Genomic DNA, 72089 nt, shown 5'->3' with positions numbered 1-72089 from the left:
AGCTCAGTGGTGAAGGGAGCTTCTAGAGAGAATGTGTAGACAACCAACCTGTTTGTTCTCTGACTCTTTTCTGCTTCACCTTCTGCTCCGGCACAAGAAAACAAACTATGACCTAATTTTTAAATTTTGGATCCAAGTGTTCCCACATCCTGCACAGAACCGTTTCAGAAGATAACGCCACAGTGAAAACCGCTCTGAGCTGAAGCTGCACTGACCTCCATTAACACCAAAGTCCACTTTAGGATAGATTATAACAGAGGCGAGTCGGGCTGATGTAGCAGCACCAGCTTGGAGCGTATTGAGGACAGAAACGTTGGCCTGATTATAAGAAGATTTGTTCTTCTGTCTTTTCAGCCACTTCATCAGTTGATGTTTTGACCCTTTCATTTCCACTCAGCGCCTTCTCTTTCTTCATTACTGCTTCATTCCCTCCTTGCGTGAATCCACAAAGCAAACTCAACTGATTGGTATTAAGTCTTTTTTTTAGCGGGCTGCTTGAGCTCTTCAGCAACAATAACCCACTTTTAGCTGACCAACTGAGACGACACACACTTATATGTCCAGATCTTCATCTGAGACTGTTCTACTAAAGTATCTACTAAATATATAATAGCATCCCACATTTTTAATTTCAAGGAATAAAATTGGGCCAAAAGTGGTACAGAGACAGTAGGAGTCTGTCTGGATTTGTTTCAATCTAAACATGTAAACCTTCACAATTGCTGGTCGTGACATCAAACTTGCTACAAATGAAACCAATATGTTTTAGTTACAATTTATTGGTTTTATTTCCTTCTTTACAGCATCTTTGGTTTTTTAGGCAAAATGTATTTTTTGGGGCATTTAAATCTCATGAGGCCCAGAATAATTTATTCTCACATTTTCACGTCCACATCGTCCTGCAGAACTTTTATCTTAGTTGATAACAACAAGATTAGCAGTATAGGCATTGCACAAGCTGAGAAATGCCGTATAAAGTTTGATCATGCATTTATTGCAAAATGGACGTTTAGTGTGAGGATTGATGTCACATTGCAGCCGTCTCTGAGAAGTCTCAAAATCCAGATTCTGCCAAAAATGCCTGAATCGTTTTTCTGATTTTATTTTCAAAACCTCAGCTTCAGGTGATGGTGAGGTTAATGTAGAGAAACTGCTTAATTATCTTTTACAATAATACACTGCATATTTCCATATGATGGTTGTCAGCATTTAGAGTCTAAATTTTAGACCAAGGAGCCTGGCTTTCTTTTCTAAAAATGTTTCACTAATAGAATGAAATTATGGCGATTTACAATAGTTCAGAGAAATATCTGCATAACGGAGAACTCCCCTAGCTACAGCCATCTATTAAAGACACTTTAGAGACCATGAATGGGATAAATAGGTGATTCTCCCATTGTAAAAAGGTTCCTCACCAGCCATGACTAAAAAATCCAGCATTAGAATCTTATGTGAAATACCAACAAGAAGTGGTTTTCAATTAGGAAGTAGAAAGAAACTTCTTCATGATTTAAAACATGTTTTACAAGTAAAAATCTGAAAAGTGTGGTGTGCAAAAGTATAAAGCCCCCTTTTCTCTGAGTGAAACCTATTGCCCTCTGTGTGATCTAATCTCAGTACAGATACAGCTGCTCTGTGACTTTGTAATTCACAAGTTTATACCACGTTGTGTTGGACTTCATAAAATATGTAAAAGTTCAAGGGATGTGAATAGTTTTGTGAGCCGCTGGTGACTGATTTCTGATGTGAAAACGGACTGTTAGGACCTTTAAGCCCTCTGAGAGACTGACCTATGAAGGGAAATCTCTAAGCTGCATCTCTAGATTTTTCTAAAGCTGGTAGGGAAGACGTGGAGCTTGAATCGCAGCTAAAGGTGGTTCCACAAAGTATTGTCTCAGGAGGGCTGAATACTTTTGAACAACTCCCTTTTAAATTTTTTACTTGTAAAAAAAAAAAAAAAGACATTGCATAATTTTCTTTCTACTTTACAATTCTATACCACATTGTGTTGCTCTTTCATAAAATGTGGAAAAGTTGAAGGAGTCTCTCAGCTGAAAGTGCATCTCCAGGTTTTTCTCTTTCCTTGCAGATTTTGTTCCTTTGACGCCGTAATTTCAGATTATCTGAACGATGGCGGTCAGCAGGATGTTCTGTTGCTCTCTCTCATTCTCTCATGCTTTTCTCCACCGCTCTGTCTGGTTGTGTCTCTGCTGCATCCTCAGACCCCGCCCACTCTCCCTGACCTGTCCTAATTTCAGCCGTTTGAGCAGCGAGTGGACAGATGTTGTCAGCCATCAGTGTGATCAGTCGTGACCAGAAGGGATTTACTTGGTGTTAAGTCCATCCAGTTGACTAATGTTTCTGTGTCATGCAAGCATTCGCCACAAACTGCTTTTCTCTTTTCTATAAATCCGGATATTTATCCAAAGTTGGTCTTCTTGAGGGATAATTTAAATTCAGCTCCATCTTTCTGGATTCCTTGTCTTAGCCACAAACACGCGTGTAACTTAATGCTTTAGCTGAAACTTTTGTCTCCAGATGTTTTTTCTTTCTTTACAAAATTCTTAACTTTAAAGATATTTTGCTCCTGTTCTTTACCCTGAAACCTTTTATCCTATTTCATCCTATAATAACCTGACTATTCATCAATAGTTTGGTAACTTCGGTGAGGGATTAGTGGAACTAACAAAGCCACGTCTGACCTAGTCTGCTTCCCTGATGGCAGATCAGACAGATTTTGCATCCGTAGCTGTGCAGAGACATATGCTGTTTCATGACTGGCCGCGTTGCAGACCAGATAACGGAAGGACAGCTGCTTTCTGTTAGGAGGAGCAGTTAAAGAAAAGCAGCTTTGACAACACTGACCTTGGTGTCGGACGCGGCCAGAGAAAGTGTCTCCGTGGCCCAGACACGTGGCACAGTTTCCAGGACAGATAAATTCAGATCAGATCAAAGCCTTCGCTGTCACTGTACACGTGCACAAAGGACATCAATGCATATCCTGTAGCTCATTAAAAACATTAAAAAACTAAATGAGAATAAAATACAAGGAAATGTAAAAAGTTTTAGAAATGGATTTCTAGGAGTGCAAAGTAACGTGCAGTCTGCCAGCCTGGGAATGCATGATGACTGATTATGTGATATTATTATTGGTTTCTGAGTTTAGTGACAGATAATCTGGACATGTGGGTCCAGACTGATCTGTAACACATCCTGATGGCAGAAAGTCAAACAGATCAAGTTCTGGATGAAAACCGTCCTCTCTGATTCCTTTAGCTCGCTGCTTCATCGGACGTTATAAAGGCTGGACGGTGTGGGAAGTGACGTGGTTATAATGTCCTGAGCTGACTCCTGTATTCTCAGGACCTCTCCTGTCAGTTCAGGTGCTGCTCATAAACCACAGGAGTGATGATGAATGTTCACCAGAACATTTTTAAAAAGACAGCAGCAGCAGCTTCTGGGACATGTTAACGTTCCTCAATGGCCTCAGGACATGCATAGACAAACATCTAAAGCCTCTGGGAGGTTCTCCTGATCCCAGCTGCCCAGTCCGAATGCTGACATCCTCAACTTTATCATAGTCTGAGATTCAGAGTCTGAGTCTGCATCCCAGTAAGCATCCATCACTTCAGGTCACATTCCTCCAGATTCTCTGCTGACCTCGGCTGCTTTTCCCACCAAGTTCTGTCCGTTCCGTGTACCGGACCCGGTCAACCCAGAAACCTGACAGTAAACTAAGATGATCTCCCTCCAGCAGATGAGAGGGACGTTTATTCAGCTCCTCTCTGCCAGGTTTTCAGCTCCAGAAATGAGAATAAAAGGGCCTTTTACACCGCAGCAGAGTTCTATCAGAACTTTCTGCACTTCAACACCAGTTCTTGAAGTGGAACGTTTGCATTGAATGATCTGGAGGAAACTTATTTGTTTTTTACTGAAGGTTAGAACAATGAGCCACACATGGGTCCATAGGCAGCGCCCTCACACCCATCCATGGTGTTCTGCTGATAATCTGCCCATCAGAATCGTGACGTCTGGGTTTCTCTCCTCTGCTGGATGCTCTCTCTATCTCTACTGCCCTCTTTTCTCCCTCCTCCTGCCCCTTGCTCATCATTTCAGCCTGATCACTGAAGCGCTGCTCTCAGTGAATCCCTCTCAGCCGTGAGCCAACACCTCCTCCACCTTCTCTCTCTGACCCGCCTTTATTTCCTCGGTGTTTGCACTGCCAGTACAAACTCAGGGTTTCTGACCTCGCCTCTTCCTCCAGTCCACCATGCGGTCTCTGCTGGAGAGCAGCTGGATGAGGTTTGGACCTGCTGGCCGGGACTCCCTGGACTGGTCCACAGTTCCATCGCCGCTGCCGTCCACGGACAGACAGGCTGTGGTGAGTTTTAAACGGGGGATTTTTTTTAAAGCACTTTTTATTTTAAAAACAATCCAAACAATCAATAACCAAACATTGAAGCTGTTCTAGATGGACTTTTCAGCTTTCATTTGGAAAACAGATTTTTCTCCAAGTAGATCCACGTCTGACCCTTTCTGGTTTTGCTGCTTCATGTGAAGCGTGTTTTTTTTTTTTTTTTTTTTTACTTCTCATATATGTTGCTGATCAGAGGGACGATGTGTTTAGCATCTGAAAATCCAGGGAGCAGACTTTTCCATTTTTTCTTAACTTCTGTGGTTTCGTTACCACATAAAAGACGTCATACATTGAAATTTACCAGAACCTCTTCCTGGTTTTGTGACCAGAGTACCACAGGAAATTTGTTCCACATAATGTTCACATTTACACCGCAAAAAGGGAACTAAAGTAGGTAAAATTGTTTTAATAGAGTGTATTTGTCCTCGATTTGAGTGGGTAAATCTGACTATCTGCCAATGGAATGAAATAAAATAAAATAATTTGATATATTCACTTGAAATAAGAAGATGGAGATGAGTTGTTCCTATTTCAAGTGCAGAAAGTATAGAAATGATCCTCTGGCAGATCATCTTATTTCCCTGCTCATATCAACGACAAATACTCTCATTTCAAGAAAGCTTTACTTACTTTTAGTTCCCGTTTAGCAGTGTAGATGTCTCTGCTGATTACAATTAGTTTTAAACAAAATGCAAACTTAACCCAAAGAAATGCTTCTCTTTCTTTACAGATTGCACATTTATAGCATCATTTTGACAAATGTTTTACCATTCTACTCAAAAACAAGACAGTTTTATTTTTCAGATCAAAAACTTTTATTCAGAATGCCATAAACATTTAAATCAGTCAGGAAATGATGAAGGAAAGAGCTTGATGCTGTCCTCTAGTTTACATGCAAATGTTTGAGTTATAGCTTCTCAGCCAGAGTGCTGAGCTGAATCTGGTGGAGACTCTGTGGGGGGAGCTAGGATGCAGGGATGAAGGGTGATGGAGGCCTTTTAGTCTCCTGGAGCTCATCACAAAGGTTTAATTCAGCAAAATATCATTGAAAACATGTAAAAAGTCCCTCCTATGGTGTTTTCTTATCTTTTAGAAATGTCTCTTTCTTTTCCTTTCCTTTCAAACTCTTGGTTAAATATTAAATTAGTTCATACCTAATTCTACCAGGAGTAGCAATAATTTTGGCCGTACCGTTAATACAATGTCTTATATGCAGATATGTATGCCCATGGATAGACATTTTAGCGTGTAAATGGATTAATTCATGGTGTTAACTGTGTCTGACTCTTAGGGCCAGGGTTCAGGCGAGTCCATCATCAGCGCCGGCTCCATCACCTACATCGCCATAGCAAGCGCCTCCTTCCTCCTCCTTTTTGTCAGCATCCTTGGGCTCCTGATCTGCCGGCGCCGGCGGGGCTTCCACCTGGATGGGAAGCTGGATCTGGCCAACGTCATCGACCTGGAGGATCTGCAGGACCCGGAGAGGAACTGCGAGCTGCTCTCCTCCCTGCGCCGAGGCAGGGGGCAGCTCCCCAGCACCGGCTCCGAGCAGGACGTGTCGGACGGGGTCTTCCTCATGGTCTACCTCCCCTCGCCCTATGAGCAGACCCTCACCAGGATCGCCAGGGCTGCCAGCACCAGCAGCTCCAAGGATGTGGAGCTACTGCCGCCCAGTCCTGGACCGGAGACAGGAGGGAGGGAGGAAGGGATGGGGACGAGTGATGAGGCTGGCCTGAAGGGAGACAACGACGACTGATTGAAGGAGGACAGTGGAGGACGAGATGAGCACACCTTCAGAATCGTGTCTTCCCTCTAACGCCTGCAGGCGAGCCCACACGTCTTCAGAGAAATCCCCTAGTAGGAGCAGAGATGCTCCTGTTGGATGTGATTCGGCGAAGCAGGATGCAGAAAACACCATCTTCTGCTCCACCTGCTGGATGGGGTCCTGCATCATTTCCCTGTTTAGAGGACAGTTAAAAACCACTGGACTCACGTCCACAGGAAGATCTGGAGCCAAAATCCTCTGTTAACATCCCTGATGTCTGTGATGCTCACATACAAGAAGGATGTTCAGTCTTAAAGCCGCCTCTCCACCATGCTGATCTAGACGAAGGGAATTATTTACGGCTTAAAAAGGCTGAATCAGCTGCAGGTGGAAGCACCCCTCCCTGATCAACACCTGCAGATCAAAACATTTGTAAAAATGTAAATGTGCACAGAAAAGACTATTTTTTACTGTTCTTATATATCTGCTTTATTAGCCGTAGCATAGCTGTATTTTTCTACCGTTATACTTTCCCAATAGTGTTCCAGTCTTTGTTACAGACAAATGTGATTATTTGTGCTGTGTGAAAAACTTAGTCTATTCGTGACTGATAATAAAGTGAGTCTAAAGGAAGTGGCAGCATCTTGCTTTGTTCGGCTTCAGTGCTCTGAAACTAAAATAAAACAAGAATACGGTAAGAAACTGTTACTGGAAACAACGAGTGAGTAAGACAGGGAGGCTGATTCTGTCACCGCTGGACCATCCCTGCAGGTCTGGGTTTAGTCCTGCTTTCCCTGAGCTGGCTAAACATGGTCATCATCCATTTCTAAACATCTGTGTGTTTTTTTTCTGTTTCTTAGCCAATCTTATTGAAATACAGTTTTAAAACCTTCAAGGTTTTGATGTATCAAGTGGAAAGTGGAACATGGTAGCTGGCCCTTTTAAAAAAAAGTCCATCTGACCCAATTATATTCATAACGGCAAACAAAAACTGACAATATTTAATGCTGATCGACAACCAAATATTTTGTCAAATATTTCTGCCAAACTGATTATCTGTGCATGTTTTGCATGGACATCACTTTTCATCTCAGGTCTAATCCAAACTGATTTGTTGCATCTCGGGAGGATTTTATTGAAATATGATCCTGGAAGATGACCATTTGGGTAAAAACATACAAATCATCTGAACTATTAATAAATCAGATTTACCGATCAGAGCATGTAAATCCATCTAAACCTATTAGAATATCATTGAAAAGTTATTTTATTTCTGGAATTAAAATTTAAACGTAAGACAAAGTGAAATATTTTAAACTTTTTTTTTTACTCCCAATTTTCATAAGTTTGTCCTACAGTTGATTAAAACCTTATTTGTGTTTCTAGGTTAATAAGAATATTACATCAGACGAATAAAAATATATTTTAAACACAGATTGTTCAACAGAGAAGTTAATTCATGTATTGTACATGGTACGCTGTTCATATTTCTTCAAAGGCATAAACTCTCATCAAAAATAATGAACACTTGAAATAATTCACTCTCCTTATTTTGGTTTTGTTAGCTTTTTGAGGTACAACATAAATTAACAGCTTAATTATATCAGATCCTCAAAGATGTTACCTTAGCTACACCTGCTAATGAGCCCCGCAGGTCAAGCAGGGCCGGAGGCAGAGCTTCATCTGTTGGGTGGCTGGGCCCCGCTTTAGAGGTTAAGGTGAGGAGATCCATTGTCCGGGGGGTGGGGGGGGGGGGGGGCTCCTATATGTCTCCCTGTGGAGGTTTTCCAGGATTATCCCACATCGAGGAAGCCTCGGTGTTGACCCGCAATGTTCTGGAGTGAATCTAATCTCCTTGATCTGGGTACTCAGTGGGATCCTCCACTGGGATCTCTGACGGGTCTTTTGTGCTGCAGGATGTGTGGGAAATTACATTTTTACGTGGAGTTGAGGTAAGTTGAAGTCAAGGATGAGTGTTTTCCATCTTTGAGCAGGTAATGGGGTGTAGTTTTCCTCCAGGGTTGTACAAGTTGCTTAAACCCAGGGGAGTAAAGGTGGCCTTCATCAGAGTTAATAAAGGCCACAAACCTGATCATGTTGGTCAGCAAAAAAAAAATAGTTTCTCAGTATTTCTATTGTCTTTACTTCACCAGTTCTGCCATATTTTGAGCACAAGAACCTTTTAGCAGGAGGGAGAGGCTACACTGCAGACCATATACATATGGACTTCCTTTCCGCTCTCCTCTCTTCTGCACCGTCTTCTTGGATGCAGGTTGCTGAAGGTTCCAGTTTGCCCTGGAATGAGCCTCTGCTCCCCCACATGGGTGGCCTCTCGCGTCCATAGACTCCTTCCTCTACTCCTTCTACTCAAGTTTCATCAGGAGGAATTAAAGAACCTGGAGCACAGCAGAGTGAGAGCTGACCTCTGACCCTGGGCTTCCGTACCACAGCATAGGTTTTTTGTGAATCTTACATTTACGCATTGAAACGTCCAGCAGAAAGCTGACATGAGATGCTTTTTAAAAATTTTTCCAATGTTGGAATTCATCACAGTTATAATTTGTTTTCTTCTACAATACATGAAGACATGGCAGGACATCTTCAAATAGATTTATTCTATTCCCTTTAAATGTGACGGCTAATTTACTTTGTACAATAACTTATTCTTGTGGAATGAAGAGCAAAACATGATTTCAAGATGAGTTTTTATCCCTCGTGTTTTTCTCAGTTGTCTGTTGGGCAGCTTTGCTAGAATCACTTCCAGCCCAGTTTAGGCATCAATTTAAATATATTAAATGGTGTAAAGGACAGTTTGTCATCCTTTGAATTTCTATCTTGTTTACACATCAATGGTCGTTTTTTGAGATTTGAGATTGAGAGTTTATTTTGTGGACGAGTTGTTTTTTTTCCACATAAAAGCATTCATTTAGAGGTCAATGCTTGTCTTTGTGTAGACATCTTCCTACTTTTATAATGTCGCCACAAAGTGAACAAGACATTTTTCAGTATTGTGAAAACAATGACTTTTCTCTTTCACACTGAAGCCAAATTAGGACGTGGTTTAAACAACGCATAAACTGATCTTTACTTTGTATTTCAACTTGTACTCAGGGCTTTGAAGGAGATCAGCAGAAAACATCTCAAACAAAACACCGTTTGTTAAAGTGTTAAAGATTGATACTAAATAACGAACGTCACCAACATTAGTCTCAGAAATGATAATATCTGACAGCAGAGATTTGATCAACCTGTAAAGTTTTCAAGAAGAACCAGAACAGCAAAACCGTACGTTGCAACACAGAAGAGACAAAGGTCAGCATTGTTCTCTATCAAGAGATTACTTAGCAGGAGAAACTGGGTTATTGTGACTTTTAGTTGCTTGGTTGGATTAGGCTTAAAAGTAGTAAATCCTCATTTTCTATAATAGGTTGCGTGACCTCCTTTCACTTTCTTGTAAATGAAAACTAATGTTTTGAAAAGAATTATAAAACCAGCTCGAGGCCCAGAGTTTATAACATTTAACTGTGGACCCACAGGTCCCAGCACTTTGCATGGAGTAAAGAGCTTAGCCTTTTTCTCTTTAATTTGTTTTTAAAACATGTTTTCAGTTAATCTGCAGCATGAAGAATTTTGGGTGTAGCTTCAGGTTTTTTTGCAGAGAAAATTTGCCGTCTGCTCAGTGGCTCTGTGACCTTTTTATCTTGCTGGGTGCTGCATTGGCTGAAATCAGTGATGTGTTCATTCAAAGTGAGTTTTCCACTACTGGGGCAACAGTGGTGCAGAGGTTAGGGAGTTTGTCCTGCAAATGGTGGGTTGCTGGTTTCATCCCCTGTTTAGACCGTCTCAGTCATGTCCTTGGGCAAGACACTTCACCTGAATTATCTGCTGCCGGTAGTCAGAGGGACCGGGGGCGCCGATGTATGTCAGCTGTGGCTACTAACATAGCTGACCACTGTCAGGGTGTGCGTAAATGAATGTAGTGTGAAGCGCTTTGGGGTTGTCAGAGTAGTTGAAAAAGCGCTATACAAGTAGAAACAGTTTACCATTTAGTGTGGCTTGATCATTCATTCTCAAATCCCCTCCAATTTGGTTAATTAAAACAACTCAGAAAAGAAGAGTGGGCCATAATTAACCCCACAATGACATGACTCTCGGCCGGTTGGCGTAAATGCTTGAAGGGAGACGTTGCACGGTGTGGCACAACTATGGTGTTTATTTGGAATTGACTTTCTCACAAAACTCCCAGCTGGTTTGTTTAGATTTTTTTTTCCCTTGATAAATGAAACCATCATTTGAAAGCCGCTCTTTGTGTTTACTCAGGCTCATAAAAATTTGGTCTTATCTGAAACATTTAAGGGAGACAAATACAAAAACAGAACAAATCTGGAAGAGGAAATGCATTTTTATGGCATTTTACACAAACCATTTGGATGGGAGGAGAGAAAATTCAGGCACCAGTAGTCAATGTAGTTCCAGAAAACACAACTGTGAGCACAGATGACACTTAATGTTACATTACAGGTGAATAGGAAACGTAGATTATAGCTAAATTATTCTGATCCCTATTGAGTGAACATTGACCATGCATCAAAAGTCCGTATAATCAGAATCAAAAATAATTTAATAATCCCAGAGGGAAATTATTTTCGATACACGCTCCAGATATACAGATATACAAAAAACAACATTTATATATGTATGTATGTATGTATGTATATATATATATATATATATATATATATATATATATATATAATTATAGACATAAAATAAAGTGATAGTGACGTTGTGCAAAAACAATGCAAAGAATGAATAAATGTCAATTACAGAGGGGGGGGGGGGTGTCTGACACTCTGAGGGAGGCGTTGTAGAGATTGATGACCACAGGCAGGAATGATTTCCTGTGGCGCTCTGTTGTGCATCTGGGTAAGAGGAGCCTTCTGCTGAAGGAGCTCATCTGCTGGGCCAGTGTGTCATGGAGAGGGTGTGAGACATTGCCTAAGATGGACTGATGCCTGGACAGCATCCTACTCTCTGCCACTGCCGTCAGAGTGTCCAGCTCCTCCCCCACAACATCACCAGCCCTCCTGATCACTTTAAGTCTGTTGTTGTCGGCAGCCCACAGTCCGCTGCCCCAGCATGTGACAGCAAAGAAGAGTGTGCTGGCAACAACAGACAAACATCAGCAAAACATCCTCAGCATCATCCCACAGATGGATCACAGATAATTTGGCCCTTTTTGTAGACCGCATTGGTGTTTCTAATCCAGTCCATCTTATTGTTAATGTATATTCCCAGGTACTTATACTCCTCCACAGTGTCCACAGGGACCCCCTGGATGGAAACAGGGGTCACAGGTGTTTTTGTCCTCCTCAGATCCACTATTAGCTCCTTAGTCTTTGTCACGTTGAGCTGCAGATGGTTCAGGTCGCTCCAAGTGACAAAGTTGCCCACCACAGTTCTATATTCAGTCTCATCACCCTTTTCAATGCAGCCAACTATTGGAAAGGGTGATGAGAGTGAATAAAATAAAAAATATACCTATAGCTTTTGTTAATAATAACATTTTAAACATCATCAACGAGATTAACGTCCCACAAACCTGCTGCATATAAAACAAATGAAATTATTGTATTGCTTACTTAAGAACCTAAACATCTAAAATTTCCTAAAAAGCAAAAATCCCTCGGTTGTCTGCAGTGGTCCATTCTGTGAGATAATTCCGTTTATGGAAATTTTATTCAGGGAATAGGAGGCCAGTCTTTAGCCAAGCTTCCAACCCCACTGGGAACTGGAGCTTGTTCTACAGGTTGCATTTTATTCTAATTTGTCTTTGATGTAGGTACCACTTTAAAACATGTCTCTAAAACTTTACCGTACTGATGTTTGGGTTTTATTATGTATTTTAGGAATTATTATGTATGATAGAAATAATTTAATATGGAAAGTCATGGGATGGATACACCCAGCGCCGTTATGCCTGCTTGTTCCTTAATTTTTGTACAAGGTAGACAGTGAACTCAAATAAAGAAAGGTTTGATCCGCTAAGAGAGAAAAAGGTATAAAGGGTTCAGCACGAACCATTTGGTGCTCAAATCTACACATTATGCTATTAGCAGCTTACAGTATAATTTTGAGTAAATTATCATGTAACACTCAACGCAGCAAAGCGAAGGAACCAGGCCAGATTGTAAACCCAGAATGCAGAGGCCCCGCAAATGTGGTGTTGAAGGTGTTAAGACGGATCAGTGAGTCGGAGGAGATTCTGTAGAAGGACAGTGTGCCAGCAGGACAATCCACATGGACCGCTACTTTGTTAGAGACGCATGAGGAGGAGGATGATGAAAGGATTTTCCTGTTCTTATAATGACAGACCAAGAAACCTTCATCAGAGCAGGTCAAGCTCCAAGAATCATCACTCTTTCCCAACACAGTGTCATTACTAAGTCCTCTGCGTCGGATTCCTCTGTAAGTTATTGATATCTCTATTTTTCCTCTCCACTCGACCTCCCAATAAGACCGATCAGACAGAACATTTCTACACAGCAGCTGAGGAACAGTAAATCTGTCGAGATCAGAATGGGATTGAGCTTCCTCTATGTTTGTCACCTTCCTGTCGTCATCTGATAGTTTGAGGTTTTGGTTTATTGTGTCTTGGTCAAACGTCAGCCGACATGAATCTGATGGAGAGATCAAAAAAACATTCAAGTACAGTTATTGGTCTGTTATCTCATTATTTATTCATACTTTGATAACTCACAGTCAATAATGTTGGCAGTTTGGATATGGTTGAATGTGAGTTGCTTTGTTGCCATAAATATATAAAAAAGAAACCTACCCCTCCATGGACCTGGCTTAATGTAATGCTCACCAGCAGGCTCAACTCTGAAGGGAGAAAGGTGCAGTTAGAGCATTTGTCTCTACAAACATGCAAGCATGGCTATTACATGGCTCTCACAAAGAGATCGCTCTGCTGATAAAGGAACCATCCAACATTTGGACACATCCAGAGATCTCTAAATTCTAGCTTTGTCTGTTTCTGTTTGGGTCCTTTCTTGTTTGATTTCCGTTATAGTTTATATTCTGTCTCGGTTGTTCTGTCTGGATCTCGGCACTGATGCCTGGTCTGATCACCTATTGCACACACCTGCTTAGTTCCGCCCTGTTTCTGGTTACCTCTTACCTGATCCACCTGCACATGCCAGGATGTATTCAGCCTTTAGACCAGACATCAGTGCCAGATCATTTACGAGCCAATTGGTGAGTTTTGTCAAATGCTCTCTTGTGATAGATCTGTCGATATAACCTAATTGCCTCTGGATTCTGAGCCAGCCTGATCCCTGAACCTGTTTTTCCTTCCTGATCTGACTGCCTGCCTGTTTTGCCTGACCTGGTTCTGTTTGTGGAGTATCTGAGTTTGCCTGATTCAATTTAATTCAATTTTATTTATATAGCGCCAATTCATGAAACATGTCATCTCAAGGCACTTTACAAAGTCAAGTTCAATCATATTATACAGATTGGGTCAGATTATACAGATTGGTCAAAAATTTCCTATATAAGGAAACCAGTTGATTGCATCAAAGTCCGACAAGCAGCATTCACTTCTGGGGAAGCGTAGAGCCACAGGGAGAGTCGTCTGCATTGTACATGGCTTTGCTGCAATCCCTCATACTGAGCAAGCATGAAGTGACAGTGGGAAGAAAAACTCCCCATTAACGGGAAGGAAAACCTCCGGCAGAACCGGGCTCAGTATGAACGGTCATCTGCCTCGACCGACTGGGGTTACAGAAGACAGAACAGAGACACAACAAGAGAGACAAAAAAGCACAGAAGCACACATTGATCCAGTAATCTGTTCTACATTAGATGGTAAAAGCCAGTGAGCCGTCTTTTCTGGATGATGTCACAGTTAACAGAACGCCAGACCAGGTGTACCTACTATGAAGATAAAAGAGAGAGAACAGAAAGTTAAAGCAGAAATGACAACACATAATGCATAATTGAAGAACAGTAGAACTCTATAGAGTGAGAAAATTAGATCCCGATGTCCTCCAGTAGCCTAAGCCTATAGCAGTAAAACTATAAAAGTAGCTCACAGTAACATGAGCCACTCTAGTTATAAGCTTTGTCAAAAAGGAAACTTTTAAGATTAGTCTTAAAAGTAGACAGGGTGTCTGCCTCACGGACCAAAACTGGGAGTTGGTTCCACAGGAGAGGACCCTGATAGCTAAAGGATCTGCCTCCCATTCTACTTTTAGAGACTCTAGGAACCACCAGCAGACCTGCAGTCTGAGAACGAAGTGCTCTGTTAGGAACATACGGGGTAATCAGAGCTCTGATATATGATGGAGCATGATTATTAAGGGCTTTATACGTTAGAAGAAGAATTTTAAATTCTATTCTTGATTTAACAGGAAGCCAATGAAGGGAAGCTAAAATTGGAGAAATATGATCCTGCTTGTTGATTTTCATCAGAACTCTTGCTGCAGCCTTTTGGATCAGCTGAAGGCTTTGAACTGCATTTTGTGGACTTCCTGATAGTAAAGAATTACAATAGTCCAGCCTTGAAGTAACAAATGCATGGACTAGTTTTTCAGGATCACTCCTAGACAGAATGTTTCTAATTTTGGCGATATTCCGGAGGTGAAAAAATGAAACTCTAGAAACCTGTTTAATATGGGATTTAAATGTCATGTCTTGGTCAAAAATAACACCAACATTTTTTACTTAATTACCAGAGGCCAAGTTAATGCCACCCAGATTAAGTGATTGGTTAAGAAGTTTATTTTTTGAGGACTCTGGCCCAAAGATTACAACTTCTGTCTTGTCAGAATTTAGATGCAGGAAATTTAAAGTCATCCAGCTTTTGATGTCATCAAGACATGACTGCAGTCAAAGTATTTGATTGGATTCATCAGGATTTATTTAAAAATATAGCTGAGTGTCATCAGCATAACAGTGGAAATTAATCCCATGCTGTCTGATAATTTTGCCAATCGGAAGCATATATATAGTAAAGAGAATTGGTCCAAGGACTGAACCCTGTGGTACTCCACAGGTGACCCTAGAGTTTGAGGAAGATTTATAATTAACATGAACAAACTGGAATCTGTCCGACAGATAAGATTTAAACCAGCCTAATGCTTTCCCCTTAATCCCTACAGTATGCTCAAGTCTTTGTAGGATAATATTGTGATCAACTGTATCAAATGCAGCACTGAGATCTAACAGGACAAGTATAGACACAAGTCCATTATCTGAGGCCATGAGAATATCATTGGTGACCTTCACCAGATCTGTTTCAGTGCTATGATGAGCTCTGAAGCCTGACTGAAACTCCTCAAGTAGGTCATTACTTTGTAAATGTTCACAAAGTTGATTAGCAACTAGTTTCTCAAGAATCTTAGATACGAAAATAAGATTAGATATAGCTCTGTAGTTTACTAACTCATCTTGATCAAGAGAAGGTTTCTTAAGTAAAGGTTTAATAACAGCTACTTTAAAAACATGTGGTACATATCCATTTACTAAGGATAGATTAATCATGTCCAAAATAGGGCCACTGATCAAAGGGAATATGTCCTTAAACAACTTGGTTGGGATTGGGTCTAACATACAGGTAGAAGGTTTAGATGAAGCTAAAATTTTAGATAGCTCAGAAAGCGCTACTGCTTATAAACAGTTCAAACACCGTGCAGGTTCTAAAGATTCCTCCAATGCAGCCTCACTTACCGAGAATGGGGTAATCATGTTTGGGAGGATGCCAATTATTTTATTTTTAATGGCATCAATTTTATTTATGAAGAATCCCATAAAATTGTTACTACTAAGAGCTAAGGGAATGTATGGATGAACAGAGCTGTGGCTCTGGGTAAGTTTGGCAACTGTACTGAAGAGAAATCTAGGATTATTTTTATTCTCTTCAATTATTGATGAAAAATATGCTGCTCTAACTTTGCGAAGGGTCTTGTTATACAACAATAGACTGTCCCTCCAGATTAAGTAGGATTCCTCTTGGTGTGTAGAGCGCCATTTTCTCTCCAATTTCCTAACATTGTGCTTCAAGGAACGCAGCTCTGAATTAAACCAAGGAGCCAGCTTCCTGTGAATAATCACCTTCTTTTTCAAGGGAGCTACATTGTCTAATGCAGAACACAATGAGGAAGTTACACTGTTAGCAATGGTATCGATTTGTGAATGAGAAGAGAAACAGCATTGCTGCCATCTACAGGGCATTTCTGCAATACTGAGGATATTAAAAAGGGGACAGAGTCTTTAAGTTTTGATACAGCATTATCCGATAAAGATCTACTATAATGGAACGCTCTTTTGGGGGTGGAGAACTCAGTTAGATTAAACTCAAATGTTATTAGAAAATGATCAGACCGGACACGGTTGTGAGAGAATACTGTTAATTCTTCCCAATCAATGCCATATGTCAGAACAAGGTCTAAAGTATGGAGCCGAGAGTGCGTTGGCTTATGCACATTTTGAGCAAAACCAATTGAATCTAGGATAGTTTTAAAGGCTAGACTAAGGTTATCACATTCAGTGTCAATATGGATGTTAAAATCACCCACTATAATAACCTTGTCAGTATTTAACACCAAATCAGATAAGAAATCTGACAACTGATCCAAAAACTGAGTGTAAGGGCCTGGTGGACGATACAAAACAACAAACAGAAGAGGTTTTATTGCTTTGCAGTTTGGATGAGGGAAACTGAGGGTTAAATGTTCAAAAGAACTGTAATTATTAATTGGCCTGGGACTAATTAATAAATCAGACTGAAAGATAGTTGCCACTCCTCCTCCTCTTCCCACAGATCTGGGAATGTGGAAATTTGAATAACTGGAGGGAGTTGACACATTTATACTAACGTAGTCCTCTTGTAGCCAGGTTTCTGTGAGACAAAACAAATCAATCTGATTATCAGAAATCAATTCATTAACTAACAAAGTCTTTGGAGGGAGAGACCTTATATTTAATAGACCACATTTTATTGTTTTATTTTTAGGTTCAAGGTGAACCATATTGATTTTTATTAGGTTTTTATGATTTGTTCCTTTTAGATCAGTTTTTGATCTGTTAAGTTTTGGCCGTGGGAAAGACACCATCTCAATAGGATAATGGGTTGGTAACAGTACAGAAGCTGCAGAGAGGTGTGTTAAACTACGGCTCTGCTTCCTGGTCTGGACCCTGGGTTGTCAGCATTTAGGAGAACTAATAAATCCGGACAGATTCCAAGAAAGAAGAGCTGCACCCTCAAAAGTGGGATGAATGCCGTCTCTCCTGATCAGACCAGGTTTTCCCCAGAAAGTTTTCCAGTTATCAATATAACCTATGTCGTTTTCATGACACCACCTAGACAACCAGCGGTTGAATGATGACATGCGGCTAAACATGTCATCACTGGTCAGATCAGGCAGGGGACCAGAGAAAATTACGGAGTCCGACATAGTTTTAGCAAACTCACACACCAAAGCAACACCAATTTTAGTGACCTCCGATCGGCGTAACTGGGTGTCATTACCGCCAGCATGAATAACAATTTTGCGGTATTTACGCTTATCCTTAGCCAGTAGTTTTAGGTAAGATTCTATGTTGCCCGTTCTGGCCCCTGGTAGGCATTTAACTATGGTCCCTGGTTTTTTTTAGTGCCACATTTCTCACTATCGAGCTGCCAATAATTATGGTCGGCTCCTCAGCGGGTGCGTCGCTGAGTGGTGAAAATCCCTGCCTGTTTTAGTCTGCTGATCTGTGTACCGTTCTGGACTGTTTCTGACCACCAAATCTGCCTGCCCTCGTTCAGTCTGTTAGCCTGTTAGTGCATCATACCTGGATCTGTTCCCTGACTCTGAGAGCGGATTCTATCCTGGACTATTCTGATTACCCCTTTTTTTAACTTGGAACTGGTTTTGACCACAAACTCTGTCTTGTCCTGATTCAGCCTGTCTGTCTTCCCGGTTCCTTCACCCTTACCTGTCCGAAAATAGACCTTTTAAACGTACTTCCTGCTTGTTGGCCTGAATACTGAGTCCACCTGTTCAGTTCATTACAAGCTTGTGGTTCTCACATTTCTAAAGGTCAATAAGTCTAAAACATGTTCCAATAACGTGTTGAGAGTGTGAGGTGTGAGCTAAAATAAATCAGAGCAAAAAGGGGTAAAGGTGTGTTTGTTAACAATAAGATTTATGGAAAGGTAAAATGTAAAAAAAAATAAACTGAGTTAGAGGAAATTGAGCAGTGACTGTAGATGGATGATTGGTACGGTAAACCCAATTGTTAATGTGAAAGAATGGGCTTAAACCCCAAAGCTATGTACAGTGAGTATTTGTACTCGTCTGAATTGTTGTCAAGTGACATAAACAACAAGAAATTCAACACATTTTTAGTTAATATTAATGTAGATATCAACTTAAAAACCAGGAGAATCCATCTGATATATAAAGTACTTTCTTACAATCTGGATGACAGCGGTTAGGGCATTAAAAAAACTATCCTTAGAGGAACAGATTTTTTTTTCTCCCGGTTGAGAGTTATTTTAATCCCAATTTGAAAGACAAAATACAGGTTTGAGAGTGTGTAGGTCTAAATATTATTTCAATTAATGATCTCAGATTTTTATTCATTAGAGTCCCTCAGTAAAAGAAATAGCTATATTGATGTTATAATCACAAACAAAAACACTACTAAATGTGCAACTATTACAATAATTATTGTATCCAACATAAAGGGAAAATTATGAAGTGACTTGTAGGACAAAGAGCATGTTTTAATCCCTTATATATGCTCCTCTGTGATGCTGACAGTCATACCTTAGAGTTTTAAGTCTCCAGTCTGGATCTTTCAGTCCAGCCAAAAGCAGCTTAGCTCCTGAGTCACCTGGATGATTGTAGCTTAGATCCAGCTGTTGAAGGTGGTGGGGGTTTGATTTGAGTGCTGAGGCCAGAGAAGCAAAGCCAACCTCAGTGATGAGACAGCCTGACAAGCTGCAAACAGAAATTAACATACATGGTTTAACATTTGGTACTGTGCCTTACAAGTTTATGAGTTTGGCATCTCTTGGGTTTTTCACATTAAAGCCACAATGTATTTATTAGGGAGTTTATTGTTTCAAACAGCACCTTGTTATTATTTAAGATAATAAGATTCAAGAAATATTTTTATCAGTTCATTTACATAAATCCAAAGTTCCCTGAGGTGGAGCCTGTGAACCGCGACCTTAATGGATTTCCACAAACGTTTAAATTTGCAACACTCTTTTGAATTTCCCAATAAACTCATTAATCCAAGGAGATTATTTTTTCAGTGGTACAATGGCAATTTTCAGCGGGACCACTACATTAAGAACATCTGAGCAATGATTATTAAAACACACGGTAGCAACATCAGCATCACACTGCTATTTACGATGCTGATGTTTCGTACATATCACATTGTATAAATGTGTCAGACAAACATTCCTAGAGAAGTTGAAAGTGTGCAAATAATCATTAGCAAAAATCTTCAAGTTAAAGTATTGTGCAATTCGCATGGATGTCCAAATGAATCAGGGTTTGAGATACCTACTTCAGTGACTCCAGTCTGCAACATGGACTCTTTAGTCCCCTGGCTAGAAGCTTCACTCCTGAATCCTTCAAATTGTTGTTTTTCAGGTCCAGCTCTCTGAGACAGCAGGACTGGGATCCAAGAAGGGATGAAAGAGCCGCACAGCTTTTCTCCAACAGGTTGCAGTTACTTAGTCTGAAGAACGACAGAAAAAAACAGAGGTGACTCACAGATATGTAATCAATCGTTGAAGTTTGCTGTCAACAAATTCTTGCTTAGACAGTATTTACGTTTACTGCTTTTCTTGACTGATAAGAAATACATGTGAAATGTGGTGATCATTGTTTTTAAAAAACTAGAACTATTATTAAAGTGTAGAGTTTGGTTTGTACTTGTCTAGTTTCCTTGTAATAGTTTAGGGCTACTAACACACACACGTTTCCCAAACAACAAAATATGTTTCAAAACAAGGGTGCTCTAATGAGCACACCAAAAAAAAACTTCCAGTCATCCTGCATCTAAATCTGAGAAAAAAACTTTTATTTTGAATGCATGATTGACAATGTAGGCCACAGACGACACAGACGACAGATCTTTAGATAGATCACATAGCCATCACTCCACTAGGATCATATAATGTACTAAAAATATTGAACAAATATTGCAAACTAGTAAAACAAACTAGGAAGTCAGTTATTGTTAATTGTCCGTCCGTCCGTCCGTCCGTCCGTCCGTCCGTCCGTCTTCTTCCGCTTATCCGGGGTCAGGTCGTGGGGGTAGCAGCTTCAGTAGGGAGGCCCAGACGTCCCTCTCCCCTGCTACTTGGGCCAGCTCCTCCGGAGGAATCCTAAGGCGTTCCCAGGCCAGCCGGGAGACCCTCCAGCGTGTCCTGGGTCTTCCCCTCGGCCTCCTCCCGGTGGGACGTGCCCGGAACACCTCACCAGGGAGGCGTCCAGGAGGCATCCTGACCAGATGCCAGAGCCACCTCAACTGGCTCCTCTCGACGTGGAGGAGCAGCGGCTCTACTCTGAGTCCTCCCCGGATGACTGAGCTCCTCACCCTATCTCTAAGGGAGAGCCCAGACACACTACGGAGAAAACTCATTTCAGCCGCTTGTATCCGGGATCTCGTTCTTTCAGTCACGACCCAAAGCTCGTGACCATAGATGAAGGTAGGAACGTAAATCGAGAGCTTCGCCTTTTGGCTCAGCTCTCTCTTCACCACAACGGATCGGTACAGCACTTGCTTCACAGCAGACGCTGCACCAATCCGCCTGTCGATCTCCCGCTCCATCTTCCCCTCATTTGTGAATAAGACCCCAAGATACTTGAACTCCTCCACTAGGGGCAGCACATCCTCCCCAACCTAGAGAAGGCACTCTACCCTTTTCCAGTTCAAGACCATGGTCTCGGATTCGGAGGCACTGATTTTCATCCCGGCCGCTTCGCACTCGGCTGCGAACCGCTCCAGTGAGAGCTGTAGATCACGCCCTGATGAAGCCAATGGGACCACGTCATCTGCGAATAGCAGAGACGCAATCCTAAGGCCACCAAAACGGATCCCCTCAACGCCTTGGCTGCACCTAGAAATTCTGTCCATAAAAGTTATGAACAGAATCGGTGACAAAGGGCAACCTTGGCGGAGTCCAATTCTCACTGGAAACGAGTCCGACTTACTGCCGGCAATGCGGACCAGACTCTGACACCGGTCGTACAGAGACCTGACAGCCCTTGTTAAAGGGTCCGGTACTCCATACTCCCGGAGTACCCCCCACAGGATCCCTCGGGGGACACGGTCGAATGCCTTCTCCAGATCCACAAAGCACATATAGACTGGTTGGGCAAACTCCCATGCCCCCTCCAGAATTCTGCTGAGGGTGTAGAGCTGGTCCAGTGTTCCATGGCCAGGCTCAAAACCACACTGCTCTTCCTGAATCCGAGATTCGACTATCCGACGGACCCTCCTTTCCAGAACCCCTGAATAGACCTTCCAGGGAGGCTTAAGAGTGTGATCCCTCTGTAGTTGGAACACGCCCTCCGGTCCCCCTTTTTAAATAGGGGGACCACCACCCCAGTCTGCCAATCCAGGGGAACTGCCTCCGATGTCCACGCAATGTTGCAGAGCCGCGTTAACCAACACAGCCCCACAACATCCAGAGCCTTAAGGTACTCAGGGCGAATCTCATCCACCCCCAGGGCCTTGCCACCGAGGAGCTTTTTAACAACCTCGGCAACCTCAGCACCAGAGATGGAAGAACCCAACCCAGAGTCATCAGGCTCTGCTTCCTCAATGGAAGACGTGTTGGTGGGATTAAGGAGGTCTTCGAAGTATTCCGCCCACCGAAACACGACGTCCCGAGTCGAGGTCAGCAGCACACCACCCCCACTGTAAACAGTGTTGGCACTGCACTGCTTCCCCCTCCTGAGATGCCGGATAGTGGACCAGAATCGCTTCGAAGCCGTACGGAAGTCTTTCTCCATGGTCTTTCCGAACTCTTCCCACGCCCGAGTTTTTGCCTCGGCGACCAGCCGAGCCACCTGCCGGTTCGACTGCCGGTACACATCAGCTGCTTCCGGAGTCCCACAGGCCAAAAAAGCCCGACAGGACTCCTTCTTCAGCTTGACGGCTTCCCTTGACGGGTTCGAGGGTTGCCGCCGCGACATGCACCGACAACCTTGCGGCCACAGCTCCGACTAGCCGCCTCAACAATAGAGGCGCGGAACATGGTCTATTCAGACTCAATGTCCCCCGCCTCCCTCGGGACATGTTTAAAATTCTCCCGGAGGTGGGAGTTAAAGCTCTGTCTAGCGGGGGACTCCGCCAGACGTTCCCAGCAAACCCTCACAATAAGTTTGGGCCTGCCCGGTCGGACCAGCTTCCTCCCCCGCCATCGGAGCCAACTCACCACCAGGTAGTGGTCGGTGGAGAGCTCCGCCCCTCTCTTCACCCGAGTGTCCAAGACATACGGCCGCAGATCAGATGAAACGACAACAAAGTCGATCATTGAACTGCGACCTAGGGTGTCCTGGTGCCAAGAGCACATATGGACACCCTTATGCTTGAACATGGTGTTTGTGATGGACAATCCATGATGAGCACAGAAGTCCAACAACAAAACAGCACTCGAGTTCAGATCAGGTGGGCCATTCCTCCCAACCACGCCCCTCCAGGTCCCACTGTCATTGCCCACGTGAGCGTTGAAGTCCCCCAGCAAAAGGAGGAAGTCCCCAGGAGGGGCACTCTCCAGTACCCCTTCCAAGGACTCCAAAAAGGGTGGGTAATCTGAACTGCTGTTTGGCGCATAAGCGCAAACAACAGTCAGAACCCGTCCCCCCACACGAATGCAGAGGGAGGCCACCCTCTCGTTCACCGGGGAAAACCCTAACGTGCAGGCACTGAGATGGGGGGCAACAAGTATGCCCACCCCAGCTCGGCGCCTCTCACCATGGGCAACTCCAGAGTGGAAGAATGTCCAGCCCCTCTCAAGGAGACAGGTTCCAGAGCCAGAGCGGTGCGTCGAGGTGAGTCCAACTATCTCTAGTCGGAACCTCTCAACCTCGCGCACAAGCTCAGGCTCCTTCTGCAGCCGAGGATCGGAACGCCAAGCTCCTCGCCCTCTACTGCTACCCGTTGCACATTGCACCCAACCCCTTTGGCCCCTCCGACAGGTAGTGAGCCCATCGGAAGGGGGACCCATGTCGCCTCTTCGGGCTGAGCCCAACCGGGCTCCATGGGCAAAAGCCCGGCCACCAGACGCTCGCCAACGTGCCCCACCTCCAGGCCTGGCTCCAGAGTGGGGCCCCGGTGACCCGTGTCCGGGCGAGGGAACACGAAATCCAATAATCTTGCTCATCATAAGGGGCATTTTGGGCTGCGCTTTGTCTGGTCCCTCTCCTAAGACCTGTCTGTCTTGGGTGACCCTACTAGGGGCTTAAAGCCCCTGACAGCATAGCTCCTAGGATCATTGGGACACTCAAACCACTCCACCACGGTAAGGTGGCAGCCCAGGGAGGGGCTTTAATAAACATCTTAAATTTATTCCTGTCTCCCGTCTGTATCTGCATGTGGGCTAAACACTTAAAAACAATGACACTTCTAGTTTAGACATTACAGTCAGGCATTCTTGTTGACACCTTAGGTGTCCGATAAGGTAGTGAGACAGTGTACTGTAATGCAAATATCCAAATATCCATTGAGCGCAGCGGTGTCCTTGAACATTTTAACAGATTTTTGAGCGCATATTACCACATAAAATCGATGTAAGCACAACTTTAATGATATATACAGCACACCGGGTTGTAAGGCACACCATTAACTTTTGCGATTTAAGGATTTTAAGCGTGTCTTATAGTACGAAAAATACAATATGTTCAGAAATGTTTACATTTGAAGATAAGCTGTCACGTTTTTATTCCATATGTGTGCAGGATTTGCTGTTAGAAAATTCCAGGGCTTTAGTCCCTCTTGCACTTCCTTCGAATATTAAAGCCAAAGACAATATAGATGTAAACTACACTAACATGATAGCAAACCAAAGTAACAAGTAGCAAACACCTTAATAGAGATATAGTACAGTGAAAAGCACAATATTTATAATTAAAAGGTATAGGAGTGAAAGTAATAAGTATTCAAAAAACGCGACTCAAATTCTCAGACTGTACTCAAGTATAGTACTCAAGTAAATTTACTTTGTTACTGCCAATGTAACAAAGTAAATTTACTTCTTAAACTACAATCTGTGGTTGAAGACGTTTCGCTTCTGTCTGTTAGTTACTTTTATATTAATATGAATCTTTTTATTGAACCGCAAATTCCTAAACTTACAAAATTGAGAAATTTGAGTATGTTTTGATGTCACCTGGAGTTAGTAAAATAAGCAACAATATTTTGTATGGAAACTTAAAGTACTTTGTGTGTGTGTCCTTACAGAGCTTTGTTGGAGGCCTTAACCACTGGCAGCAGCCTCAGAAGAACCTCCTCTGAAGCAGAGTATTTCTTCAGGTCAAACACATCCAGATCTTCTGCTGATGACACTAAGACGAAGATCAGAGCTGACCACTGAGCAGGAGACAGTTTATCTGTGGAGAGACTTCCTGAACTCAGAGACTGTTGGATCTCCTCCACTAGAGAACGATCCTTCAGTTCATTCAGACAGTGGAACAGATTGATGCTTTTCTCTGCAGACACTTTCTCACTGATCTTCTCCTTGATGTACTGAACTGTTTCCTGATTGGTCTTTGAGCTACTTCCTGTCTGTGTTAGCAGACCTTGTAGGAGTCTCTGATTGGTCTGCAGTGAAAGTCCCAGGAGGAACCTGAGGAACAAGTCCAGGTGTCCATTTGGACTCTGTAAGGCCTGATCAACAGCTGTCTGGAGAAAAGACTTTAGTTTAGGTTTCTTAGAAAATAAAGACTTCTTAGATGTTTCTGTTTCTTCCATCAGGTTGACACCAGAATTGATGAAAGTCAGATGAACATGAAGAGCAGCCAGAAACTCCTGAACACTCAGATGGACGAAGCAGAACACCTTGTCCTGGATCAGTCCTCCTCTCTCCTCTCTAAAGATCTGTGTGAACACTCCTGAGTACACTGAGGCTGCTCTGATATCGATGCCACACTCTGTCAGGTCTGATTCATAGAAGATCAGGTTTCCTTTCTGCAGCTGATCAAAAGCCAGTTTTCCCAGAGACTCAATCATCTTCCTGCTTTCTGGACTCCAGTGTGAATCTGTTTCAGCTCCTCCATCATACTTGACCTTCTTCACTTTGGTCTGAACCACCAGGAAGTGGATGTACATCTCAGTCAGGGTGCTGGGCAGCTCTCCTCCCTCTCTGGTCTCCAACACGTCCTCCAGAACCGTAGCAGTGATCCAGCAGAAGACTGGGATGTGGCACATGATGTGGAGGCTTCTTGATGTCTTCATGTGGGAGATGATCCTCCTGGCCTGCTCCTCATCTCTGAATCTCTTCCTGAAGTACTCCTCCTTCTGTGGGTCAGTGAACCCTCTGACCTCTGTCACCATGCCAACACACTCAGGAGGGATCTGATTGGCTGCTGCAGGTCGTGTGGTTATCCAGAGGCGAGCAGAGGGAAGCAGTTTCCCCCTGATGAGGTTTGTCAGCAGAACATCCACTGAGGTGGACTCTGTAGCATCAGTCAGGATCTCCTGGTTCTGGAAGTCCAGAGGAAGTCGACTCTCATCCAGACCATCAAAGATGAACAGAACCTGGAAGTGTTCAAAGCTGCAGATTTCTTTGGTTTCAGTAAAGAAGTGATGAACAAGGTCCACCAAGCTGAACTTTTTCTCTTTCAGCACATTCAGCTCTCTGAAGGTGAATGGAAATATGAAGTGGATGTTCTGGTGGGCTTTGTCTTCAGCCCAGTCCAGAGTGAACTTCTGGGTTAAGACTGTTTTCCCAATGCCAGCCACTCCCTTTGTCATCACTGTTCTGATTGGTTGATCTCTTCCAGGTGGGACTTTAAAGATGTCTTCTTGTCTGATGGTTGTTTCTGGTCTGTGTGGTTTCCTGGATGCTGTTTCAATCTGTCTGACCTCATGTTCCTCATTGACCTCTCCAGTCCCTCCCTCTGTGATGTAGAGCTCTGTGTAGATCTGGTTCAGAAGGGTTGGACTTCCTGCTTTAGCGATCCCCTCAAACACACACTGGAACTTCTTCTTCAGACCAGATTTAAGTTGATGTTGACAAACTGCAGCATGATGTTCTGAGTGAAGATGCAAAAAACAACATCACTATTTATGGCAACAGCTTATGCTGGACAATTTCATCTCTTACTCATCAGACATCAGTAAATGTGTGATTTATCCATCAGGTGAAATCTTTGTAGAAATCCTCTTACTGCTCTGCAGACGGTCAGCCAGCTCCTCCTGCTTCATCCTCCTCAGGAAGTTCAGAGTGATCTTCATCAGTGCCTCTCTGCTGCTCCTCCTCTGCTCTTCATCCTCACCTTCCAACACCTCCTCATCATCTCTCTGACTCTCTGAGCAGTCTGGGTCATCTGGACTCAGAACCTTCTGGATCTTCTTCAGCTCTTTCTTCACAAAAGTGACAATGTTGTCCTCCAGCAGCTAGAACAGAATAATATATGAAGGACACATCAGACTGAGATTTTGGAGCAAATCCTCAGAACCATGTTGAACTGAGTGTCTACTGGTCCAAAAATGGCAGCACGCAGATGTGAATGGAACTGATGGAAAAATAGTCATATATGTACAGACCATAAATACAGAGTCCAGCTGTGTTTGATGCTGCTGGGAAGACTCACCACTGGGACCTTCTGAGCTCAGCTGGTCCACTCTGTTGACAAATTAGGAACAATCAGTTCACATTCCACACAGATATTCAATCCAATTTTATTTATATAGCGCTAATTCACAACGACTGCCATCTCAAGGCAGTTTACAAAGTCAAATTCAAGCAAATCATGCAGATTGGTCAAAAAGTTTCCTCTCTAAGGAAACCCAGCAGGTTGCAACAAGTCTCTCCAAGCAGCATTCACTCCTCCTGAAACAGCGTAGAGCCACAGGGACGTCGTCTGCATTGTTAATGGCTTTGCAGCAATCCCTCATACTGAACATGCATGAGGCAACATTGAAGAGGAAAACTCCCCTTTAACAGGAAGGAAAATCTCCAGCAGAACCAGAACCAGGCTCAGTGTTAACGCTGATCTGCCTTGGCGGACTCGGGGTTAGAGAAGACAGAGTAGAGACACAAAATGCACAGAACACATTGATTAAATGTGGTTTATAAATATAGAGTCTCTCTCTCCAAAGACTTTGTTAGTAAATGAATTGAGTTTTGATAATCAGATTGATTTATTTTGTCTCAAAACGTCATGCGTCGGTGGGCGGAATACTTCAAAGACCTCCTTAATCCCACCAACACGTCTTCCATTGCGGAAGCAGAGCCTGAGGACTGTGGGTCGGGTTCTCCCATCTCTGGTGCTGAGTTTGCCAAGGTTGTTAAAAAGCTCCTCGGTGGCAAGGCCCCAGGGGTGTATGAGATTTGCCCTGAGTACCTTAAGGCTCTGGACGTTGTGGGGCTGTGTTGGTTAACGCGGCTCTGCAGTATTGCGTGGACATTGGGGGCAGTTTTCTTCATAGTGTGTCTGGGCTCTTCCTTAGAGATAGGGTGAGGAGCTCAGTCATCCGGGGAGGACTCAGAGTAGTGCCGCTGCTCCTCCACGTTGAGAGGAGCCAGTTGAGGTGGCTCGGGCATCTGGTCAGGATGCCTCCTGGACGCCTCCCTGGTGAGGTGTTCCGGGCACGTCCCACCGGGAGGAGGCCCAGGGGAAGACCCAGGACACGCTGGAGGGACTATGTCTCCCGGCTGGCCTGGGAACACCTTGGGATTCCTCCTGAGGAGCTGGCCCAAGTGGCCGGGGAGAGGGACGTCTGAGCCTCCCTACTGAAGCTGCTACCCCCATGACCTGACCATGGATAAGCGGAAGACGACAGATGGATGGATTGGTGGATGTTAGTAAAATGTATGCTTGTGACTGTTTTACTTTCATTTTGTTTGGACCTAACAACGATACTAAGGATGAAGAAGATTGACAATGTTTTTATTGGACAGTTTGATATTGCAAAGACTTCCTTTGGCCAAGATGTTGGCATAGTTTATTCTGCTTTCAGAGACAAGAACTGTAGAATTGGGTAAAGAAAACTGTAAAAGGTGTTGAAATTGCAGAAACCTTCAGCACTTTTACAGTTTTCTGGAAGTTTGTTCCAGATCAGTGGAGCATAGGAACTAAATGCTGCTTCTCCATGTCTGGTTCTGGTTCTGCAGAGCAGGCTGGAGCCAGAAGACCTGAGTGATCTGGAGGGTTGATACACTGATAAAAAGTCTGTGATGCATTTAGGTGCTAAGCCATTCAGGGATTTATTGACTAACATAACTTTTTTAAAGTCTATTCTCTAAAATCCAGGGAGCCAGTGTAAGGACTTTAGAACTGGGTCCATGTTCTCTACATTCTTAGTCTCAGTGAGGACGCGGGCAGCAGCGTTCTGGATCAGCTGCAGCTGTCTGATCCACTTTTTAGGCAGACCTGTGAAAACACCGTTGCAGTAATCAATTCCACTAAATATACATGCATGGATTAGTTTTTCCACATCCTGCTGAGACATTAGTCCTTTAATCCTAGAAATGATCTTCAGGTGATAAAAAGACGACCTTGTAACTGTCTTTAGATGCTTTTGGACCCAGAATGGACCCTTGGGGAACCCCACATGTAATTTTTGTCGTCTCTGATGTAAAGTAACCTACTGACACAAAAAGTCCCTGCCCTCTAAATAGGATTTAAATCAGTCTGTCATGGTTTGTGTATGTTTTGCCCACATGCAGACACAATACGGAAGACAGAGCGCAGTTTAAGATGTTTATTTAAGTTCAGGCTGCAGAGAACGACACAGTAGACTGGATCTATCGAGGTCTGAACGTCAATGCTGGAGAAACTGCGGGAAGAAAGCGGACATGGATTATGAGAGATCGAACCAGAGGGAAATCTCCAGAAGCCGAGCCGCTTACCATTTAGTTGGGCTGATCTAACCGGGAAAGTATTGCCGGGGGAACTCTGGAGTCGAATGCTCACGATGGCAAACAGGTGGCTAGCAACAGGAGGGCGGGCTGATGGTAAGTCGGCGAGGGAACCGGAGCGAACCACGGCAAAAGGTGACAGATGGATTAACCAGAGAACGGAGGGAACCAGCAGAATCCAGGGAGGGGAAACCTCGAGCCCGACTTGGTAACGCCAAGGGAGTAGGAGGAGGAATGCCAGAGCAACATCTGAGCATAGCTGATTCACGAGAGGCTGGTTCGTCGAATGAGAAGTAAAGGCGGGTAAGTATCCAAAAAGCCAAACACGACTGGGTAAGGCTCTGGCATCTTCCATCTGTCTGTGCCTTCCTTAACACGCCAGTGAATTACTGCTCCAACGAGCCGCAGGTGTGGGCCACGCCCCTCGGCTTACTAGAACCACCTGTGGAGCAGAGTTAGAGCACCAACACACAGAGAACCCTGACACAGTCAAGTGCTGTACCATAAAGGCCGACCCATTTTCCAGGTGCTGTGACAAAATGGAGTGATCAACAGTACCAAATGCTGCACTGAGGTTCAATAATACATGCACTGTGGTTTTTCCACAATATGCATTTACCTAAATGGATGTCATTAAACACCTTGACAAGGGCATCCTCTGTACTTGCAGTGAGCACATAAACCTGTGTTGAAAACATCAAAGCGGCAGGTCATCGTTAAGAAGGTGTTTAATTGTTGAAACAGTTTTTTCAATAATTTTACTGATTAAAGGGAGGTTTAAGATGGGCATGTAGTTCTACAGTAGTTCACTCTCAGACTGCAGGTCTACTGGTGGTTCCTAGATTCTCTAAAAGTAGAATGGGAGGCAGATCCTTTAGTCATCAGGCTCCTCTCCTGTGGAACCAACTCCCAGTTTTGGTCCGTGAGGCAGACACCCCGTCTACTTTTAAGACTAGGCTCAAATCTTTCCTTTTTGATAAAGCTTATAGTTAGAGTGTCTTATGTTACCCTGAGCTACCTCTATAGATATGCTGCTATAGGCTTAGGCTGCTGGAGGACATCAGGGTCTATTTTTCTCACTCTGCTGAGTTATCCTACTGTTCTCCAATTTGCATTGTTTGTCGTTATTTCAACTTTTTTGTTGAATTTTTTGTTCTCTGTCATTTTTCTCTTCATAGAAGGTATACCTGGTCTGGCGTTCTGTTAGCTCTGACATCATCCAGGGGAGGCAAAACATCTGCTTTTACCTTATAACATAGAAAGTACTCCTGGATGTGAGCTTCTGTGCTTTCTGTGTCTCTGCTCTGTCTTCTCTAACCCCCAGAGGGTAAAGGCAGATGAGCGTTCACACTGAGCCTGATTGCCATTTACGATGCATTTAGAATGTTCAATCATTGCTTATGTTATTTTTTTTAGATAAATCTAAATAATTTTTGTTAGACTAATGAACTACTAAAATAATCAATAGCTGCAGCCCTACATTAATGATATTGTATGCCTACTTCTGATTTTGGAGCAGCAATGTTGAATACTTGCAAGCCAAAAAAGACAATGCGATTCGTGTTCAGTTGCCCACAGTGGTGGTGATAGCAACACTGAAGGCAACATTTTGCAACTCCTGCAAAGATGACTCACTAAGTCCAAAGAAGGTGTATCTTCCCTGTAGTTTGATTGGACTGAGGCCAGTTTGAATTCAGACCAGAAGCAAATTGCACCAGATTCTGTTTGGAAGAGAACTGGGACTGGGAAAAAAATTACAAAAGGAAGTGAACTGGGACCACCTCAGTGGGTTTTGTTCTGTTTTTTCTTTTTTAGTTCTCGGCCAAGGAGGAACAAACTCTGGCCAGTTTAAAGCGGACCAAACGCGGCAGGTGTGAATATACCATAACGGTTCATTTTTAAACTGCCGATAAATTTGACGCCATGATCCTGAAAACTGTTTAACTTCACCGTTTTACAGGAAACTGATGTTACTATAAAAGCCTCATCCAATATCAGCCTTATTTCCACTGCTTCTTAAATTTTTAGTTAGTTATTTGGTATTTATTCCTCTTCATTTTACATTAATTTAGCAGATAAAAAATGTCACCACAGACAGGAAAATAACTGCTGAATGGAAAGTAATATCTGGCATAGCAATATTAGGGTTTCATTTGATGATAGAATTGAAGTGGTTCTCGGACTGAAAATATATAAATATGTAACAGTGAGCTTCAATCCACATTAATTCTTTAACTTTAACAAGAGAAAAGTGTTTAATGATGGCGACTATGAGACTAATCCATGAGGACAAAAAGCAAACAGATCAGAGCTGTTAAACATGATGTAGCAGCATCCAGGACGCCTCCAACAACATCCATTCTTTCCACTTTCACTGCTGTGGTTCTGGAGAACATCCAACACACACCGCTTCACATATGAACATAGAAATGTGGGAAAAAGAGCTGAGCTCACGTTAAACACATGTTGGAATAAAAACATTTCACACTAACTCAGTTTCCACAGTTACAGCAGTTAGATACAGCTCACCTCTCTGAGGATGGAGGTTGTTGGGATTTAAATTCCACCCATAAATCCTTCGAATCATGGCTTTTAAAGGATAAGTTCTTGGGTATACGTTCATCTTCTGATTTGACTTTCTCCAACCTGAAAAAAAAAATATGTTGACACAATGCAACTGAGACTCATAAAAATCTAATTAAGGATCCAAACAGTGAGTGGAGCTTATTCATCATAAGAGAAAACTATTTAATACGGCTAAAATGCAATTTGTTGTCGCTGGCAAGCTCTGATTTCGTTTCAAAGAGAAATAAAGGACACAGCTAAATACAGGTATTATGTTTAGGAATTCAGAATGAAGCACAGTAATGGTTCAAGACAATTTATCCCCAACATGGGGTTATTTTGATGCATTACTAATAATATATTTGAAACATTATCTTTATTGTTTAAAACAGGAAATTCTCCTATTAACATTTCCTGATCTCCCAATATCCATTCTTTGTGTTAATAAGAATAATAATTCCGTTATTGTCCAGGGAATTTGTAGTCTTTGTTTCCAAAGTAGCCACCTTGATAACACCTAGCTGTTATCTATGTGTTAGTTAGGTCGGTGTCTCTATCTTCCATGAGATCTGAGAACAGCTGGTGGGAAATTGAAGGAAATGACGTTGGTTAGTGGGCATCTAATGGTCGAGCCCTGACTACTTGAGGCTGAATGGATCCAGGTCCAAAAAGCTACAGAACCCCCACCATGTGGGCCATCATCTGCAGGGAGGTCAGGTTCTATAGGAGTTGGGTAACAGGTGAGGACGGAGAGCTAGGTGTTATAATTCCTGGGATCATAATCTGGATCGAGAGACATGGAGGATCATCTCACTGGTGGGTCAGGAACCAGAGCTGGTGTAGGAGGGTAACTGGTACCAGCTAGATGTTTGGACTCCATGGACAGCTTGGGTTCTGGAGACAAACTCCTGCAGAGGGGCTGGACTTTCTCCTTCTCTAGGGTTACCCAGAGAGGATTCTGGTGGCTGTCGAGAAACTCATGGAACTTCAGTTTGCCTTGAAGAAGTTCCGTAAACTGATGGGTCCAACAGGGACAGGACGGTCCATCCCCAGCTGGGTCTGGTTTGAGGGAACTGCAGACCTGGACTTAGGATTTTGTCGGATGGTGGAAGGAGCGCTCCAAGGATCTCCTCAGTCTGGTCACTATGTCATGGAGGAGGAAGAGTCTGAGTCCTTGGAGGAAGGTGAGTCCATAACTTTCTGTGAGGTCAGTGAAGAAGTTCAAAAGAAGCGAAGGAGGTTCATGCTGAGATGGTGAAAGATCTGGACCCTATGGGGCTGTAATGGTCAGCCAGCCTCCTTTCTTTATGTCCAGTTTAGAGGTTTTAACACAAAATGTTAAAGGCGATTAAATTGATTGTTTTATTAGTGTGTATTTTAACACATTTTGTAGAGTTTTGTTAAAAAACTTCTTAAAATATAACTTATAAAAACGAGTGTGATGATTTCTGACAGAAACATTATAACAATAATGACTCCATGATAATTGTCTATTTAGGTTTGATGCAGAAGAACGCTGGATAAAAACTGGGACTTATACCAGAGGTTCTGCTACATTTAAACTGATTGACCTGAGACCCATTTGTGACCCAGTCAGTACCTGCATAGAGAGACCAGCTGGTTCTGTTGATCTGGGTCGTATTTAGACAGAAAATAAATGTAAAGATTCTTCCATAAATGTCTGATCAGCCGTCCTTCTTTCTAGGATGAATAATGTTGAACACATGTTGGTCATCAAGGTCCAGGAAATGTTCTGGAAGTTGGTGAGTTTTCCCAGATGTGTCCTGCTGGAACCCAGAGCTCTAAGCAACAGGCTGGTGTCACTCAGCTGGTTGTGCAACACTGACTTGCTGTTTGTCAGAACCCACTGGTACCATGCTGAGCTGCTCTGTTCAGTCTGGATGAAGCAGCAAAGAGGAACAGCAGCAGCTTCAGGACCACTTGGTCTCTTCTGGCCTGATATAGTGAGAACGCTGTGTGAAAAGGGCTCTGGACACTTAGAGATGCTGATCTCACCTCTGAGCGTGGCTCTGGCTCTCAGCTTCCCCACACAGAGTGGTTTTAGAGGGAGGGACTCCCTCCTCTCTGTCCTCACACTGATCCATGCTGCTGAATTCACATCCACATCAGCTCACACACACTTTCTACCTTCACCTGCAGAGGAAACACAAATCATTCATCTGCACATCAACTCTGATCATCCTTTACATCATTAGTGCTGGAAAAAGATAATCTGCTCCTCCACTGATTGGCTCTTCTTCTCTGCTTCATATCAGTGTCAGATGAATGCAGTCAGACAGCAGTGAGAGGCAGAGGAAGCTGCCATCAGCTGCTGTACTTCTACTATCAGTCCACTAGATGGAGCCATGGAGCAACATTTCATCCACTGACACTGATTCACTCTGACTGGAAGCTTCAGTCCATCACATTGACTCAGTTCAACATGAAAAACAATTTCAGCTGACAGATGATGCAGCAGAGGATCATCAGTGTTCAATGCATCAGACATAAAACTGGTTTGTTTTCAGAAAACGTAAGAACAGTTTTTTTTTTAGAGAGATATTTTTTTAGGGGGACACGAAAAATAACCTCTCTCCCTTTCTCTTTCCTGGACCTTAGCAACTTTTCTTTTGGGGTTGAGCCCAAGTAATATGAGTAGTTATAGCATCCTTATTGTATCATTACCTGTATACAGGTTTCCTATGGAGGACCAAGTCTTCCATAATTAAAAATAAATACAGAAATAAATAAATGCTCAATAAATAAATATGCATACAATTATGTGCCACCAAAAATATAATAAACAAATAAATGTAGGTAGAAAATAAATTATACAGTGAGACAAAATGTATATATCTCCTTTAATTAGCCACTTTATTTATTAATTACATATTTTTTAAGTATTTATTTATGTGCATGTTATAATATTTTTGTCTGTTTTATTCTTTCTTTGTATTTTTTTGCCCTATTTATTTCTCCGATGCTATTTATTTCTGTTTGTCCTTTTTACATTTCTGTTTGTCCTTTTTACATTTCTGTTTGTCCTTTTTACATTTCTGTCTGTCCTTTTTACATTTCTGTCTGTCCTTTTTACATTTCTGTTTGTTGTTTTTACATTTCTGTCTGTCCTTTTTACATTTCTGTTTCTCGTTTTTACATTTCTGTCTGTCCTTTTTACATTTCTGTATGCATTTCTGCCTCATTATGCAAATGAGGAGGGGCTGTGTCATAAGGGCTCAACTTCTTCCCATTGGTTGGTTAGCATTTTTACTGCATCGGTCAATCTACATGGCTTTTCCAAGCACTAAAGAATTGTTTAGTAATGTCAAACTCAGCAGGCAGACGTTCAGTGGCCGACCTCTTAAGGGAAGCTGCTAATAGACTGGAAGAATTAGAACGCTGTACATTTGGGATCTGAAATGTTTTTCGGTGGTTTCAGATTCGGCTTTCCAGATCAATAACTCATCGGCGGATGATTTATTCTACAAAACAGACACCTCTCTGCAACCACCGCATGGCAGACACTGAGCTACAACCGTAGTTTCCTCAAAACGAGTCTTAGTCCGTGGGCCAGATTCTGTGGGACGTCTCCTTAAGAAGTTTCGTATGAACTGTCAGACGGCAACTTTCTTCCACCGGGAAAAGTTGCTACACATAGCAGTGATCTCAAAACACCAATGTTCCCACGTTTTCACTTGCACATTAATAAGTTATTGCTGATAAAAAATCTAAACGGTTGCGCTCCGAGTGCGTTCAATCTGTAAGGTGTAGTGAACATTTGTTTCCAGACGAGGAAAGCCCAATAATAGTATTTTCTGGCGCCAGTTGGCAAAGATCTTGATGGCATGGAAAAAGAAATAGCCCAGACCATCCATCATCCATTTTCTAACACGCTTATCCCTGCTGGGTTCGGACCGGTGTCTATCTCCAGCTGTCAATGGGCGAGAGGCGGGGTATAAACTGGACAGGTCGCCAGTCCATCGCAGGGCAGAAATAGCTCAGACTTTTGCTCATTTTGCTGTGATATCACCAAGACCTGCTGCGCTAGGATAGCACAGCCAAACGACTTATCCCCGGCAGAATTTGGATCCCCTGATATGCAGAAATGCATACAGAAATGTAAAAATGACAGGCAGAAATGTAAAAAGGAGAGACAGAAATGTAAAAACGGCAAACAGAAATGTAAAAAGGACAGGCAGAAATGTAAAAAGGACAGACAGAAATGTAAAAACGACAGACAGAAATGTAAAAAGGACAGGCAGAAATAAATAGCATCGGAGAAATAAATAGGGCAAAGAAATACAAAGAAAGAATAAAACAGACAAAAATATTATAACATGCACATAAATAAATACTTAAAAAAATATGTAATTAATAAATAAAGTGGCTAATTAAAGGAGATATATACATTTTGTCTCACTGTATAATTTATTTTCTACCTACATTTATTTGTTTATTATATTTTTGGTGGCACACAATTGTATGCATATTTATTTATTGAGCATTTATTTATTTCTGTATTTATTTTTAATTATGGAAGACTTGGTCCTCCATAGTTTCCACCCCTTAAGCCAATAATGTTTAAAGGAGAAATGGTGTTACGTGGAAGGTAACAACCTTTTTGATTACTTCTTACATTTATTTGCATGGTTCTCTGATTTCCACCATAGTCCATCAAATTAGTTTCAGAAGAAATTGAAGCTCAAAATAAGTTCCAAAACTGAAGAAAAAACCTTGAAGAATGATCCAACAAAATCAAACTCCTCTTAAGAAATTAAGTTTACTTTAGTATCAAACAAACAAAATTTAACAACATTTTGAGTTGCACTTTTGTTTAACATCTGCAGTCTGAGAACGAAGTGCTCTGTTAGGAACATACGGGGTAATCAGAGCTCTGATATATAATGGAGCTTGATTATTAAGGGCTTTATACGTTAGAAGAAAATTTTTAAATTATGTTCTTGATTTAACAGGAAGCCAATGAAGGGAATCTAAAATTGGAGAAATATGATCTCTGTTTTTATTTTCATCCAAGCTGAAAAGCGAAGTTGGGGTGATTCACAGGATAATACATGGCAGGCTGAGGGATGTTTGATAAAATATTATATAATTAAAAATTGCACAACACTCTGCTGCTCCCAACAAACTCAATAAGTGTGTAGGAAGGTGGTACTGGTCGCACAGATTTTTGATCTGATCAAAAATGATTACACTGTCTCTAATGTCAATTTGCACAATGTCTCCGGGAGTGTTTGTTTCTTAAATCATAGATATTGCAATTTTGTTCCATTGCTAATTTAATTGGCTGCTGTTATTCTTTCTTTTTTTAACTTGAACGTGTCATTTCTATCTCAATAAGCCTTATTATTAATAATTTATTAAGGATTGCACAGATGTTTTTCCTCAATATCCTATCTGCTGTATGGCTTAACATTAAAATGTTCTTTTCGTATTATTTAATCTAATGTGGAAATACTCTGTCCATTTATTTTTGCCACTGTTGCCCCCATATTACCCCACTGTGGGGCAATAAAGGTGTTTCTATTCTATTCTAAAAGAAAGGAATTGAGTTTCTAAGATTTGTGCCAAGATAAAAAAGCGAATGTTCTCCAAACATCACAGAGAAGAAACAGACAGGAAAGTTCCTGAAGACAAAGTACACTTACAGTTTGTTAAACGATCCTCGGTGTTAAAAATAAGATCTGAACTCAACAGACTGATGCAGGTGGCTGCTTCCTGAAAAGAGTCGAAGCTTCGCCTGTGATCGAGTCAGGAGAGGCAGTAAGGGACGCAGATCAGTTAAATCCACAAAAACAGGGAGGCATTCCCTCCTTTTTCTGAACGCCAACACATGCAGGAGAAAAAAAACTCAGTAGCAGTTTGGTAACATCTTCATGAAAAAAAGACACGTCATATAAAATGGTTCCTGATGCTGTTATGAGAAGAAAATAACAACAGATAATAAAGGTGCAGCTTCTGGTTGCTTCTTGCTTCAATGAAATTATGTGTTCGGACTGGCCAGACTGGTTCAACTGGTGAGTCAAAGAAAAGCTCTTGACGTCTAAAGACATGAACCCTTGTCATGACTCACAGTGTGAGAAAAAAAAAAACGTCTGTTTTTGTTTTCCTGATCCAAGTTCAGTTTAGAGCCAATATCTGCTTTAAGTGGGATCCGGCTGGACTTTTCATCAGTGGGATTTTGTCTCCCTCTGGTGGTAAAACTATAAACTCGTTAATATCAGTCAAGTGAAACCTATACAGGCATGTCCTCTGCTTTTTAAATAATCAAAATACTTCCTGGCAGTTAAAAATACAGGTCATTGCTTTTATACTAATGATCAGTGCACCTTTAAAATGAGGAAAATGCAACAAAATTCCCAACATATTCCCACATTATTACTCATTTAACAGAAACTAAACCAACGCATGGAATCAGCATTACAGAGAAAAACCATTTAGTCAAATTTGGTTTGAGATTATTTCAGACTAATTTATCAGTACAAGGGAGACTCCAGGCTGAGTCTCATCCACATCCTCAAAATCCTGATGCTGTAAGGTTTTCATAAGATATCAAACACAATCTAACACAAATACTGACATCCGGTCTCAATATTTAACTTTAAAGTGATTGGAAATTTGCTTAAAGCTGCAAAGCAACTTTTTATATGGGGAGGCTAATGGTTTTATCTAAAAATAATTGAGTTAAGCAGGACATAAGCTAATCAAAAGGAAATCAGAAAGTAAATATAAGATAAACTACTCCCTTTTTTTCAATCCCATGAACCATGTCACTGATGCTTTCAAAAGGTATAGCACTTTGTAGCCTCAACTGCCAACAGGCCCTGATTGAACTTGCCAACTAAGAGGAAATACTCTTTAATGTAAATGCTAATCCCACAGATTGAGCTCTACTGGCATCATTTCAATGATTAACCATGGGTGTGACATGTATTTGGGTTTGTTCTGTCTGTGTTCTACCTCACTCTCAGGTTCAATTGGTGAGTGGAGGTGAGCTGCTGTTGGCAACACACAACCAGTAACCATCAGGCTCGTTATGTGGAGCGTAAGAGGAGCTGCCAGTCATTCATCGCCTGAGTGTAAACCATCATGGTACCTCTAGTCCTACATGTTCAGTGTTGATCTCTCCTGGTCTTTGCAAGCTCTAACCTTGCTTGTTCTCACTCTGTTAAGGTTTTTTCCAGGTGGACTCAGTTGGCTCAGATAGTCTTTGTTTATACAAATCCGGAGACCGGGTTATAGAATGATTTTTATCAAGCGGTGACATCAGATCTGTGTTCAGTTCATTGAGGGGTAGAAAACGTCCACTAATCTTTTTGGCCAAACTAATTGAACGGGTCATGTTGGTCCCTGAAAGATGATGGATATTCCAGTTGAATTGTAGATAAATTAATGTTAATTTTAAGTCAAGACCTCCCTGTTAAGATGCAGGGTAAAACAGGTGATGTAGCAAAAATTGGTCTTGCCAAGAAATCCGCTGACAGTCCCACCATGTGCAAAGAGCATGCAGAAATTCAGCGAAAATGTCTTCTCAACACTGCAGTGCTGCACAGAAGAAGGAGGATGTGGTTGTCCACTGTAGTTTTATTTCGTGTTTAATTTGATTTCTAGACAGTCACCATCTCCTGTAGTAACTAGAGATGGGGATGTCTCCATGCAGTTGCAGTCCCAAATGTGTTGCATGCTGGCATAACACAGCGAAGGTGGACACTCTACTTCACCTCTCCTGCTTGTGCTCTCTGTCTGCATGCAGCTTTATACCTGTCTCAGAGTCTTTTTCTGCAAAACATCTGATCAGCTGGTCGCTCAACGCAATTGATAAAATTTTATGATTTCTACTTATTGGAGCTGGCGGTTACCTGATATATTGGCAAATACAAAAAATCCTGGCGGCATTTTTGACCATGGTAAGGTTGCTGGGAGTGTGCGAGGGGTTGAATCGGACTGTGCTTACCTAGATTGAGCTGGTTAGTGAACAAAACCGCAAGCTGAATGTGATGCTGTGCAAGGTTTGAAAAGAATGGTGGAATGGAAAGAACTTTGTTAAGTGATTTACAGCAGAAAGTCCAATAAATTTGGCTGTTTGGCATTTGCTTTGAAGCGAGACCAACAGACACTTGAAGGCTAACACAAATTTCATTGTCAGCCTGACACAATTTGTATTGAATCTGATGCTCTGATGGTAAACCGTCAAATTCTCTAGGATGTTTTGCAAACAAGATGCTCTAGCCCCACCCGGACCCCTTTATGGCACCTGTGAACTCGAACAGAGCCCTTCTTGAATTGCTAATGATATATAGTTATAGTTTTTTTTTTATTATTTCAAGTTGTAAAGGAACTCAAGGCTCACTGTATGGACACTGCTAAAACGCTGTCTGTGCCAGAGCTAGAGGCCGAAACAACCAGTGTAGCCACTATCAGCTGTGTCTGTAACTCACCTGTTGCCGGAGCAAGTAAAGTTCAGTTAAAGAATATTCCTTGTCGTGTGCTTCATCTGAACATACACGCACCTCCATGCCACCGGAAGGTAAAACACGACATAATAATAAATGCAACCCCTGTTCCTCACCGTATTCGTTGTGCCTGATTGTTTTTTCCCCTGGGACAGCAATCTATAGGTTGGATGCGCATGTAAGTGCTGCTCACACGGGGTACTGGATTTGCATGCCTCCCCCTCCAACACGAGAACGTTCCAACCAAAAATATGTTTGCTTATGATGTTGTCTGTATGTTTGCTTTTTTGTGCTAAGGGTTTTTTCTTGCATTTCTTGCACTTTCAGAGAGACAGTGTGAGTAATACACTTTTCCCCTCTGAACCATCCTAATGTATTCCTTGAATTGACATGTGAATTTCTCCAATGTGAGATCAATAAAGCCTATCTTATATTATCTTATCTTAATTCAATTCAGTTAAAGGTTTTACACCTAGCTACTAGTTCCAATGAGATATTTACATTTGAAAATGTGATTAAATAATTTTAAGACATTTTTTTTTGGGATTATTTAATACATTAAAACTGACACAAACACACCCAATAATTGGGTATACAGCATTTTAAATACAGTATAAAAAAACAAATTAAACGGATTCCTTTTTCTCATCACACAATTCATATCTATCAAACATCTTTTGAAAGATCGTTCCCCCATAAAAAAATTCTCTACCAGTTGCAGTGAAAATACAAGTTTTTGGATGGGGAAGTGTTCCAAACAGGATGTTCAGTACGCTTATTATCCATGACGTTTAGTCAACACACCTTGCAGGATTAAAAATGGGTTTATAGTTTTAGGATAGCAAATATCAACAAGACCAAGTGGATCTACTTATTATAACTTCAAGTCAAGTATGTCCATTAGGGCAACAAAGTGCCTTAATATATAGAGCCCTTCAAAAAGAACAGAAGGGTATCATATTTGACAGAAGCTGAAAAACTTTGCATAGCTTCATTAGATCTGAACCTGGGGACATTCTTGGTGGGAGCAACATTGTTCACTCATAGATAATGATGCAAAGACATTTACTGAAGAAAAGGTTTTAGTGTTATGAATTAATTCACAATCCAGTCATATTCTTTTAAATAACTGTATTGTACAGCAAATCTTATTGGAAATGTTCTTGTTATATCCAAAATCAAATTAGATACATTGAAAATCTGCTCATTGGACACTGATATGAATGGGAAATAACTGCAACATATATACCAAAGAGAGATCTGAATAAAATTTAACTCATGAATGAAAATAAAAAAACAAGAGAGTGGAATTCAAATATCCTGATATTCAGAGTGAAGCTTTGACTGGAAACAGGCAGAAAAAACAACATGTGTATTCTGGAATAATATCAGCTTCCATCTTTAACTTCAGTTAAACTTCTTCCTCTTCCTGGAATAGGAAGAAGTTTCCAAAGATTCATTTAGAAGAGTTTCACAAAGAAACAGATTGAATCCATGAATGTGAAAACGTGTTTCTGAGTGAAAGAGACAGACATGAACAGACTGAACTATCTGTTCAACAGGGAGAGGCTTTCTCTGACAGAAGGAGACTCTTTAGACTCAATCAGCACAAAAACACTGAGGAACCAGCATACCAAACTCTAAACCCAGGAAGCAGAGGTTCAGTGAATGTGGTGTTGAAGGTGTGGAGGTGGATCAGAGAGTCAGAGGAGACGCTGTAGAAGGACAGAATACCAGCAGGACAGTCCACATACACTGCTACTCTGTTAGAGATGGCGGAGGAGGAGGATATGGGTGCTTTTATGTTATTGTGCCAGACAGAGAAACCATGACGATCAGAGCATCTCAGACTCCAGGACTGATTATTTCCTCCAAACATACAGTCTTCACTGCCTCCTCTCCTCTTGATCCCTCTGTAACTCACTGATACGTAAACAACTCCTCTCCACTCAACTTCCCAGTAAGAGCGACCAGTCAGATCAGTTCTACACAGCAGCTGAGGATGCCTGTAATCAAATCTGTCTGGATGATCAGGATATGACTGAAGCTCCTCTTCATGTGTCACCTTCATGTTGTCTTCAGACAGTTTGAGGTTTCTGTTCACTGTGTTTGTGTCGATTGTGAGTTGACAGGAATCTGATGGAGAGAACAAAGACAATCCAGCTGCAGTTATTGATCATTTATTGACACTTTGATGATGACTCCTGAATGAGTGATGGACAGTTTGAAGATGGTTGAATGTGAGCTGCTTTGTTGTCATGAATCAAATGAAAAACACACTTACACTTCTTCAGACCTGGTGTCAACCATCGGACTCCAGCAGGCTCAACCCTGAAAGGAGGAGGGGGGTCAGACCATCAGTCTCTTTCAGCAGCAAACATGGACATTACATGTCTCTCAGACACACATTGCCCTCCACTGAGAAAGGACCAGTCCAACATTTGGACACGTCCACTTGTTGTAAAAATCCAGAGAAAGAAAGAAGAGCTGAGAGCAGACAGACACCTGGGCTCTGATGATGATGATGAAACATTACAACCTGCAGTGGATTTAGTGTCGCTGTGGGAAATTCACGTGCTCTGTGCTGCAGCGCTCTGATTGGCTGAGATCAGAAATGGAGCAGGTTTTAAAAGAGAAGGGCCGACCTCTTCATGAACTAAGTGACCCTCTGTGGCTGGCAGACCTGGCATCTTTAGTTGATCTTACGCATCGTCTGAATACACTGAACAAGAAGCTACAAGGCAAAGAACAGCTGGTGCCACACCTGTATGCACACCTGAAAGCCTTCTGGGTAAAGCTCCGCCTCTTTGAGACACAACTACGAGGCTTTAATGCTGCACACTTCCCTGCTCTGTCTGAAATCACGTCTGCTTTTCCAAAGGCCGACCTTTCTGCTAAAAAGGAGAAATATCTGTCTGTGATTGCATCTCTGCTGACAGAATTCAACCAGCGTCTCCAAGACTTTTCTGTCATTGAAAAACAAATCCAGCTGTTCTCCACCTCCTTCCTGGTGGATGCAGAAGAAGTGGAAGAGAGTCTGCAGTTAGAACTGATTGAAATGCAATGTGATGATTCTCTGCAGAGTCAACATCAGCTTCTCTCCCTCCCTGAATTCTTTCAGAGTTTGGATAATGCCAAGTTTCCTCTGATGAGACGCCACGCAGAAACAATGATGAGCCTGTTGGGCTCAACATCCAGATGTGAACAAAGATTTTCTCTGTTAAATCAGAACAAAAGCAGACTGAGAAGCAGAATGACTGACAGCATCTCTGTGAAGTCCTTCGTGTCTCAACCACCAAACTTTCTGCTGACATGTCAGCCATCCTTCAATCAAAGGACAGCATCACTGCTCCCACTGACTGCAATGTTCACTGTGGAAGGAAATGCCTCAGCAACAACCTGAAGAAACATACTTAACCCTAAAAGGGAAAGGACTGTTTCTCTTGTTAACTAAGCAACTACTGGTCTAGAGGACATCTGTCTTAGCTTTGTTTCTTCCCCTTACCCCTCATGTAACCAATAAAATTACTGCTGCTTCTACTGGCACTTTACTTTTATATAATATTTATAGAACTCTGAGAATTTTCCTTTCCACTGACATTCTTCTTTGTAATGGAGAAACTAATAGGCTATATTCAAGAGGGTTTTTTAAAGGTTTGTGTGATCACATAAAACAGACATTGACACCGTGAGCATCACATGATTTGGCTTTGCCCATGATTTTTACTATAGAATGCTTTTGTGGTCTATATTTGTGAAGTCTCTTTCCCAAACCATTACCAACCAACCCAGTCCCATTGAAAATGTGCCATAGCCACACATTGGTGCACAAGGGAGAATGTGGTATTGTCACAATTTGTCTCCTGAATACAGTTAATTTATATTGCCTTTCAACTCAGGCACATCACTATCAAAATTCTCCTAGCGAACAAAATAAATTGGCTGACATTCCCCAAACTTTATGTGGAAAACGCAACATTTAAAGAAAGCATCTGCATTTTTATGCATTTCAATGACATTTCTAGTGAGAAGTATGCATAATATTTTCACAATCTTTATTTATATCTTTTTATTAGTTTTGCTGAAGATTTCATTGTCTCATAAAGATTATGTTATACTGTCCCAGGTTCTGCTGTTGTGTAGGTTGCGGCTGATGCTGTGGATACCCCCATCTTAAAGGACAGCCTGCTTTTCTTCCCTGTTCTGCAGATCTCTTGGTTCCCAGCAAATGTCCATCTTCTCAAGTTAGCGTGAATCGGCCCTCTTCCTCCACCCTGTCTTTCTCAACGCTACAGGCAATAAACGCACAGTGAAACAATAAAGTGAGGAAGGCTTCAGGTCCAGGTGGCATCAGCTCCAGGCTCCAGGTGGTGTGCAGATCAGTTGTGTGATAATATAGTTAATAGGGAATCTAATACACAAAATATTATCTCAATGAAGATTATGACTATAGTATGCACACTTTTGCTAGAAATTTCATCAAAATCTGTAGAATTGCAGAGACAATATTGCATTTTCATTTAAACTACAGGAAATTTTAGTGAAGATCAAAGACTAAATGGAACAGAGCACTGCTATAGCAATAGCAGCATCAACAGCAACAGCTATAAAATGGTAGAACACATGACGTTTTTCTGAGGAGACCTGAAATCTTTGGCAAAACTAATATAAATAATGAATAAATGATATTAAGGTTGTCTACCTTCCCTGAACAAAGATCATGAAAATATTATACATACTTAGTGTCATCAAAGGCATATAACTAGAGATACTGTTGAGAATAAAAAAATATATTTTAGTTGGGGTTACTGAGGAAAGCAGTTGTGTCTGTCTCTCCCTGCTACAGTGTAAGATAAACATGGAGTTTTATGGCCCCAGGAGGGGGAGTAGGCCAGAAGAGTTTCTTTGTTCAAACAAGATCACCCCTCCCTCCCTAACTCAGCAGAGGAGGGCAGACACTGTAGTAAAAAAGGATGTCTTTGCAAAACTTACTTCAGATAGACTTCTACATCGTGCTGTGAAATCATCTTAATATTGGTAATGTAAACTCTGTCAACATATTTAATTTCTATGAATTAAATATGCATATTACACTGTTCTACCTCTTGATCAATGTTTTCTCACTTGCCAAATCTGGAACCGGGGTGAGATGGGCTTTCAATAGATATGTAGCAGCAGGCCGGTGTACCCAGTCTATAACATGGTGCCGTGACCCGGATTTGGCTGTGGGCAAAGAGACATTTTGACTTTGGGCACGGAGAAGTAATCATTTGCAGTACCACAGGGTCGACCCAAAACAGGTAAGGAGACCTTTATTCTCCATTGGCGAAATGTTAGATGCTTTGGCCAAATTTTTATGTGGTGCTGTGGATGAGACGCTTTCTTCTCAAAATATCAGAGGTTGAACAGAGCTATTAATATGAGAGGATTGAATGGAATTTATGTTAAAACCGAGAAAGGAATGAATGGGAGGTATGTGTTTTTTCACGTCAGAAAAACGTAAAATAAGATAAAAGAGAATAACAGCCAAGAAATCTTAATTGGTGAGGCTGTTGAAAAATAAAATAAAACAAAATAAAAAAGATAAAAATAACAAAGAATAAAAATAGTCTTGGAGTTGGTTACTCCCTCTTCCACGGCTGACGAGTCTGGAGATCGTTAGAACTGAGATGAAACGTTGTCTCGGAGAAAGGAGACTCTCCACAGAAATGTAGTGATAGGGATGGCAGAGAATACATAACATCTTTAAGTTGAGGCCAAAGAACAGTAAGATCCTAAAATGGTGAACTGTTATAGAAGAAAGAGATTTTAAAGGGGCCCCAGGCGAATAATAGGATTGTTTTCTAGCATCAGAACAAGGTTCTGATGCACGGCGGTTAGACGAGGAATTTTGAAAAAACTTTCCACTGAACGGACAGGACAAAGAGGTCCTTCTGTGTCGCGCTAGGCTGTCTGTGTTTATATGTTTTGTATTGTCCAACATTTTGAATGTCTCGGTTGTAAATGGGATCCATGGAATGTGAGTGAGAGGCACAGACTTATTGAGCCTGCGGATCTGCAAAGTGTGGGTGTCTCTGTGTGTATTTCTGCTGGGGGTGTGTGTTTCTGCTGGGTGTGAATTCCCCTCTCCCTGGCTCTGGGCCTCAAGATAAGAGAAGTGACTGTGGAGCAGATTAAGTTAAAAGTGTTCATTATGGAGCAAGAATCTGGCTAAAGAGATGGGTAAAAAACTAAGGGGAATTTGGAAATCATTAGGAAAAAAGAGGTTGATGCATTAATGATGTTTGTTGAAGTGCAGGGGAACTTTCAACTGAGAAAAGCGATTTGAAGTATTGGCTGCAAGCTGACTGGGTGAGAAAGAGGTTAGAAGTTTGGAAAAGTTTTTGAAAATTTGGGAGAACATTTAACATCTGTTTGAGGCATTAAAAAAAACAAAAAAGGGAAGATACCTTCTGTGAGAGTATAATTTTAATTAGTGTTATCTGTTGCAAAATAGCATTTTAAAATGCCTATACACTTGAACGTATACACTTTCAGAAATAAAATATAATTTGCGATTAAATAGTGATTAAAAGGTTTTCATTGTTTGATAGCCCTAGTTATAATACATAAATAAATAGACATAATTTGTCAGACTTAAATCTAGCAGATTAATATAGAGCAGAAAATAGCACCCTATCCGCTTTTGCTCATTTGCAGGCCTGGGAAAACACGAGTAAGCAAAACTAAAAAAGTTAAGGTTAAAATGAAGCTTAATGGTGTGGGCAAAAGGATATTGCAGTTGATTTGACAGATTTTGTTAACCCTGCATTTAGTCATGAGTCAGCTTTGAAGTTATCCTCAAATGAAGCAGCTAAAATTGAGGAATCTATGACAAATGTTAATGGCTTGCATAATTTTATTATAGATACCGGTATTGCAGAGTGGCAGAAACTAGTAGAAACGGAAAATATTATGGGATTATCACAGGACGGCCCCCAAAGTATTCATTATATGTAATCACATTTTCATAGTTCCACAAAATGTAGATGCCCTTGTTGTTTTCTATTTGTTCATTTGGTAATGTGCAATTTCTGGTGAATAAACTTTTCAACATTGTTGCTGGTGATCAATCGTGGCTGGCAGAATTTGACTAACATTTTTTTAAACAAAGACATAAAACTGATTTTAGAGCCATTTTAGGATGTAACTTTAGTATTTTTTATAATTTCTTCCTTGATAGATGTAGTTACACAGCATTTTCTTTATTCACTTTAGCAGAGCTTCCTAAATTTGACTGGGACTCACAGCATCTACTGGAAAATATCAGTAGGATGGATCAAACACACTGGTGTGGATCTTAAAACAACTCTGTCCATTATGGGTAGATTATTTGGTGAAATAATATCAGACAGAGAGTCCTCTTTAGTGTCTCAGCTGATGAACTTAAATCCTGATACGCTTGCTGAGACAATATTTGATACACCATTTGCCTGTGGCTTAAAGGGAGGGGAGAAAGACTAAGCTTGAGTTTAATTACTAAAAGTTACTAAAATTACAGTTATTGGAAAACAAAGTAGGAAGGGAGTAACAGTAAGCGGCAGATTGCACCAAACAATGTCTCTAATTTAATTAAAGGAGGGGGGCGCCTCCTCCGCTTTTCTATTCTTCATTTGATTCCAGATTTGTTGTTCCTGCGCATGGACGCGGATCGCATTGTGACAATCAGTGCAGACACGGGGGAAGGAGCAGAGGACCGAAAAGACGAGGTGGACATGTCAGAACTTTTTGAACACCTACAGCTGCTTACGCTGGGCCCTGGGCAAGAGACTCTTTCGCATCAGCAAGTCAGCCTGGCATCGAGTCACTGAATCCTGGCATGAAGTCCCAATATGACCTCACATCCAGAATGTCAGTACCCCAGCAAGGGGATAACGCTCCCATGAAAAATGTTTACGCACCAAGGAAAAGTGGCCAATGCTCATGAACAGCGCAAGACCTTGACAAGCTGTCAAGGGATATAACTATATGAACTTTCTGCACAAATTGGAGCCACTTGATTCATCAGCATCTGTGTTGTGAAAAGGGGACTTTGTCACTGAGGTGCGTCGCAGAGACATTACAGCGGTCTGCTACTGCAACACTGGGGGAAGAAATGTAGAGTTCCACACATGGAAGCCTTGAATATGAAGTCTTAGCTCCAATCTCCTGTTTGCCTGATCTGTTGCATTTCAATCTGAGTCCATCTCAGGAGCCACAGACTGGTATCAAACATCTTTAAGGTAAAACACAGACAGTTATTTCTAGTAGTATACTACTGAACAAATTTAATGGGATGTGATCTGGATGGCTGGAGGGTGTTTCCAGATTTTTTCTTTCTCTCCATCTTTTGAGTTCCTGGGCAGATGGATCGGAGCTGGTTAATAATTTCTTAAGGCAGCCAATTGAGCATATCCCAGTGCACAGGTTTGCGGTTTTGACAATATATTCATGTTTATTCACTTTTTGTTATGTACACAATTAAACAGCAGCAGGTGTACTTTACCATCACAATTATGGGCAGATAATCCACTGGGGTGGGAATACTTTCACGTGCTCCACTTACATTTAGGGTCACAGTTGAGTTGCCTCTCTGGGTTTACTAGTGCATGCCATAAATTTACAAACTGGGAGTTACTATCAGCTTAGGACTTCCTGGGGTGACAGGTTTATTACACACAAGGCCTTTCTCTGGTAAGCACAGATGTGTCCTGAGTGAGACATTCTGTTTTTAAACAACATAGGTTAAACGGATCTGTTAGGTTATTTCTTAATAGCTCACAAGTATTGAGATTTTTTCCTTTTGTACATATAACAGTTGCCAGCTATGTTAAAACAGCTTTTCCCCAGGATTTGGTATACCAGGTGTTTCATTCAGGTTAAAAACAATGTTTTATATGTCTTTTGCCCAGATACACCACCCTGTATCAGTATGTAAATAACTTGGAACATCCAGCATTCTCACAAAACTGACTTTTTGTGTGCAACTGGGGCCATCTGTCTGCAGTCATTATTTCATTTAGATACACTGATCTTATGCAACGTCTGCCTGCTTTAACACAGGTTAGCATTTGCAGTTAATTGACTCCCTGTGATGACTAAATACTGTTCATTGTTAATGTTTTGTAACAAAATTAAATTTGTTCTCAAACAGAAGAATAGGGAACTGTGTTATAAATTAGATAACGGTTGTTTAAAAAAAAAAAAAAACGAAAGAGCTCTCCCTTGGCTCTCTGAATGTTTTTTCAGTGGACTCCTAAGAAACAGGCCGGGACCATATATTAGATTTAATGGGCGAAGTGTCAGACATAACGTATCTGCTGGACAAAAAGTCCATAAGGCCGGTTAGCATAGCCCCCTCGGGGTTCCTGGAAGGGGTAAACAGGTAGGTTTTGGAAACAGGCCCACAGTTTTAGCAGTACAAAAAGTGAATGTTAAATAAAATAGAACAACTACATAACATAGAAAAACTGGATAAAATAGAAAAAACAGAGGGTAACTTAATTCATATCTAAGCTAGTTCTATTACAGGCCCTGCTTGGTTTAGTTTAAAATCATTGGTGTGTCAGGATTTTTAACAATTTCATAGACAGATGTGGATGCAGGACTTTTTAATTTGAGGGTGGTATCTCTTGGAGGTAAACAAAGCGAGGAATTCATTGCAAGGGGACTACATTCTATAAGATGACCAGATGCGGGTTTGCTTTTTCTCTCAGATTAAAAATAGGAACTTTTTCGCAGCACACAGAGTAAGACATCTGAAATTGGAATAGAAGTTACAGAAATTTTTTTTCTAGTGGTGCAGTCTATGGTTATTTTTGAATCTAAAAAACCATGCTTTGATTTCAAAACTGCATTAACTAATTTTTTATTACTCAGACACGGCTATCCCCACCAGAGGTTGAAAGTATTTGTGTGTGCGTGCATTCTCTTGCAGGACAATCAGAGGCCCACAGAAGGAGAGGACAGAGAAATTGTGATAAAGTGTCTCATTAACTATTACATTTCTAATATAGGTTTTCTATAGGATGAAGATGGAACAATGGAAGGTGGTAAGGATTAATGGGGATTCTAAAAACAATTGGCTAAAATCTGTGCACAGTATAAATTGAAAATGGGGTAAAAAGCTTTGATGTTTGTTTCTTGTGGGAGTGTTCAGTTAATTTCATTACAGGATACAATTCCATATGACTGAAAGGAGTTTTTCGAGGCCGAAGTCAACCTCCGGAATTACAGGTAGCACACGACATTTGATATCTAAAAGATTGTCGTGTAAGTTTCAGGTTGTATTGGAGACATAAAATTAGGAAAGTCCAGGAATTTGAAGGAGAGTCCACTGACCCCCGACCTCGAATGAGTGCACGCTAAGGTCATGGACAGGCAGATGTGGTGGGCCAAAGGGTCGGGAGGCCCTTCAGATTCCAGGAGCCGAGTGTGCCAGCCACAGAGGCTTTGAGGAAAGATCACCTGAGCAATTTGAGCCACTCACAGATAAGGCTGCTGGATTTTTATTTTGTTTTCGTTTTTTTTATTTCTAATAAAAGATTCACATACAGCTGTGTGGGGATCACGGTTGGGACAAATGACTCTATAAACCATTATCTTTAAGGGCGAGGAGAAGACATCTCTGAGACGCAAGACATCATGACAACAATTGAATGCATTGTGTAAAAAAAAAAAGAACTTTGCAATCACTGTATTTGTCTTATAAGTTACATATTCCTAAGGTGTTACATATTAGTATTGTTAGAATCTTGGTTTTGCATTGCATGATAATTTGGTCTTTATTCTGTGGTTTGATCTGAGTGTAGTGCTTTCACAGGTTATATTAATTTCTAAAAAGTCATCTTGTTAATCTAGGTTAGGACTCTTAGAGTCGTATTTAGCTAATATAAAAGTTTCTTGGTAGTTGTGAAGTTATTTTAGCCTTGCACCTCCCTGATAAAGGTGCTTACTTTTCTTAATTCTAGTATGCTTGAGATTCAGATAGGTTTAGTAGCTTATTAGTTTATGCTTGGGTTATTTTACATTTAAGGGGTAAATTTGAACTTAATTTGATTTCACTGGTCGCCAACAGAGGGGACAGTGGGTTACAATATTGCATGTTACCATTTACACTTTGTTTAAGGGTTTCAAGACATGGACTTAGTTTAGCCTAGTTATTAGTTTGATCTATTAGGATCAAAACAGAGGGAGTTGAGAATAAAAAAATATATCTTAGTGGGCTTTAAATAGATATGTAGCAGCAGGCTGGTGTACCCATCTATAACAATACCTTCGTTAAAATTTTCCATTTTCGATATAAAGTGCAGGAAATGTTGGCCATTTTCTTTTTTTGCTGGAAGAAACTTGAGGAACATGACAGTTAAATAATTTCCTACCCCTCCTAAGGTTCTTCCATACCTGAGATCTTCCAGTCTCCAGTGTGGATCCTTCAGTCCAGCCGACAGCAGCTTCACCCCTGAGTCTCCTGGATGATTGTAGCTCAGGTCCAACTCTTTCAGGTGGGAGGGGTTGGAGCTCACAGCTGAGGCCAGAGAGAAAAAGCCTTCCTCTGATATCAGACAGCCTGACAAGCTGCAGACACAAAAGTGGACATAAAGGATGTATTCAGGATAACATAGAGGATTTGCTCCTTTTCTAGTATAGAAAAACCCTAAAAAATCATAAGCAATGCGTAATGAGGTTAGCCTCGTGAGACCATCCTGATCTCGCGAGCTTTGAAGGTTTCACTCGCAGATCAGTCTGGCTACTTTCCGTTAAAGAAAATTTGGAGCCGTTCACCAAACGAACGTCCAATCAGCGTTGGCTTTGAGGCGGGTTGAGGTGTGACGCAACGAGAAGCGCGACAGTTCAGTCTAAAGAACATGGCGGCTTCAGCCGATGAAACTAGCGTTAGCGTGGCTATCGAGCAAGTTTTATCGGAATTACAGAGTATTTCTTTGCTGAGCTAACAAGCCTTTACCTGCAGCAGCAAGAGTAGCTTGGCTTGTGGTTGTGTTTTCGTCATCGCTCGTAACAGAGCGACGATGAAAACACAACTCATGAGTACGTCATATGCTTCGTTGATCTAATTGGTTTATTTGGCCCATCTATCACCAACATAGGCCAATCAGCTAACCAGTATTTTTCGCCCCCTCCCAAAATTACTTCAACGGAAGGTTTCTAGATGGATATGCGGAGCAAATCCATCTGGCGGTGTCAGGTAATAATGAGGTAGCCAGTGTTACAAAAGACTAAGATCTGGGATTTCATTTTTAAACGTTAAAACCGATACATAAAGTAAATGTGCAGGCATGTATGTATATGATTCTGAGTATTTTGATATACACCAGCTGAAATAACAATTAAGCGGAGGGAAATTACTGTTAAACATACCTCTATGCTGATTTCTGAAAAAATAATACAATTTGATGCCCCTTAATTGAAGGTTTGACTGACTATAAATCCAATACTACAACAGATACAGCAGATGACAGTATTAGGCATTTTGCCAGAAGAACATGAGTCTTGCAAAGTGAAGTTGGTGCACTGCTTTTCTGATCTAAGACAGAGATAGAAGAACAGATCAAATGCTTCCAAATATATTAGCTCCACTCTACTGAAGTCAGCTGCAAGAATGCTATCGAAGACCAGGAAGTGAGTTTGTATTTTATTGATTTGAAAGTTGCATTGGCTACATGTCAATTTTAAAACTGATTTTAAGAGATTCTTAGTATAATTTAAAACACTTAATTATCTAAACCATGGGTGTCAAACTCATTTTGGTTTAGGGGCCGCATACAGCTTAATCTGATCTCAAGAGGGCCACACGAGTAAACTCATTGCAAGATTAAATAGAACTAGAACTGGACTTGTTGTTGATTTTTATATTAAATGAATTTCACTTTTACACAATATATTATGAATAACCTCAGCGGTTTTAAGAAAAGTATGTGCAACTTCAACAATACTTTTACTCAGTCAAACATTTGCTTGTGCATTATGCATAACAACTGATCACAGTGATTGTACAATGTTGAAAAACATTTATTCACATTTTTTGGAACTTAAAACACTGTCCTGCATGACAAAATACATCAAACAGATAAAAATTAAGAAATTATTTAAAATAAATTGTCCGCATGTGAAGCTCAAGGGTACCATCTGCTGATTAAAACACAGCGCCCCTCGTGGACAATATAGGAACTGGAGATTTTCAATTAAACAAAGTACCTTTTTTTTAATAATTGTTTTATTAGTCTCTTCCTTTTATCTCCTCTTTCTTTCACCTTTTCTTTTTTTCTTCTTGTTCTTCCTTTCCTCTCCTACTTTCCCATTATATTGTCCATATCATTGAGATATTCCCCCACATGAATCATAATAAAACTATTAACATTTTGTTGTTGAAAAATGATAATGTATTTAGCCACCAGGCCGGATGTTTGACACCCCTGATCTAACCCTATTTGTATTATTTAAAAAAATTTTTATAATTTTTTTTCCTTCAAAGACCCAGGGAAGTTTCAGTCAACAGGGGCTGGCTAAGGCTAAGTGTAAATACAGTAAGGCAAGGCAATTTTATTTATATAGAACCTTTCATTAACAAGATGAATCAAACTGCTGTTTCGATCTTGGGGGATTGGTGCTCGCCCCCTCTTTGCCCATAGGTCTTGCGGTCAGTATGGGCTCATAGGGAGTTACACTATGGATTCAGCCCATGATGACCTGCCCTGCCCGACTGTCTAGGGGGGCATTTCTGTCGGGTATCACTCAGGCCTTCAGCTGGAGGCCGAGGGAGTTTATTTGGACATGCAGGCCGTAGATTCCGCTCCTGACTTGTGCTTGAGTGACTGGGGCCTGGCAGGGCTGGTAGGTTGAAACCCCTGGGTCCTAGAGGGTCTGTGCTCCATGGTAGTGCAGGTTCTGTCCTGTTCTCTCCTCTGTTGTCTTCTGATTGGATGGATGCACAGTGTCGCATTGGTTAGTTGACAGGCATCTGTGCACCATGGGGGTGCTTGTGGTAGATATCATATGAAACTACCTATTCCTGGAGCTGCTGAAAGCAATCACTGGGAAGATAACAGATGACTCAGAAATTGTGGATGTCAGAGAAGTGACATACTTAGATTGGACAAAATGAACTGATAAAAGACAATAGGTCAGTTATCTCGGAGACAGCCTGGTATCATCAGAATCTGGTGGGACATTCTCTACCAGTGCTCTACCATATAGCTACACTCCCTTGCTTGGAAGTATACATTCTTGGTTCTATTAAAGGCTGACTCACACCACCTACTGGAGCACAAACTTTCTGTCATCAGAACCTTACAACACCGGGCCGAGCATGTCCCAACTAAAACAGAAGGGAAGCACAAGGAACAGAAGCACATCAAAGATGCCCTCCAAACCTGTGGGTACCCTAACTGGGCTTTTGTCAAATCAGCAAGAAAATCCAAAAGACCCGCTGCAGAACATAATGGTGAGAAAAATAAACGCAAAAGCATCGTCATCCCATATGTTGCTGGAGTCTCTAAAAAACTCAAGAGGATTTTCTCCTAACACAAAATCCCAGTACATTTCAAACCAAACAGGACCCTCAGACAGAGGCTGGTGCATCCCAAGGACAAAACCCCCAAACCTAAGATGAGCGGAGTGGTGTATGCAGTTCAGTGCAGTGAGGAATGTTCTGATCTTTATATTGGAGAAACCAAACAACCTCTCCACAGATGCATGGCTCAACACAGGAGAGCTACCTCCTTGGGACAAGACTCTCCTGTCCACTTACACCTAAAGGACAAAAGACACTCTTTTGAGGACCAAAATTTTCACATTTTGGACAAAGAAGGCAGATGGTTTGAAAGGGGTGTGAAGGAAGCCATCTGCTTTAAGAGAGAAAAACCAACCTTGAACAGAGGAGGAGGCCTTAGGTTTCAACTCTCAAAAACTTACAATACAGTTATAGGATTAATTCCGGCCAGTCATCACCTTAACTCTCACCCTCATTTGGGTGATCAAAACATTTTTCTTTAAGACAAGCCAATAACAACCCTAATGACTCCTCGTTACAGAGGAGTGGACCAGTTTCGGTCCAATCTGCTGGCTTAATGGCTTTAACGACCGCCCATTACTAAGGGGTGGACCTGTATCAGTTGAATTTTCATGTTATCTAAGCCATTGCAAGGCCTTTGTTTGCCAATTGTATAAAGCTTGTTACTCCACATTACTCCAGACTTTTTGAATTGAGAAAGCTTCCGGGAGAGGAAGCGAAACGTCTTCAACTACGGAAAACCAGTTGTTTTGTTTTTTACTTTTTTGGAATGACCATGACCTGGATGACTGAGAATCTTCACCAGCATTAAAGGTTGATGTAACCCTTATCCAGGGCTCTTGCTCATTTTACTTTTTTTCCTGCATTGTTCCCTGTACTGAGATGTACAATTTCTCTGGTTTGTTTAGATTAAATGTGTTCAAATTAAAATCATTCCTTACAAAATAAGTATTTAATAAAAGAAGATGCCTTCTCCATGCTAAAATGACCGGGAGCACTGCTGACAGGGGGCAGTGATTTTTAACATTTTCTTTGGGTCTTGGGATCCTCTCTGCTTCCTGGAGAGGCTATGGATGTGGGTTTGTGTCTATGTGTGCGATATTGTTGAAAATGAAAATTGGTTCTCAACCAACCTACCTGGTAAAAAAAAAGGTTAAATAAATAAAATAAAAAGATATGGATAGTATTTGTTGACTGCACTAGTGAGGATGTGGGTGCGCACAGGGGAAGTCAGATTTTCTGTTGACTGTGTTATACCAAGAAATATCTTGCCATAAAGTGTAATTTTATGCAAGTTATAATTGTTTTGGACATGGTCAGCCTGTGTCTCAGCCAGGGTTATGTTTGACAGTCTGGAAAACAATAAATCGATCACTGCTGATACAAAAGAGTACTGGAGTATTGTTTGGAGCATGTGTCAGACAGATTATCCGATTTTAATCCACGGTGACCCTCAATTCCAACAAGAGTTTTGCTGCATACTTAAAGGCTTCTTTGTCTAAGTAGACCTAAATTTGTTTAAGATAGAACATTTTAGAAATTACTTCAGCTATATGGTGGACATGATTTAAAGTGTGGCATGTGGATTGCCGAACCGACGCCCTCCATTCATTTGATCACTTCCTAGTAATCTATGTAGCTAAATTTACCTAATTTTCCAAACAGACACACCTACTTGTGTTCACACGCAAATGAGCCTTATATGATTGTACATGTTTTGACTGGTCCGTGCTGCTCTTTTTAGGCACTGCTTTTGTTTAAATTTAGCACAGTCCTCCACTTGCTTAGCCTGCTAGCATGTTTGCTAGTTAGCCTAGACACATATTTACACATATAAACCCATGTACTGGTTCTGACACCAACATGTACTTGCTGAATTGTGACATTGCGGCATTATTTTTCTATTATTTTACTGTTAGTTGGTTTTCAATTATTCCTCTTTATCCTTCTGATTTGCTTAGTAATTTTGTTAAATGTTGCCAGCATTGTCATAGAGTTCATTACCACTTGTATTTTGACTTGAACTACTGTGTTAACAATTTTTTTGGGTACTTGGAAGAAGTTGTTTTTGTTTATTCTACGTATACTTACATAATATAACTTCCTTGGGTCATAATTTATAGAACAATACCTGAAATAGAATGAAAGTTGTTTGGTTAAGTATTCCTGATTACTCATTTTGGTTTAACTAGAAGGACTTATTTTAACTTTATTAATAGATTTATTGATTATTTGATTTCTTATTATTTCACTGAAAATACATAATATCAGATTTGTTGAGAGAAACAGACCTTTCTGTTTAAGAAACCCATCTCAGCATTTAATTTAGACACAAGACTGTCAAGGTGCTCCTTGAAAGAAAGTTCATCATATATGACCACACCAAGGTACTTAGATGAATTGACCATCTCTATTTCTGTCACATTTGCAGTTTTAAATATATGAAGAAAAGATCGTAACCTCGTTAAAAGCAGATTGAAGAGATTTTAAATTTAAATAATTGAGTCCTGGGGAACACACTTAATTACAGTGAGAAGAGGAATACAATCCTGCGATTTGTATATACCGATAAAGCGACTTTGATACATCAAACCAACTCTGAGGTGAAGGAAGGTGTGAAAATAGATTTCATTATTATCTCTTTATTCTTCTACTTGCCTGTTAGTTAAAAAGAGTACAATCAGAATAAACAGAAACCTTGTAAATGTTTAAGTAAGCAAGTTTTGAGTCCAAAACTGTGGGAGAAGAAACGTAACTTTATACCCCATCTTAAAAAACACAGGGATCAGTTGGTCAGTTTTGCAAACCCCCCTCTATGAACATCTTAAACTGTTGTGTCATACATAATTAAATTTGGAAAATGTGGAGAATTCATCAAAGAAACTTTGAATAATCCACCCCAATTTTTTTTTATTTCTCAATTTCTTTCTACCACCATGGACACTGCATTTAACTCAGGAAGACTTAGTATTGAAATTAAGTTAATGGATTAAGAGTGTACAGCCACACTACACGGCACAGAAGAAGACAACCTAATGCTCCCGTCATGCACTATGGTCAAAATGGCCACCAACTAGCAACGAGATAACATTGCTATGATATGATATAAAGGCGCCTGGTGTGCTCAACTCTTTCTTCTTTGCTGGCACTCCGCCAAACTGAGGAGATACACAGCTGTTTCATCCCGTTGGGATTCCCCCCTACCTGGCACGAGTTTCGAGTTCTCACTGGGCCAAGAACTTCCAAATCAAACTTTCCCTGCTTTCCTACGCAGGAGGTCAACTTTAAAAGTACTTTGAATTCACTTCGATCAGACAGATTGAGAGCCTCTTATCTCCCAGTGATCATCGGTCTGAATAGGACCCCGCTGTTGTTTTGGCCAAACAAAGCATCTGAAAGCCCAGAGACTGTGTGGCTTTCCTCCGCTTCTTCTGCCACTCACGGACGCGCCGACACGCAGCTGCAGGACGCACGCTGACCTGGAGCCGGGACATCCCCACTGAGGCAACGTCAGAGTAAAGAAAGGATTTCCTTTTATTTCTCTTTTCCCCCATAAGGTGATATTTTGTGCCTGGGCAGAACCTATTAGGATTTAGTTTAATGCTGTTTAACTGTGCTGGATATTCCTGATGTGTGTGCATGCATTTTATAAGTGATTTTGGCTGTGTTGTTTTGGTTTATTGTAAGGGGACCCCGCCGAGAGCCACTTTTCCCTTTCTATCTTATCTTCATCTTTGATCTCTTTATCTACAATTTCGGTTCTACTGCATTTTCTTAGAAGTCTGTTCAGGAATAGGACCGCCTTTTGATCAAAGGCAGAAGCGTCCATCTAGTTTCTCAAAGCTATTTTGTCTTTTAACGCTGCTGTATCAAAGTGTCGACTTCTTGAATGTTGAGTTAAACTGTGAATTAAACTAAGAATTTCTACCTCTCATTTAATCCATTTTGATTTGTTTTATTTTCATTTATTTTCTTTTGCATTTTTATTTTAGTAGCGAGTACTGTTTTCTAGATTTTATTGAATTAGAATAATATTGTAACAGGGAGTTGTTTTGGTTTAATAAATAATAACGTGTGGAATATTAATTGTTGTGTTTATTTTGATCCAGAAGTTGGATGGTCTCTAAGAGTAAATAATTACCTCTTTTTGAGTTAACAACTAATCAACTGAGACATTTTCATTGGTTTGTGATAAAGAAGCAAAGGTTAAAACTCCAATTGCAGTTATAATGTGTGTTATTAACGTTTGCTGGTTAAATCTCATCGGTCAGAAACTGGTCAGATCACACTTTTCCAGCAAAAATAAGTTCACAACAGCTAATTAATAAATGCATTCTTAGTGTTAGTCATTACATGCTTGTAGCCCTTGGGTCACAGCCATTTGAATTACATTTGTTATAGCTACCATTTGAGTTTGAATGATCTATTATTAAAATTATAATAGCAAATTATAATTAATAATGATACTCATAATCAAACAGGTTTCTGGCATTACAAATGTGTTCAGTTTAATGGGATTAAAAAAGTAACTTTCCTATCTGGGATTTACCTGAGTGTTTCCAGTCTGCAGTTTGGACTCTCCAGTCCAGCAGAGAGAAGCTTCACTCCTGAATCCTGCAGGTTGTTGTTACTCAGGTCCAGTTCTCTGAGACTGGAGGACTGGGAGCTGAGAACTGAGGACAGAGCTTCACAGCTTCTCACTGATAGGTTACAGTCACTCAAACTGCAAGGAAAATAAAATATGAAGTAATTAGACGGACAAAGAAAAAAAACTAACATGTAATGATACTGTTAAAACTTGCTTTGTTTCTTTGTCGTTATATACAGTCAATGTGTTGCTTTTTGTAGTGTAGTGGTTCAGCACATAACCTGTTCTAAAATTAATCTACAGATAACACAATTTAAGCAGATTCCTTGCTATTGACATACGTATGTCTTTAATATGTTTTGATCCTTACAAAGCTTTGTTGGAGGCTTTAACCACTGGCAGCAGCCTCAGAAGAACCTCCTCTGAAGCAGAGTATTTCTTCAGGTCAAACACATCCAGATCTTCTGCTGATGACAACAAGATGAAGATCAGAGCTGACCACTGAGCAGGAGACAGTTTATCTGTGGAGAGACTTCCTGATCTCAGAGACTGTTGGATCTCCTCCACCAGAGAACGATCATTCAGTTCATTCAGACAGTGGAACAGATTGATGCTTTTCTCTGCAGACACATTTTCACTGATCTGCTCCTTGATGTACTGAACTGTTTTCTGACTGGCTGGCAGACTACATCCCAAAGGAGTCAGCAGACCTTGTAGAAGATTCTGATTGTTCTGCAGTGAAAGTCCCAGGAGGAACCGGAGGAACAAGTCCAGGTGTCCATTTGAACTCTGTAAGGCCTGATCAACAGCTTTGTGGTGAAGACGTTGCTGTTTAGATTTCTTCTTAAAAGTTAAGGATATCTTGAGAGTTTTTTGCTTTCCATCAATTAGTTTAGGTTTAAAAAATGAAAACCTCTGATATTTTTGTGATTCTTTCATCAGGTTGACACCAGACTTGGTGAAGATCCGATGAACATGAAGAGCAGCCAGAAACTCTTGAACACTCAGATGGACGAAGCAGAACACCTTGTCCTGGATCAGTCCTCCTCTCTCCTCTCTAAAGATCTGTGTGAACACTCCTGAGTACACTGAGGCTGCTCTGATATCGATGCCACACTCTGTCAGGTCTGATTCATAGAAGATCAGGTTTCCTTTCTGCAGCTGATCAAAAGCCAGTTTTCCCAGAGACTCAATCATCTTCCTGCTCTCTGGACTCCAGTGTGGATCTGTTTCAGCTCCTCCATCATACTTGACCTTCTTCACTTTGGTCTGAACCACCAGGAAGTGGATGTACATCTCAGTCAGGGTGCTGGGCAGCTTTCCTCTCTGTCTGGTCTCCAACACGTCCTCCAGAACCGTAGCAGTGATCCAGCAGAAGACTGGGATGTGGCACATGATGTGGAGGCTTCTTGATGTCTTCATGTGGGAGATGATCCTCCTGGCCTGCTCCTCATCTCTGAACCTCTTCCTGAAGTACTCCTCCTTCTGTGGGTCAGTGAACCCTCTGACCTCTGTCACCATGCCAACACACTCAGGAGGGATCTGATTGGCTGCTGCAGGTCGTGTGGTTATCCAGAGGAGAGCAGAGGGAAGCAGTTTCCCCCTGATGAGGTTTGTCAGCAGAACATCCACTGAGGTGGACTCTGTAGCATCAGTCAGGATCTTCTGGTTCTGGAAGTCCAGAGGAAGTCGACTCTCATCCAGACCATCAAAGATGAACAGAACCTGGAAGTGTTCAAAGCTGCAGATTTCTTTGGTTTCAGTAAAGAAGTGATGAACAAGGTCCACCAAGCTGAACTTTTTCTCTTTCAGCACATTCAGCTCTCTGAAGGTGAATGGAAATATGAAGTGGATGTTCTGGTGGGCTTTGTCTTCAGCCCAGTCCAGAGTGAACTTCTGGGTTAAGACTGTTTTCCCAATGCCAGCCACTCCCTTTGTCATCACTGTTCTGATTGGTTGATCTCTTCCAGGTGGGACTTTAAAGATGTCTTCTTGTCTGATGGTTGTTTCTGGTCTGTGTGGTTTCCTGGATGCTGTTTCAATCTGTCTGACCTCATGTTCCTCATTGACCTCTCCAGTCCCTCCCTCTGTGATGTAGAGCTCTGTGTAGATCTGGTTCAGAAGGGTTGGACTTCCTGCTTTAGTGATCCCTTCAAACACACACTGGAGCTTCTTCTTTAGACCAGATTTAAGTTGATGTTGACAAACTGCAGCAAGATGTTCTAAATGAACACAAAAGTTGAATTTTTTGTGTTAATCTTCTGAAGATGATGTGAATAAATGTGATTCCATCTCTTCAGACATCAGTAAATGTGTAATTTATCTATCAGGTTAAATCTTACTGCTCTGCAGACGGTCAGCCAGCTCCTCCTGCTTCATCCTCCTCAGGAAGTTCAGAGTGATCTTCATCAGTGCCTCTCTGCTGCTCCTCCTCTGCTCTTCATCCTCACCTTCCAACACCACTTCATCATCTCTCTGACTCTCTGAGCATTCTGGGTAATATGGACTCAGAACCTTCTGGATCTTCTTCAGCTCCTTCTTCACAAAAGTGACAATGTTGTCTTCCAGCAGCTGGAAAAGAATGATGTATGAAGGACATGTCAGGTTGAGATAATGTGGGCCAGACTGAAAGTCCACTAGTCTTCATACATTCATGATCATAAATATAGCAGAGATGACTTTGACCAGAAGATATAGAAATGTAGATTATGTGAATTTACAAACCATAAATATGGATTCTAGCTGTGTTTGATGCTGCTGGGTGGAGTGTCTAATGGGAACCTCTGAGCTCTGGTAGTCCAATCTGTGGAGGATACATGAAGAATGTGCTCAAAGTCTGTCTTTCTACTCAGAGAAAAATCTCTGACCAAAAAATACAAGCTATTGATGTCCATCAATAGCAGAGAAAATAAACATTCTTCCTGTCCATACACAGACAAACACAAAGTTGGAGTCAGTTTATGTCCTACATCATGAAAGAGTTCTGTTTTTCCTTCCAACCAAATTCTTTCATTTAAATATCTGATTTTGAGCTGATGTGTTTCAAGTTGTCCTTACACAAAAAACAATAAACAAATCTTCCCTCTGCAATGTCTTTTCTTCTTCCTGTAACAAACTATGTGTCATCTCTTTTTAATGTGACATCTGTTTCTAACACATGAGCACTTTTAAAACATTCTCTGTTGCTGCACATCATGTTTGGGAACTCCTCGTGTTTCACACGGTTTGCTTTTCTCGAAGAGATAAGAGGTCGCTAGCCTAGCTTTAGCCTAGCCTAGCTTTAGCCTCACAATCCCCTATCCGTCCATCAGCTTCTCCGTCTCTAAGTCTCCCCCTCTCTCCTGCTCTCTGTGTCAGATGTTTAGTTATTCCTCTGCCTCCTTTAGATAACGGTACATGTAATAAATGTAGTGTTTTTGTAGCTTTGGAGGTGAGGTTGTCAGAATTGGAGATCGTGCTGTTGAAAAACCAGCTGATAGGCGCCCCTTAGCTTGCGCGGAGCCACAGAGATTAGCTTCACGTAGCGGTCCTCCAGCAGCAGCATCCGAGCAGCAGGATAAGCGTAAATACAGTATGATTATTATTCATAGGTCACTAAAGTTAGTGTTGCTTCGGTGATTAAGTTTGCTAAAACAATGTCAGACTCTGTAATTTTCTCTGGTCTCCTGCCTGATCTGACCAATGATGGTCTGAGTAAAGAAAGGTGGTCTGACATGTTTAGACGCATGTCATCATTCAACCGCTGGTTGTCTAGGTGGTGTCCTGAAAACGACATGGGCTACATTGATAACTAGAGAACTTTCTGGGGAAAACCTGGTGGGATCCAGAGAGACCGCATCCATCCTACTTTGGATGGTGCAGCTCTTCTTTCTAGGAATCTGGCCGGATTTATTAGTTCTCCTAAATGCTGACAACCCACGGTCCAGACCAGGAAGCAGAGCCGTAGTTTAACACACCTCTCTGCAGCTTCTGTACTGTTACCAACCCATTAACCTATTGAGACGGTGTCTAACAGATTTACTTTGACAAGTGGAGCATTACTAATTTCACTATAGTGCTTAGCTTGATTTATATATGCAAAAAACTTTATTGGATATTATTTTGTGAAACAGAGAGGAAAAAGAGACAGAAAGAAAGAGAAAAAGATGGTGAAAAATATTGAAAGGGGGAAAAAAATAGAGCAGTGGAAAAATAGGGTACAAGATAACATCCTCGGAGTCAAGCCCCATAATCTCGGGCCCGGATCCAACGCACCGCTTCACATATGAACATAGAAATGTGGGGAAAAGAGCTGAGCTCACGTTAAACACATGTTGGAATAAAAAACATTTCGGCAGTTTGATATAGCTCACCTCTCTATTTCTGAAGGCCTGGACGATTTGAATTTAAGAGGAAGATCTTTGGACCAGTCACTCTTAAAGGACACACAGCTGGGTTCAGTTTTAGGTTTGAGGCTCTCATGGATCCTGAGAGAAAAACTTAATTTACAAGCAAGAAGAACCATGAAATCATAATATTAGTACTGAGCTCTGGGAAGGAGACGAATCATGAGACCCTTTTCCTTCTGATCAGTAAACTAAGAAATAAAGGAGCTTCAAAAGGTTCTGGTGTTGTGTTAGCAATGTGCCGAGGAGATATCAAAACTAATCCACTACTGAGTCCTTAATAGAGGGGGCAGACTCCTGTTCTAATTCAGATTTCTTCAGTAAATTAATTTAATAATAATAATAATAGTTTAATAATAATAATAATACTGTCTTCTTTGCTACAGCAAAGGCAACATCCTTTTGTCCAGGAAGAGTTGGGATTTTTGAACAAAATCTTATATTTAGGACATATCTGTAATCTTCTACATAGAACAAAATTATCACAAAGAACATAAAGATGTGTGTTTGAAATGTTCGCTGGCCATCTTCACATCTGCAGTTACAGTGATGATGATTAGAATGCTATTAATGCTAGAAGGGAGCTGACAATACACAGAAGGTTATGTGTCAAAGTAGAAAAAAAAGCAAATATGTCACAATAGAAGATAATTGAATAGATTAGATTAACCATTTATTTTTCCCTCAACTGGAAATATGCATTAACGTGACAGACAGAAGGAAAGGACTCAGATACACGTAAAAATAGACAGTAATACAAATAAAAAAGAGACCTTGTAGTAATGTCAGATATAGAAAGTAGAACAGCTATATAGAAAGCTCAGAAAAATAAAAGGTTTTATATGCTTTATGAGATATAACTGACCTCTCTATTTCTGAAGGTCTGGATGGCTGGAATTTAAGAGGAAGATCTTTGGACCAGTCACTTTTAAAGGACACACAGCTAGGTTCAGCTTGAGGTTTGAGGCTCTCATGGATCCTGACAGAAAAACATAATTTAAAACCTTAAACCTTTAGATTTTCAAACAATGCTTGTAAAATGGAAATACAACTCGAAAACAAGATGTCAAACCCAAACTAAGTGATTCTTTGCATTTCGTATATACATTTTCTATTAACTTTACTGACAGCAACTTGTCCTCTTACATTTTACCCAAGTTAACTTGAAAACCTACCTTTTGTCGCCTGAAAATAATTTTTTAAACAAAATAAACCTTACTCTGATGTGTTGCTTTTCATGACACAGTTGGGCTCGGTTTCTGGTCCAGTTCCAAGTTCAAACCTGTGAATAAAGAAAGTTTGTTGATATTAGCAATGAGATCTGGGAAGGAGATGATTCATGAGATCCTTTTATTTCTGACCAGTAAACTAAGAAATAAAGGAGCTTCATTAATTGCTGGTGTTGTGTTGGTTATGTGCCGAGGTGATGTCAAAACTAATCCACGGCTGGGTCCTCAACAGAGGGTGTAGACACATGTTCCAATTCAGATTTCCTAAGTATATGTGTTTAATAATATTAATACTGTCTTCTTTGCTACAGCAAAGGCAACATCCTGTTGTCCAGGAAGCGTTGAGATGTTTGAACAAAATCTTATCTTTAGGACTCATCTGTGATCGTCTAAATAGACTGTTTAGACCTAAAGAGGATGACGAGTGAGTTGACAATACACAAAAAGGTTGTGTCAAAGCTTTGAGCAGTAGTAAATAAATGAACAAATGTGTGAGAATAGAATAGACTAGAAAATAACAGAATAGAATAGAATAAATTAGAATATAATTACAGTTATTTTAATTTTTTCCCTCGCCTATAAATTAGTGTCAAAGTCACAGGCAAGAGGAAATAACAGATGCACACATAAAATAGACAGTGACACTAAAAATATTAGACCTTGCAGTAATGTCAAACACACAAGGTGATATATATATATATATATATATATATATATATATATATATATATATATATATATATAACACGGATTGGCACTGTATAAAGAAAACTGAATTAAATTGAATGATATGTTCACTTCGACCACAGTCTGCAGCGTTTGTCAGAATCAACTCTGACTGCAGAACTGCTGCCGTGATTTTGAACAGAACCAGAGCAAAGCTTTTTGAAAGCTGTTCATACGCAGCACATCCGTCCGTCTTCCTTCTTCAGCTCCATCCTGACTTCCTTTAGTGAGTGACAGCGTGCAAAGACAAGCTCATTTAATGAGCGTGTGAATCAGGGCTCTGACAGCGGCGTGCAGCAGGATCCAGCTGTCATCTGAAAGCTCGCTGCAGATTGTCTGTGTGTGTGTGTGTGTGTTTTATGAGATATAGCTCACCTTTCTGTTTCTGAAGGTCTGGACCGTTTGAATTTAAGAGGAAGATCTTTGGACCAGTCACTCTTAAAGGACACACAGCTGGGTTCAGTTTTAGGTTTGAGGCTCTCATGGATCCTGAGAGAAAAACTTCATTTAAAAGCATTCAGTGAAACTTGAGTGAAATACTATGAACCTTTAGATCTTCAAACACTGCTTTTAGAGTTAAAATATACCTTAAAACAAGATGTCAAATACAAACTTGGTGATTATTTGCATTTGAAATAAATTCCCAAATAATTTTACTAAAGTAAATAACCTCTTATTCAGCCAACTACCTGTTAGATTTTGTCTAGCTTTTGAAACTTTGAATACTTTTTTTGGCTGAACGTCTTTCTTTAAGATGTAATAAACCTTCCTATGATCTGCTGCTCTTCAAAGACACACACTGGGCTCTGGTGCTGGTCCAGTTGAGGTCTAACAGAGAAGAACCACACGAGCTCCCCATTCAGACTATTTAAGAGGATCTGATGGAGCTTCATCAAATGTTGGTGTTGTCTTTGTAACATAGTTAGATGGAATCAAAGCTGATTCACTGCTCAGTCTGAGCTTGTTTGTCCAGTAATCAAAACTTAGTTTTCTTCTTTTCAAAAGAATGTCTTAAAATTTATGTTGGGTTCTGTTGCATGTGTGATTTAATGACATCAAATATATTTACCTTAGCTCTACTGACTACAAATTACAACCAAATTAGGTTCCATATTGTCTAATCCAGCGGTGTCAAACATACGGCCCGCGGGCTGGATCCGGCCCGCCGAACCATTTAGTCCGGCCCTGTGGCTAAATGCATTATCATTATAAAAAAAAAAAAAAAAAAAATATTTTTTCCAGTGTCCTGTCTGGCAATGTGGCAATAAGATGCCACAAAGAGCTCATCAGATTTGACGTTCACAAGTGGACAAGATAAAAGGAAGAGAATGATAAAACAATTATTGAAAAAAACATGTACTTCGTTTAATTGAAAATATGCAGTTTCTATATTGTCCACGAGGGGCGCTGTGTTTTAATTAGCAGATTAAGCTTCAGGTGTGGAAAAATTTTAATCATTTTTTAATTTGTATCTGTTTGATGAATTTTGTCATGCAGGACAGTGTTTTTAAGTTCCAAAAAATGTGAATAAATATTTTTCAACATTGTATAATCACTGTGATCAGTTCTTATGCATAATGCACAAGTAAATGTTTAACTGAGTAAAAGTATTGTTGAAATTGCACATACTTTTCTTAAAAACGCTGAGGTTATTCATAATATATTGTGTAAAAGTGAAATTATCTTAATATAAAAATCAACAACAAGTCCGCATTTATTAGTTCTATTTAATCTTGCAATGAGTTAACTCGTGTGGCCCTCTTGAGATCAGATTAAGATGAATGCGGCCCCTCAACCAAAATGAGTTTGACACCCCTGGTCTAATCAAATGTAATTTCTATCATATAATAGACATGTTTAATCATTCCCTGATCTCCTGACTGATATAGTGAGAAAGCTGTGTGAAAAGGGCTCTGGACACTGAGAGATGCTGATCTCACCTCTGAGCGTGGCTCTGGCTCTCAGCTTCCCCACACAGAGTGGTTTTAGAGGGAGGGACTCCCTCCTCTCTGTCCTCACACTGATCCATGCTGCTGAATTCACATCCACATCAGCTCACACACACTTTCTACCTTCACCTGCAGAGGAAACACAAATCATTCATCTGCACATCAACTCTGATCATCCTTTACATCATTAGTGCTGGAAAAAGATCAGCTGCTCCTCCTCTGATTGGCTCTTCTTCTCTGCTTCATATCAGTGTCAGTTGAATGCAGTCAGACAGCAGTGAGAGGCAGAGGAAGCTGCCATCAGCTGCTGTACTTCTACTATCAGTCCACTAGATGGAGCCATGGAGCAACATTTCATCCACTCACACTGATTCACTCTGACTGAACATCAGCAACTATTTTATTTCACAATCATCAAACTCTACAAGTGGATTATCTGCTGCATCAAATATGAACTATTTAATAATCTATTTAATAATCTGACTGAATCAAACAACAAACAGGAAGCAGCAGAAAGCTGTTGTGTCTGACTTTAATGGGTGACCAGAGTTTGATTCCTGCTCCAAATCTCTAGAAAAGCTTAAATCTCCATATCTGCTCCACTCAGACATAACAACATTTAGATCTCTGATAAACATTTAAGTTTTTTCTTAATCAGATTGAGACATCTGACATGTTCATGTGTTTTTATTTATTCATTTTTTCCTATTTATTTTAATTTATGCAATTGAATATTTGGTTTGCTTTCTTGGCTAAACTCTAGAGGACTCAGATTCACTTTTACTGGTTTTAATGTGACTATTAATAAACTGGACCTTTGACTTTTGGACCTCCTGAGTGATCTAAGGAGTTGTAATCTGTCGAGTCAGCAGCAAACTGATTGGTTGTTAGAATCAGATGGACTCTGACCCGGCACTCCTGCATATAAACTACACTAACACCGTAAACAACAACTGCTTGTGCTGAAGAAGAAAATTTTCTCACATTTACCAAAATGGAGCCAGAGCCAGAGAAGTGGAGCCACAGTGAAGTCCAGGCTTTATTGGACCTGTGAGCAGCAGGAGAAAAACAACATGAGGTTGAAACAATGGAGGCAAAAAGTGAGACACCTGAAGCAGGATCATAAAGGTCAAAGGTCACAATGACCAGAGTGGGTCAGACAGGAAGACCAGTAAATGGTTTATTTTACTGAACTCGGTTCTTAGGCGTCAGCAGCTTTTAACCCCAAACTCCCACAGAGATAAAGTGGAACCAGATGATTGGACCTGGATCCGTCTCTGATGTTCAGACTAGAAACTAGCTGCATATGAGGATGAAAACAGACTAAATAAGGGTTTACCACAGATGGTAGATGGACTTCTGTCAGCCTTTGTCAAAGGTCCAAACATCCAGAACCACAGCAGGTTCTAGTAGCTATGATCCAGTACAGTGAACTAACTGGTTCTGATGCTCTGCTGCTGTTCACTCATTTCTACATTCAGCCATTCATCGCTGGTCAACATTCACTTCTAGATGAACTGCTTCATTTCTTGGGTTCTGGTCCAAACTTTAGTCATTTAATCAGGATGTTTTATCCAGATAGTTCTAGAGCAGCATCCCGGACTCCTGGAAGGACTTCTGGGTTTAAAATAAGCTGCAACATTCAGCCAGGAGACCCGGTTCCTCCAGAATCATTGATTTTAGCCACAGTTTCTCTCTCTGCTCATTAAAATGATCAGAACTCAGTAATATCACAGTTTTTCTAACAGGAGATTAAACTCAGTCCCAAAGCTGATGATGCTTCTGTGTTAATAAACAGCAGCTCCATGGTCCACATGACTGGTACCGTTGGGTCCAAAGCATCAGGAAGATCTCTCAGCACCAAGAAAAGGGAACTACTTCCTGTTGACACCAGCTCAGGCTCCTCTGCTTCTGAACTTCAGCTGGAGCTGAAGTTCAGAACTTTGGATCAACAGTTTTTCAGAGCTCTGTTAGAATGAATGCCCAAACATGTTTACAGTGCCTTGCAATTTGCCACCCCACGTTTTTCATGTTTTGGAGCCTCACAACCTGAAATTGAAATGGACTGTTAGAGGTTTTGAACCATTTCACCCATGCCAACAACTCTGTATTTTTTTTTAGTGTGAAGCAAACAAATAAAACAGAATAACAGAAAACTGCTACATGTATAACTAACTATTTAACCCCCTAATGTCAGTATTTTGCAGAGCCACTGTTTGTGGCAATAACACCTGCAAGTGGCTTTGGATAAGTGTCTATGAGCTTGCAATAGCTTACCACTAGGATTTCTGCCTGTTCCTCAAGGTAGAACTGCTCCAGCTTCTACACATTTGATATTTTTACTTGGTAACAGTTATTTTCCATTCTAACTACATATTGTCAATTGGATTGAGGTCTGGACTTCAGCCAGGCCATTCTGACACACAATGGTTCTCTTTAAAAATCCTGTATTGCTTTAGCACAGTTACAGTGGTGCATGAGTTAGGGAGTTAATCCTGCAGTTGCCGGGTTGGTGGTTCGTAAATCTCAGTGTTTACCTGAATTGCCTGCTGGCGGTGGTCAGAGTCCTGCCTCAGGGCAGCTGTGGCTGCCAACATAGCTTACCATGATTAATTGAATGGGTGAATGATTTATTAGTGCTTTTTGGGTCGTTGGACTAGTTAAGGTGCCACACATGTACAAGCCATTTAGCAGTATGCTGCAGGTCATCGTCCTGCTGGTAGTTGTTATCCACTGACAGAAAATATTTTATCTGACCCAGGCGTGATGTTTCCCTTAAAAATAATTAATGATTACAAAAACCGGGTGTATACAGGAAAATTCAAGGGTGGGATCAGTAGTAACGTGATTCCTGATAGCAGGAATCGAATATGTAAGGTATGTGGAGTTTATACACAGAGAAAGAGCAAAAGGGCCTGGCAAGGATCATGCTTGTAAAACAGTCCAGGTTGCTGTCCAGAAAACAGAAGCCTACGAGGTCCAATCCAGAAAAATTAGAACTTGGTCAAGATCAGACAAGGCAGGCAAAGAACGCTAGACATCTACTCACTCTAGGCTTTCAATAATCTGGCATCGACTGCCTGTGGAGCCTCTATAAAGGCTGAAAACATGTGCAGGAGATTGACTTGATTGCACTTGCAACAAAAGTGCTTGCAGGTGTTTGAGGTAATGCTGACTGCAACAGTGTTGGTGGGAAGTGATGGAACGTGCCGATCGCAGAGTCAGAACATGACTTAGACTGTAATTGGGACTCAAATTATTCTTATTAACTGGTTGAAATGCAGTTTTAATATCATAATTATCTTTGGTTTCATTAACAAAGATACCCCTTTGATAACTCTTTCATTTGAAAATAGTTTTCCTAAGGGAAAAAAATTATGCCACTAAATAATTTTCAATTTTATTTTCCAAAGTGAATTTTTTTCACTTATGGGTCAGAACTTTCAAACAACACTTATCCGTTTCAGGAAGAAGTGTGTTTGGAATGAAAACGGCTATCTTTTGTGATTGATTTATTAAATGGCAATGGTAACCATTACAATTAAATGTTTTTAAGTAGACATGTCATACGTTTAAATGTTTTCACAGTTAAATCACAAATTTGCGGTCTATATTAAGTGAAACTGTGCTGCTTTGGTCTGAATTCCTTGTTATTGTCGCTCCATTGCTCCTTGTTTGAGCAAGTTTTTTCTGTGGTCTCTGTTGTAACTTCAGCATCCTTGACCTTGGACTACAAAATCACTGTGAGAAATAAAAATATCGGATTCACAAAATTGGTAAGCTGGAAATCCATGACTATGTTTAGCGGTTCTGCAGCAAATATTGAGATGTTGTTCAAAAAATGTTATGGGACAGGGAAAACTGAACAGAGAGAAGAATATAAAGAAAATGACCAAGCGCCTTGAGAGAATGATTTTCTGTAATACCTAGATACTCCACCAAGTACACAACAAAAAAAGCTTTTAAAAGGTAGAAAAGTGAATTTGCATGATATTTTCCCTTTAACTTAATTAAGATCAATAATAATAATTTAACTTATTGATCTCACAATGGAGAGATTCACTTCTGCATCTTAACCCATCCCCTTGGGGAGCAGTGGGCTGCCACTGTGCGGCGCCCGGGGAGCAATCGGGGGTTAAGGGTCTTGCTCAGGGACCCAGAGTGCAGGCAGTGGGGATCAAACTGGGTACTTGCAACCTTCTTAGAGCGCAAGCGCTTTGATTCAACCAACCTTCAGGTGTTCCGCTGTTATTCAATCTGATCTCTGAACAGCAGATATTTTATAGCCACCATAAACAACAGGCTGGAGAAATAGCTTAAAAAACCTTAGAAGCCTTAG

General features: G+C 41.0%; 2 protein-coding genes and 2 long non-coding RNA genes across 6 annotated transcripts; all 4 read right to left on the bottom strand.

The window, feature by feature from the left end:
- Positions 1-11577: 11577 nt before the first annotated feature.
- LOC105919988 (NACHT, LRR and PYD domains-containing protein 12) lies at positions 11578-32835 on the bottom strand. The gene is made up of 9 exons (XM_036131390.1): positions 32801-32835; positions 31819-31935; positions 26973-27051; positions 26594-26777; positions 24664-26458; positions 19758-19931; positions 19004-19177; positions 13021-13067; positions 11578-12862 (listed from the first exon to the last, which is right to left on the bottom strand). Exons 1-9 carry the CDS (start codon positions 32833-32835, stop codon positions 12339-12341), a joined length of 3129 nt encoding a protein of 1042 aa, XP_035987283.1. The 3' UTR covers positions 11578-12338.
- Positions 29119-29966, bottom strand: LOC118560484. The gene is made up of 2 exons (XR_004929390.1): positions 29281-29966; positions 29119-29207 (listed from the first exon to the last, which is right to left on the bottom strand). It is a non-coding gene; the product is annotated as an uncharacterized LOC118560484 (long non-coding RNA).
- Positions 32836-41868: 9033 nt separating the features above from the next.
- On the bottom strand, positions 41869-43837 carry LOC118560405 (stonustoxin subunit beta-like). Its single transcript, XM_036131389.1, has 2 exons — positions 43831-43837; positions 41869-42455 (listed from the first exon to the last, which is right to left on the bottom strand). The coding sequence occupies exons 1-2, from the start codon at positions 43835-43837 to the stop codon at positions 41929-41931; spliced, it is 534 nt and encodes a 177-aa protein (XP_035987282.1). The 3' UTR covers positions 41869-41928.
- Positions 43838-61993: 18156 nt separating this feature from the next.
- Positions 61994-65130, bottom strand: LOC118556316. 3 transcript variants are annotated; one of them, XR_004929369.1, is made up of 4 exons: positions 65066-65130; positions 64712-64825; positions 62186-62264; positions 61994-62032 (listed from the first exon to the last, which is right to left on the bottom strand). It is a non-coding gene; the product is annotated as an uncharacterized LOC118556316 (long non-coding RNA). The 3 variants fall into 3 exon arrangements; XR_004929370.1 differs by lacking the exons at positions 61994-62032; positions 62186-62264 and adding an exon at positions 63846-63939; XR_004929368.1 differs by lacking the exons at positions 61994-62032; positions 62186-62264 and adding an exon at positions 63846-63927.
- Between the last annotated feature and the right edge of the window lie 6959 nt (positions 65131-72089).

Source organism: Fundulus heteroclitus, unplaced genomic scaffold (assembly GCF_011125445.2).
Source record: "Fundulus heteroclitus isolate FHET01 unplaced genomic scaffold, MU-UCD_Fhet_4.1 scaffold_43, whole genome shotgun sequence".
Taxonomy (NCBI): Eukaryota; Metazoa; Chordata; class Actinopteri; order Cyprinodontiformes; family Fundulidae; genus Fundulus; species Fundulus heteroclitus.
This window is presented reverse-complemented; position numbering and strand designations above follow the sequence as displayed.

Coding starts and splice junctions, on each gene's coding strand:
- LOC105919988 (XM_036131390.1), bottom strand. CDS start 32,835: ATGAGTTTCTCGACAGCCACCAGAATCCTCTCTGG. Junction 19,932..24,663: donor AAGGCCTCCAACAAAGCTCT/GTAAGGACACAC, acceptor GTCGTTCTTCAG/ACTAAGTAACTGCAACCTGT. Junction 19,178..19,757: donor TGCAGACTGGAGTCACTGAA/GTAGGTATCTCA, acceptor TTCTGTTTGCAG/CTTGTCAGGCTGTCTCATCA.